Consider the following 72,089-nt stretch of genomic DNA (forward strand, 5'->3'; position numbering starts at 1 on the left):
CTTTGGCCAATTACAGCTCTCTCTACTGACGGCGCTGTGATTGGCCAAGCATGCGGGTCATAGTGCATGCTTGGCCAATCATCAGCCAGCAATGCACTGCGATGCCGCAGTGAATTATGGGCCGTGACGCGCCACACGAATTTAGCGCGAACGGCCCATAACGTTCGCAATTCGGCGAACGATCGAACAGCCGATGTTCGAGTCGAACATGGGTTCGACTCGAACACGAAGCTCATCCCTATTCCAGAGACCTGTTCTACCATCATTCAGGTCCCGCAGAAGGAAGTAAGTTTTATCCTTTAACATCACATTCTATGTATTTAATGTTTGTTAATGTATTGTATTTCTTTCATCAATCCCTGTGAATATGCTGTGAATGTCCTCTTTGCTGTCATGCATGCTGGAAGTTTTTAAAGTTCCTTTTTTGTCCTTCATGCATATGTGCCTTCACTAACCTCACCAGCATGCTATCCTGGGCCCATACACACCTAGCCTAGTCACTTAACAATGTATTTTTTCAGCTCCATTGTACTGCTTTACCCTAAACACCCCTTAAATGTGTTTAAATGTTATTTTTGTCTTTAAATTCAGGCAGAGTGCCAGAGGCTTTTTTTGGGGGTCCCAAACTCATTTGGAACCCTCTCTCCCCCCCAACCGCTAAGTCAACCGATACCAATCCTCTATCTGCTGACTTTGCCAAACCCATACACACTATACCTACCACTTTTGTGTTAATGTTTATGGATGAATTCGCCAAAGCATGTAGGGAAAGGGTCTGCTTGAATACTTTCAAATGGTACTGTTTAAAGTTTTGTTCTCCTATTATCTTGATAGGTAATTGCAGAATGTAAAAATGTGCTTCAATTTGGACAGTTTGCATTCATATTTTTGGATTATGGCACTTCTTACCTGTCCAGTGGGCTGCCAATAGTGTAAGTAAGGAGGGCCTGGCCAAAGTAACACACATTATGTGTGCATTCAGCTCTCAATGCAGTGGAGAGGGTTACCTGTACAAAACATACCTGCCCTAGCATTTTTACAATGGGCCATCAGAGGGGGTGAGGAATCTGATAAGTGTACCTTATATTTTTGTCTTTAAATACTCCTTAAAGTAAATGTTATACTAATGTTGGCCAAGAATGTTTGTGTCTAATCTGCTTGCAATGTTATGTGCAAAAGTACTATTTTTTTTCTTTTCTTGTTTGACTCCACAGTTTCCTTCAATGCCACAGGAATGGCAGACTGTGGCTTCCCAATTTGCCCAGCGGTGGGACTTTCCCAACTGCGGAGAGGCAATCCATGGGAAGTACATCCACATCGTCCCACCCCCCAACTTGGGGTCATACTATTACAACTATAAGGGGTTTAATGGTATAGTGATGTTGGTGGTGGTGTCGGCGACATACGGGTTTTTGTATGTGGATGTGGGGAAGAATGGCCGGATGTTAGATGGTTGTGTCATCGCCCAGACCGAGTTCTACAGACGGCTCCAGAGTGGTGGCTTGGGATTGCCACCTGCGGAAGACAACATGGCTGGTCTACCATTTATCTTCGTTGCTGATGAAGCATTTGGGCTTGGTGAACACCTGATGCCTGATGCCATTCCCCATGAGGACCCTCACCCCGACCAGAGGGTTTTTAACTACCGGCTGGCCAGAGCCGGAAGAGTGGTGGAGAATACTTTCAGCATAATGGCCAGGCGGTTCTTCCTATTCCTAATGCCAATTCACATGATGGAATATAAACTAAACTATATAGTACTTGCATGCCGCATTATGCACAACCTTCTAAGGAGAAATCCTTTGAACTATGTGGCCTCAGTTCGGCCTGAGGCTGGATTTCCAGATCAGTCAACCCTGACGGCTCTTGAAGCTAGCCGTCCTGGCTTGCCCCCCCAAGCGCCCGTGAAGTCTGTCAAAAATATCTGGAATACTTTACGGGTAGGGGGGGCCATTGATATGCCAGCAAATGTTTGAGAAACATTTTTTAAATAAATTTTATTTTAAACTGAAATAATATTTCATTCGATTTACTGCTTGTGTTTATTTTATCTGTTTCCAAGGTTCTCCAATGGGCTTTTCTTTTTGGCCATTTACTTTAATAATGCAAACGTCATTTATTTGATACATTATGTTGTGGGTCTGCTACACATACACACCTTGTTTTTGTTGTTAATGTATGTAATGCATTAATGATAAAAAAATCCTTTTCAGCACCATGAATTAATTGTTTTGAGTCCCAAAAATGGCCTGATTGGGGCACATTTTAGAGCACTGTGGGGGTTAGGATTCTGCCTAAAACATCAATGATCTTTTTGAGTCTTTTTTCCACATCATTGATGTCTTCCTTGATCTTCTCTAATTCACGATTGCACACCATTATCTCCCCAATGAGAACTTGTGCACTTGCACTGGTGAAATGAGATTCTTCTTCCACAACATCCACATCACCTAAAATAAAAAAAAAAAAACATGTATTATAAATATGCAGGCATACATCTATTACCTGAACCTGTGGTCTCAGACAATGACCTGTTGTGGTCACTATTTCGCCCACTTCATAAACCTCTCCCTCCACATCCTCAGGTTGTGGTGTGCTGAGTTCCCCTTCTTTAGGAGGTGTGGGGTTCCTGGTGTCCTCAGATGTCTTGAGTAGGGATGAGTTTCGAGTTCGAGTCGAACTCATGTTCGACTCAAACATCGGCTGTTCGCAAGTTCGCAGAACAGCAAACAATTTGGGGTGTTCGTGGCAAATTCGAATGCCGTGGAACACCCTTTAAAAGTCTATGGGAGAAATCAACAGTGCTCCTGGACAGGAGTCATGAGACCTGACGTCACCACACAATCAGCTGGCTAGCTTCACCGCGGCCGCGCTGTTCATTTGCCTAACTTTCTGCTCAGCCTGTGATGTCAGCAATGCAATATATTTTTTAATAAAGTATCTAAAGTACTACACTATGGAGGATCTCCTGTTTGTCTGATCTCTCCTACATATTATTGATCCCACGGAAGCACTGTCTTTTCCATGATACTCCCATTGCCTGTGAGTGACCGGAGACGGACCGTAATCCGATAACAAGATCAGCTGTTCCTGCTTGCCTGATCCAGCATCTGTGGGCTCGTAAGACCCCCGTAATAGGGGTCCAACATATCTGCACTGTCTTTTCCATGGTGCTCCCATTGCCTGTGAGGGACCTGAAATGGACCGTAATCCGCTAACAAGACCAGCTGTTCCTGTTGCCTGATCCGGCATCTGTGGGCTCGTAAGACCCCCGTAATAAGGGTCCAACGTATCTGGTAAGCCCCCCCCTCCTTTCTGTTGTATTTGCCTTGACCAGGGAGATGTTTTTCATTTATTGAAAGAAGGACTTCATACACAAAAATTTGCACTGATTAATTGTTTTTTCAGGATTGATTGACCTTTTTCAGGATTCTATTCAATCACTAAGGTTGTGCAGTATCTGAATATACATTCTTATTTATTTATTGATTTATTTATTCAATTTTTGATGTTGGTAGCGCACCAGAAGTTATATGTTACACTTACCAGAACTAGATATTCTAGTTTTTTTGGTTGCAGCACTTTTTATCAATGTACATATAAAAATATTCTTTGTCAAATATTATCAATGAATTGTAGGGATAGCGCAGATTGTTTTTTTGGATAAAGTGAAACAATAAAAGTGTAATATCCCTTTAAATTTCCTGGGGGGTGTCTATAGTATGCCTGTAAAGGGGGGCATGTTTCCCGTGTTTAGAACAGTCCGAGAGCAAAATGACATTTCAAAGGAAAAAAAGTCATTTAAAACTACTCGCGGCTATTAATGCATTGCCGGTCCGACAATGCACATAGACGTTCACTGATAAAAACGGCATGGGAATTCCCCACAGGGGAACCCCGTACCAAAATTTTTTTAAAAAATGACGTGGGGGTCCCCCTAAATTCCATACCAGGCCCTTCAGGTCTGGTGTGGTTATTAAGGGGAACCCCGGCCAAAATTTAAAAAAAAACGGCGTGGGGTCCCCCCAAAAATCCATACCAGACCCTTATCCGAGCACGCAACCTGGCAGGCTGCAAGAAAAGAGGGGGGGACAAGAGAGCACCCCCCTCCTGAACCGTACCAGGCCACATGTCCTCAACATTGGGAGGGTGCTTTGGGGTAGCCCCCAAAACACCTTGTCCCCATGTTGATGGGGACAAGGGCCTCATCCCCACAACCCTGGCCAGTGGTTGTGGGGGTCTGCAGGTGGGGGGCTTATCGGAATCTGGAAGTCCCCTTTAACAAGGGACCCCCAGATCACGGCCCTCCCCCTGTGTGAAATGGTAAGGGGGTACCCCTACCATTTCACTAAAAAACTGTCAAAAATGTTAAAAATGACAAGAGACAGTTTTTGACATTTCCTTTATTTAAATGCTTCTTCTTTCTTCTTTCTTCTATCTTCCTTCGGTTTCTTCCTCCATCTTCTTCTTCTGGTTCTTCTGGTTCTTCCGCCGGTGTTCTCGTCAGGCATCTCCTCCACGGTGTCGGCATCTTCTTCCCTTCTTCTCCTCGGGCCGCTCCGCATCCATGATGGCATGGAGGGAGGCCCCTGCTGTGTGACGCTTCTCCTCTTCTGACGGGTCTTAAATAATGGGGGGCGGGGCCATCCAGTTACCCCGCCCCCCTCCGATGCACAGTGACTTGACGGGACTTCCCTGTAGCATTCTCCGTGACACCACAGGGAAGTCCCGTCAAGTCACCATGCGTCAGAGGGGGCAGGGTCACCAGGTGGCCCTGCCCCCCGTTATTTAAGAACCGCCAGAAGAGGAGAAGCGTCACACAGCGGGAGCCTCCCTCCATGCCATCATGGATGCGGAGCGGCCCGAGGAGAAGAAGGGAAGAAGACGCCAACGCCGTGGAGGAGATGCCAGACGAGAACACCGGAGGAAGAACCAGAAGAACCAGAAGAAGAAGAAGATGGAGGAAGAAACCGAAGGAAGATAGAATAAAGAAGAAGCATTTAAATAAAGGAATTTTCAAAAACTTTCTCTTGTCATTTTTAACATTTTTGACAGTTTTTTAGTGAAATGGTAGGGGTACTAGTACCCCCTTACCATTTCACGCAGGGGGGAGGGCCAGGATCTGGGGGTCCCCTTGTTAAAGGGGGCTTCCAGATTCTGATAAGCCCCCCACCCGCAGACCCCCACAACCACCGGCCAGGGTTGTGGAGATGAGGCCCTTGTCCTCATCAACATGGGGACAAGGTGTTTTGGGGGGCTACCCCAAAGCACCCTCCCAATGTTGAGGGCATGTGGCCTGGTACTGTTCAGGAGGGGGGGCGCTCTCTCGTCCCCTCATCTTTTCCTGTGGCCTGCCAGGTTGCGTGCTCAGATAAGGGTCTAGTATGGATTTTTGGGGGGACCCCACGCCATTTTTTTTTCTAATTTTGGCCGGGGTTCCCCTTAACCCTTTCATGACTAAGCCTATTTTTGAAATTTGGTGTTTACAAGTTAAAATCCGTATTTTTTGCTAGAAAATTACTTAGAACCCCCAAACATTATGTATATTTTTTTAGCAGAGGATCTAGAGAATAAAATGGAGATTGTTGCAATATTTTATATTACACAGTATTTGTGCAGCTGTGTTTTAAACGCAATTTTTTGGAAAAGGGACACTTTCATGAATTTAAAAAAATCCAAACAGTAAAGTTACCCCAATTTTTTTGTATAATGTGAAAGATGATGTTACGCCGAGTAAATAGATACCAAACATGTCACGCTTTATAATTGCACGCACTCGTGGAATGGCGACAAACTATGGTACCTAAGAATTTCCATATGCAACGCTTTACATTTTTTTTACGGTTACCAGGTTAGAGTTACAGAGGAGGTCTAGTGCTAGAATTATTGCTCTCACTCTGACAATCGCGGCGATACCTCATATGTGTGATTTGAACACTGTTTACATATGCGTGTGTGACTTCTATATGCGTTTTCTTTGCTGCATGAGCTCGCTGGGACGGGGGCGCTTTAAACATTTTTTTTTTCTTATTTATTTTATTTATTTTTAAATTCATAAATTGTGTTTAAAAAAAAAATGTTTTGATGACCTTTATTGCTGTCACAAGAAATGTAAACATCCCTTGTGACAGTAATAGGTGGTGACAGGTACTCTTTATGGAGAGATCGGGGGTCTAAAAGACCCCCCATCCCTCCTTTACACTTCAAAGCATTCAGATCGCCAAAAACGGTGATTCTGAATACTGTGTACTTTTTTAAAACCGGCGCCATTGGCAACCGAGTAAACGGGAAGGAACGTCATGACGTTGCTTCCGCGTTTACAATTTGAAGGCTGGAACAAAGCTGCCCACAGCTTCGTTCCAGCCTGCCCCCAGCCGCCTGAGGCATTGGATTGGTCACCAAGTTCCAGTTTGACCGGGAGGCCCGGTAAGAGCGGCAGATGGCGGCGGGAGGGGGGACGTCCCCTCCCGCTGCTCCAGTATAACAGCCGAGCGGCTTTTAGCCGCATCAGTTGTTATACATGGATAGCCAATCGCTGGCTCTAAACAACGGTACCGGGATGATGCCTGCAGCTGCGGGCATCATCCCAGTATAACCCCCGAAACCGAGTACGCAGATCTGCATACGGTCGGTGGGAAGGGGTTAATATCCATACCAGACCTGAAGGCCTGGTATGGAATTTAGGGGGACCCCCACATCATTTTTCTTTTTAAATTTTGGCCGGGGTTCCCCTTAATATCTATACCAGACCTGAAGGGCCTGGTATGGAATTTAGAGGGACCCCCACGTCATTTTTTTTTAAATTTTGGTTCGAGGTTCCCCTGTGGGGAATTCCAATGCCGTTTTTTTCAATGAACTTCTATGTGTATTGTTGGACCGGCAATGCATTAATAGCCGCGAGTAGTTAAATGACTTTTTTTCCTTTGAAATGTCATTTTGCTGTCAGACTGTTCATAACACGGGAAACATGCGCCCCTTTACAGGCATACTATAGACACCACCCAGCTACGAAATTTAAAGGGATATTACACTTTTTTTGTTTACCAACGATTTTTATTTTGTAAAAAAGAGAACAAAAAGAGAACAAACATACATACGGCATACAGAATTACGTTTTAAGGACATAGCTTTTGTATTCCGTTACTAGATCTACTGGTGTAAAATTCAACTAAAATGTAAGTAGATACAACCGGTATGAAAATTTTGCAAACCGAATCTTATATCTCTCTAATCCATATCAGGAATCAGATATACTGACTATATAGAAGCGCCAATATATCATATGCATTGTATGCTTAAATTGTACCAACGGAGAAAATGTATAAGACAAAGTATAACTGGGGAAAGAGGATAAAAAAGAGAAAGAAAAAAAAATAAAACAAAAGAGGGGGGAGAGGGTGTTGGGGAGCTCTGAACTTATTGGTATTAAGGCACCAAACGTACGTAAAATTGCTGTCAAAAAACTCTCAAATATCATATGATATCCATGGGGCCCATTTCTTGTCAAACACTGGCATTGTGTCCATCAGAGTGTGGTGAATTCTCTCCATAAGACGGACCGCCGCCATGTGGCCTAGTACCCGGTCCCAGGGAACAGTCAGTGATCTCCAGTGTAGGGCATTAGCCCAATGTACCGCACTGAAGAGTGTGTGGGCTAACCTTTGGGCTGGGGGGGTGCCTCCGGGAGGTCCGCAAAAAGTAAGCCCATCTGAAAAGTTAAATCATACCGTATTCCAGTAATCTGGGCTACCTTGTCTGATACTTTTTGCCATAATGGCTGTATGACAATGCAGCTCTAAAAGATGTGGAGGTGTCTACCCCTATCTGGGCAACCCTGAAAGCAGTTCCCTGGGACCAAAGGACTAAATTTATTCAGTTTGGAGGGGGTATAATACCATCTTGTGTGAAGTTTCAATACTGTTTCTCTAACTGCAATAGATTTTGTGCATTTTTTCATGTTGGTGACCATATCTATCCAACTCTCTGGGGCTATTTCCAGTCCCGTTTCGGCCTCCCAACTAACCATTGCTTGTGATTTAGAAAGAGGATCATGTTCATTTAAATATTGATACAAAGTTGATATAGTGCCCTTATCTCTAGAAGAGAACCTACATATTTGTTCAAATGTGTTTCTAATAGGAGGCACCTCCTTCTGGAGATATGTGGCATAGAAATGTCTTATCTGCAGGTACTTGTAAAATTCTGTCCTTGGAAGTTCATGTCTCTCCTGCAGGAAGGAGAATGAGCTAAAGGGGGTTCTTGTGTTAAAGCCTCTGAGAGGTCAAGCCTTTCAGTAACCACTGAGAAAAGTTAGTAGGAGAGTTGAAAGCTGCTGGGAATCCAGGGTTACCCAGGAAAGAGGCTAGGCTAGGACAGTGTGGGGCTAAGGCATACCTGGTCTTATACAATGACCACAAATGAAGTGCTTGACCCACTACCCCATTAAAAGGCATAAGGTCTTTAGACCTGACTTTTTCCAACCAGAGGAGGCCTGGGAGGAAATAAGGACCCGCCGAGGATCTCTCGAACAGGATCCAGGGGACCTCCACCAAGGGAGAGTGCCATTGTGCCATCTGTATCAGCCTAGCTGAAACATAATACAGCCATAAATGCGGTAGCCCCAAACCTCCCATGCTCGCTGGGCGGTAAAGTAAGTTCTTACTCAGCCTGGGTTTTTTAGATCGCCATACAAAGCAGTTTACTTCTTTCTCTATCTGCTCTATAGTTTGTCTAGCGACATATAGAGGTAGGGATCTAAAGTAGAACAGAAGTTTAGGAAGTATTGACATTTTGACAGCTTGGATTTTACCCAAGAATGAAATATGGAACACCGACCATATACGAAGTAATTGTTTGATGTGATTAAATACCTGAGGATAATTTGCAAAGTATAGATTTCGGAGAGAAGTGGCTAGTTTTATCCCAAGGTAAGGTAAAGTGTCACTACATATTGTGAACCCAAAGCTGGACCAGATACCCAGGAACGTAGGTCGTGGGATATTAATTGGAAGCGCAGCACATTTAGACAAGTTCACCCCCAAGCCCGAAATTTCTTGGAAGGTGCTTAAGATAGGGATCAGGTTTTGTAAAGAAACTATGGGGTCCGTTAAGAAGAGGAGTACGTCGTCTGCATACATGCTTAACTTGAATTCACATTCACCCTTCACGTAACCTTTAATATTTGGATTCAAACAAATAGACCTGGCCAGCCGCTCAATCGCTAGTGTGAAAAGTAAAGGGGAAAGGGGACATCCCTGCCTGGTCCCTCGACCCAGCACAAAGAACTCCGATGTACTGCCCGGAATCTTAATGCTTGTGCGAGGATGGTGGTATAGAGCCCTAAATCCGTGCACAAACTCCCCCCGGGATATTACACTTTTATTGTTTCACTTTAAGCATTATTAAAATCACTGCTCCCAAAAAAACTGACGTTTTTAAAACTTTTTTTGCATTGATCCATATCCCCTGGGGCAGGACCCAGGTCCCCAAACACTTTTTATGACAATACCATGAATATAAGCCTTTAAAATTAGCACTTTTGATTATTCATGTTCGTGTTCCATAGACTTTAACGGTGTTTAACAAATTTTTTGCCTGTTCGCATGTTCTGGTGCGAACCGAACAGGGGGGTGTTCGGCTCATCCCTAGTCTTGAGTCTTTTCTCCCCTATGTGAATTAAAAAAGAGGTATACTTAGCACACAGATATTTGAGTCAAGAAATAGGAATATAAAACATTGCTTGGAAGTGTCGTACACTTGTCTGTTTTGGCAGAGTTCCAAGCTGAAGACATAATTTTTTTCCATTTCTAAAGCTGGAATACTTACCTGTTTTGTGCAAGTTTCACACATGGAGACACCTCTAGTATCCACTGGATCACCTGTGTGGGACACCCTAAAAAGTTTGTTCTGGTGTCCCACACTAGTGCTCCTGCGTCCAGATGTGTAAACAGCTGCTGAGTGTCCTCTCCTTACACTGAATCAAGTTTGCATTCCATTCTAGTTACAAACCCATCTAGACAACAAACTTCTTTTAATACAAATAGGAATGAACAAATGTAGTTAACCTGCATCTGCCAAAAACATTGTATTAGTGGGCGAACGAACGATGTTTACTACGGACGATTACCGTGCCCCCGAACATGAAACTTGCCATTTTAAATTGTACAACAGTAAAGAAAAGCACATGTAGCAGCACAAAAGTAATAATAATAATAGGAACACATGACAAATACTCACTTTTTTGCAGCACTCTCTTGATCCTTCTGTACTGATCGTGCTCCCTCAATTTGAGGTCTGACCAGCGTTTCCTCAATTGATCCTTGGATCGTCATACCCCAAAATTCTTGTGCAGACTTTTGACAACTTTAGTCATGATCTTGGCCTTTCTCACATTTGGGTTTGGATAAGGTCCATACTTCCCTTCATAGTCGGCCCTCTTCAACACCTGATTTTGAGGGGGGGCCAATTTATAAGCGGTGGTGGATGCACAAAAGGGTGGTATTTAGCTGCACAACTAAGAAACGGAACTATAGGAGGAAGTTGATCACTCACTGTGGTTATTCAGATTGTGGCTATTTAAATTGGAATCCATTAATCACTTGAAAATGTTTATTGCGGGGGGCAGGAGGCGGAGCCTAGCAGAGCAGACATGCATTGTTAGAGCTCCACACCGCTGAGGAGAGAAGAGAAGGACAAAGCGGAGCCTGCAGGCTTAAAAGGTATCCATTTGAACCTTTTTGCCCCAGGGAACAAACTGTGAAAGTTTGGGCAGGAAATATGGTACTGGGAGGAAACCGTGGCAGAAATAAAAATCACCTCACAAAGAGCTCACAGGCACTCACTGCAGCTGAAGCAGCTCCAGTCACCTCACAAGATACAGCATCAGGGCGCTCTCACAGACAGAAAATGTCACAGCAAGACTCTCCATTTGAGTCAGATACAGAACAAATCCTCTCACAAACTTCTCCACAAGCCTCCTCAGTATCCCCAGTAATATTATTACAATTTGAAAAGATGCTTCATAAGGCTTTAAAACAAACCTCAGACCAAATAACAAAAAGCCTAACCAAAGAAATAAGAGAGCTGGGAAACCGCACCGCAGCCTTAGAAATAAAAATGGATGAAATTGAAATTACAACCCAAGAAAATATAACAGAATTGGAACAATTAAAAAAAGAGAATTTAATACTTCAAACTAAGCTCGAAGATTACGAAAATAGAGCCAGACGTTCAAACTTGCGCATAAGGGGAATACCTGAAACTGTGACAGACCTGCAATCTACTATTACTGCTCTATTACAAGAACTAAAGCCAGATATCCCTATTGAACGTTTAGAACTGGACAGAGTACACAGAGCCCTCACAGCCAAAAAGAAAGATGGACCCCCACGTGATATAATTACAAAATTTCATTATTACAGAACGAAAGAACAAATACTAATTGCTGCAAGAGAAAAAAAGGAACTTAATTTTCAAGGACACAATTATCAAATTTTTGCTGACCTATCCCAACTTACTATTACTAAAAGACGATCCATGAAACCCCAACTAATGGAACTGCAACGCCACAACATTATGTATCAATGGGGCTTCCCCTTTTCAGTCAGATTTAACTACCAAGGTACAATTTACAGAAGCAGATCAGCAGATGAACTACAACAAACCCTTTTAAAATTAAATCTGACAGAACCCACAAGCAGCAACACTCCCACACGCAGAAGAATGGCATCATCTTCACCTTCAGGCAGCACCCAGAAAATTTCAGAACAAAATGGGAATCATCATTCTCACAAAAGAGGCCGTTATGCCACATCATCCATGGACCAAGAAGATTCAATGGACTGACATCCTAATTCCTGATATCTCTTCATTTATTATACTAAGAGATGGTTCTCTATAAAAAAACCTATATTTATAACTGAATGTAACTGCATTCTGATAGTCACACACTGTGTGGTATCATGTTACATTCCATTTATATTTCTTATTACTTCTGATTCATATAGCCTTAGAATATATAAGTGAAATAAGGAAATTCTTGTTCAGTTATATATTATCAAGTAATAACAATAGATTTATTACTTTTTAGGACAAATATATTCAATAATCCAGAAGTAATGGAAGCTTTTTCTTTCTTTTCTTAAAACAAATATATTATTACCTAACTATTTCCTAGAATTATGTTTTTGTTTATTCTAATCTGAAGCAATACAACCTCTATTTTATGAGTTAACATATCTAAACAGTTACATATGAATAAAATATGTAATTGTTTACTCTAAAAGGGTTAAAATCCCAAAATAATTCAAACTATCTTCATCAATACCAAAGTTATTAACAGTACCTTTCTAACTGAATTATTTAGCCACTATATTCTGCACTCCAATTAATGAAACATCATTTTGATGTCTTTTGACATAGCAGCACTTCTCTCCTGTAAGCGGAAGATCCGTGTACCCCCATTAGCCCTCCTCATTCTCCCAACCATATTATGTGGGAGTGTGACGAAGGCACTTATTCCCCTGAGAGAGATATTTATTCTCTTTCACGGGTAAATTGTGATTACTTGCAAAAAATAATTTATACAATGTATCATCTAATCTCATATGTTTTTTGTTTACTCTTTACTCCAGAATTCACTGGTTTCTTTTCTATCTATTCATCTCTTCAGTCCACACAGGTTGATCTGCGCAGTCAGCTCTGCATAACAAAAAGTAAGTCAAAACTATTTGATCTATTGCCATGGCACCACTGAATATACTTTCCCTGAATGTTCAGGGAATAAATGTCCCTCAAAAAAGGACCAAAGCCTTCCGTACTTTCCATAACAAGAAGGCTCACATAGTATGCCTCCAAGAAACACACTTCACCAAAGATTCTACTCCAAAATATATTTCTCCTTTTTATCAACAAATTTACACGGCTTCTGCCTGTACCAAGCAAAGGGGAACTCTAATTGCATTTCACCGATCCACACCATTCACCTTATCATCAGAAATTAAAGACCCAGAAGGTAGATACCTGATACTCATGGGTTATATAATGGATACAGCAATCACGGTGATTTCCTACTACGCTCCTAACAAACAACCTACACCATTCCTCTCACATATATTACAAGTGATTAATACACACAAAATAGGAACAGTGATAATGTGTGGGGATTCGAACCAGGTCCTCCTCCCATTTCTAGATAAATCACCTTTTACACCATCCAAAATAACCTCTAGATTACCTTTTTCTCAACTTCTTTCCAAATACAATCTGGTAGATTCATGGAGAGAAAGTAACCCAATGAAAAAGAAATTCACTTATTTCTCGCACCCTCATCAAACCTTCACCAGAATAGATCATATTTTTCTAACAATAGGAATGATACCAGAAATTATTGCATCAGATATAATTCCGATTCCGTGGTCTGACCATAATGCAGTATACACTACTATAGCCTCAGCCATACCAAAAGCGCATGACCCAACGTGGTACTTACCGGACATAATGCTCAAACACCCACTACATCAGATGGCCATTGAACAAGCTTTAAAAGAATACATATCAATTAATAATACAACAGACATTTCCCCAATAACACTGTGGGAAGCTCATAAGCCTGTCTTGCGTGGTACAATACAAAGACAAATGGCACTATTTAAACGGGAACGCAAAAATCTAGCAAAAAAACTAGAACTCAATTTTAATGCAGCCTACATATCATTTCAAGATAATCCATCTCAGAGTACAAAATCTCATCTGGAAAAATCTAGATTGGAATACGATCTATTTCTCACTGAGTCAGTTGATAAATCCCTCAAACGCTCCAAACACAATTTCTACATGAATACAAACAAACCAGGTACATATTTGGCTCGGGCATTAAATTCAACTAACAAATCTTTCAAACCAATACGTTTGAAATTATCAAAAAATGTTTACACTTGTAATCCAGTTAAAATAGTCCATAAATTTCACTCACATCTCGCAACTTTATACAAGACAAACAATGAATTTAATCCTACAGAGGCTGAATCCTTCTTCTCAAAAATAACCTTACCTGAGTTATCTCAGAATCAAAAAAAGCAGTTTGGATGAGCCTATAACTATAGATGAAGTTGCTAACGCCATAAAAGACCTAAAACTTAACAAAAGACCAGGCCCAGACGGCTACTCGGCTTTATACTATAAAACATTCTCAGAAATACTCTCTCCCATTCTCACTGAAACTTTTAACAAACTTCTAGATGGACATTCTTTTCGGGAAGAAACACTAATGGCAATTGTTTGTATGATCCCAAAACCCCTTTCTGATGATACTTCCTGTGTGAATTATCGGCCTATCTCTCTGTTAAACCTCGATATTAAATTATTAGCAAAAATAATAGCAAAACGCCTCAATAGCTTTATAGGAAAATTAATACATAGAGATCAAATAGACAGGCAGGCGATAATGTACGCAGGGCAGTGTTATTGGCACATATTGCTAAAAAACGGAAAATCCCTTTATGTTTTCTATCTCTCGATATTAAGAGGGCATTTGACACAGTATCCTGGCAATATATGCAACATTCATTACAAAAATGGGGTTTTGGACCCCACTTTTTAACATGGATCAAAGCATTGTATAATAAACCCAAAGCCTATATAAAATATGCTGGATACAAATCTGAAGCCTTTAATATCGAAAGAGGTACCCGACAGGGTTGCCCATTATCTCCCTTATTATTTGCCCTTATACTCGAACCCATGGCCCAATACATCAGAACAAACCAAACTATAACTGGCATTGAAGTAGGAGGTATTACACACAAATTATGTATATTTGCAGACGATATATTACTTTTTCTATCATCACCACAGGTCTCTGGTCCTAACTTAATACCAGCTCTTGATGGATTTGCAGCCCTATCCGGCCTTATGATTAATCCTAAGAAATGCCTAGTGCTTAATATTTCACTCACAAACATGGAATTGATCCCGGCTAGGGCTGCACTCCCATTCACATGGGCAGAAAAATCAATCCCATATCTTGGAATTCATTTAACAGCATCTCATTCTGACTTATTCTCAACCAATTATCCTCCTGTATTAAGACAGATCACAAATCTAATAAAACAATGGTCGCAACTTCCTTTATCCTGGATAGGGAAGATTAATGCAATCAAAATGACTATTCTACCCAAATTGCTTTATCTATTCAGAGTCCTCCCTATTCCAATTCCTTCCTATTTTTTGAGAATAGTACAAAAAAGAGCAACTTCGTTTATATGGGGTTCTTCTAAACCACGTATACCTATACACACACTACATCTTCCCAAAAATAAAGGAGGCCTGGGATACCCTAATTTTACTAACTACTACAGAGCAGCACATTTGGCCAGTCTGTCCAAATACCATGCAAAACAGGAAATCCCATTATGGGTATTTATAGAGGCTTCAGAAAATGACCCTCTATTAATATCAAATTTATTATGGCTTGATCCTAAAGACCGCTTTAAAATTCATAATCCCATAACTAAACACTTCTTATCTCTCTGGGATAAACTAAAAACCAAATATCAGTTACAATCTCCACACAATCCTCTCCTTTCTTTTATCAGAAATCCGGCCTTTTATCCGGCATGGATCTACCCAAATTCTTTTAAAGCTTGGACAACATCAGGCATTCAGACACTAAATGACTTCATAGCATCTAAATCATTCCTTTCATTCCCATCGCTTAGAGAAAAATATGATCTACCAAACTCTGAGATATTCAGATATCTCCAAATCAAAAATTTCTATACACCATTCCTAAAGGGGGATACACCATTATCCCAATTATCCATTTTTGAATCAATCTGTACAAAAGATCCATTTGCTAAAGGTACAATTTCATCACTTTATAATCAATTATATGGAGTAGCAAATCTTAATAGACCCTCTTACGTTCAGAGGTGGGAGGAGGACCTGGGACGAACTTTAGAAGACACGGACTGGTCTAACATATGGCTCACATCTAAATCATCCTCACCCAACATCTTAGCACTGGAGACAAATTATAAAGTCCTAACTCGCTGGTACCTTGTACCCGCTAGAGTGGCAAAATATTCACCTAATACCTCAGCTCTTTGTTTTCGAGGATGCCCAGAAATAGGCACATATTTACACATATGGTGGACGTGCCCAGTAATCCAAACCTTCTGGAAGGAAGTCTTCGTGATTGCATCTAAAATATTTAAAAAAATAATACAACCAGATCCATATTTAACTTTACTTAATCTAAAACCGGAATGGTTAACACTCTCTCAATTCAAACTTATGATCCAACTAATAACGGCTGCAAAACAAACAGTGGCCAAGGCATGGAAATCTCCTACATTGGTACTAGCAGAAACAATTCACAGAATGAATAATACAATGTCCCATGCTAAGATGGTAGCCATCGATCAAAATCAAATTCCAAAATTTGAAAAACTTTGGCATCCTTGGATAAAACAACAGTTCCTGTCAAACTTCAATGACTCTGTCCTGTTGCCATGGTAACAGATTAAATGACTTACAGAGACACCCATTCTAAGGCTTCAAAGAGAACTAAAAAGAATAATAAACTGACGAGCGGGACAACCTTGTGGACCATACCTCTACCTTTCAACCCTTTTTCTTCTTTCTCTTTCCTTTTCTCCACCTTACGATTAAAGCTCATTATCAGAATTTATTTGACCTATATACACTCTACTTGTAAACAATATGTATAGTAGGTATAATTCATTTAAATACCTACAAAAGTAACTAAGGAAATGATATATATATCTTTAATTTAGGCTTACGTGAACCCAATGTTTAATATTTGAAATTTCATGATATTTACCTATATAAACCCTACTGTAAAACAATGAGCTTACTTTATAGATCCTTGTAAACTTACTTTATGTATCTTTATAACTTTGTATACTCAATAAACTTCTTTTGACAAGGAAAAAAAAAAAAAAAAAAAAAAAGAAAATGTTTATTGCACTGAATGTATTGGACTTTTTACCTGGGACACACATTGATATTTCTATGCTTTTATATATTGTTTGTTGAGCAGTGTTATATATTTTTATATGCCTGTTTTCAACATGTCCTCACTTTAATATTGGGTATGAGGTTTTGTATCTCACTTCTTGGGGTACGTGATTATTCATATGTGTTTCACATTTTTTTGGACATAGGAACATGTACACGGATATTTATTACATTTATTTTATTTTTTGAAGGGTATAGATAGTACTGCCTGAGGGCACATTAAATCACTGAATTTAAAGGTTTTTTTGGAATGAATAATATAAAGGCACTGTGGCACCAGTATACAGTATCACAGTTCATGGTTTAAAATGAAAAGTGGTGGTACACAAAATTAGGACAAAAAAAGGTTTATTTATTAGTTGGCGCAGTCCACTTATTTATATTAATCAATGGCCTATACTGCTTATAGATTGAGGCCTATATTGGAACAAGATTTTGAAAGTTTACCCTAACATTAGGGTTTGTCTTGTGTTATGTCTTGCAGATAAAATGGATAGATTCAATGATCACGACTTCCTCACCCAATTCATTGATATGTACAGTGAGCTGCCCTGTCTGTGGCAGGTGAAACACCACTTTTATAGTAATAAAATAAAGAGAAAGACAGCGCTGGATCAATTGCTGGAATTAGTGAAGCCGGTGATTCCCATGACAACCATCCCTTATTTGAAGTGCAAAATTGGTGGCCTGAGGAGCACTTATAATAGGGAGCACAAGAAGGTCCAGGATTCCATGAGATCAGGAGCAGCAGCAGATGACATTTATGTCCCCAGGCTGTGGTACTATGACAGACTGCAGTTTTTGTCAGACCAGACTGAAATCAGGCCATCACTCTCAACTCTTCCTTCCACGATTTCTTCCACTCCAGCTGAGGCTTCCGACATACAACCTGGGCCTTCCACCCAGGAAGAAGATGTGGAGGAGCTCAGCTTGAGTCAGGTATAGCATTGTTCAACATATTTCTGGTCAAAAAATTAATGATGTTAACTAGATGTTATTATTGATCACTAATTTCTGATTTAACAAAGTGGTTTACATATCAATAGACAAAAGTAGCAAAAAATGATTGGGACAAGAATGAAAAATGCTGGGGCCAGAATTATGGTCTTTTCTATTTGTTAACATTCAATTTGCAACAGTCATGAGCTTAAAATTGTGTGTGATTGATAACCAAAAAACTAAAACTATGTCCCATTTTCATACACAGGAAAGTCTCAGCCAGGAGGAGGCTGTGGAAAGTGGCAGCCAGGAGGTGGTGGGGGAAAGTGGCAGCCAGGAGGTGGCGGGGGTAAATGGCAGCCAGGAGGTGGCCAGGCCCAGTAGCCTGACCAAATCCCAGGTCCCTCCCCTCCGCCTTCAAACAAAAAGGCTCAGGAAGGGGAGGAACATGGAGGAGTCAGCACTTGGGTTAATTCGGCAGGCTTCTGTGGCCCTCAGAACCCCCCCCAATATTCAAGAGGCCTATGCCTGCATGGCTGCCATCAAAATACAGGAAATGGAGGTGGGCCAATGCCTCATTTGTGAGGAAATCATCTATCAGGCCCTAAATAAGGGATTGAGGGGCAAACTCACAAGCAAAAGCCATGTTTGTGAGTTGGACCATCCTCCTCCTCCAACTCCTCCACCTCGTACCATAACTCCAACACCAGAGCCACATCCTGGACGCAAGCATGGAAGCAAGTGTGGAAGGAAGACAAGAGAGTGTTGGCCTGGGTTCAGTCTGGTCTGACAAAAGATGCAGGCTATTGTAAGACCACAACCTTGGGACATATATGTCATCTGCTGTTGTTCCTGATCTCTCAGAGTCCTGGACCAGATTGTGCTCCCTATTAAATGGACTCCTCAGGCTACCAATTTTGCCTGTCAAATAGTTGATGTGTGCCTTGGGGGTACAAAGGCTTCACCAATTTCACCAGTTTATCCAGCATTGCCTTACTCTTTATTTTGTTATGACCCCTAATAAATGTCTTTTTTTTTATCACAAATACTTGGCTATGTGTTTTACTTCAAAAAGGACAGTTTGTTTGTGAGTAGGCAGGTACATTTCAAAAATACAATGTCAAATTAACAAGGGACACCAACACCAACCAATCTCCTTGAGTTACAAAATACAAGATAATAATGGTGTTGTGGTAACTTGACACACAAAACGAAAAAAATTATTATGGAGTTTGTAACGAGCCCCTTGCTCGCTCGGTTCCACTCCCCCAACACTCCTCTGCAGCTATAGAATCAGATTGCAACGTCTGATGGTTCGGTCATCCAATGCTCCGGGATTAGAACTTCAGCTATGTGCCGTTCTAACCCAGTTGTGATAGCTCAGAACAAACACCAGGCAGGCTGTATGTAAGTTCAAACAGGAATCTCTCTTTATTGACAAAATACAGGCTTTTATACACTCAAAGTGTAGGTGCAGACCTCCTGCTCATATTACTCTAACAATACAGCTCTAACCTAATTAACCTAATTAACATGAGCTAATTAACTAATCCCTTTAGACAGCCTAGATGACTCAGACATGACCGTTAGGCCAGACTGGCCGTCTTGTAGTTCAGAAAGTCCAATCAACATTATCACAATCAACACAGACTCTTCTTCAAACAATAGCAGAGTTAATTAACACAAATAACAATGGGGATCTAATGACTCTTAGATCCCATAGTAGACTTATTTACAATACATATTTTTAGCAGACAATAGACAGACAGGTGTTGGAATTTACATCAGCATCTCCTAACAGTATCTGTCCCAGCATTATGAATCAGCCACTATTCCAATATGGCAAATCCAGGGTCCCCAGACATACAGCTCACAAAGAGCACCGTTTCCCCAAATGCAAATGCGTTCCCCCGATCGATCGGCAAGAGGCTAGCATACAGTCCCCTCCAAAAGTCTCTTTCCCAGCTAGGTCTGTCACATTTCCCCCCTTTCGGCAGGAGACTAACACAGGAGGAGACCCCAGACGGGTTGACTCCGAAGTTAGTCAGTAGTTCCAGTTCTCTAATGCCTGTACCCACACAGTACCCCAAACAAATTGTTCCAAACAAAGCATTACTCACCCAGCCAACCTCTGCCTCTCTCAGAGAACATAGCTGCCACTGGGGAGAGGCCTGGACTGGCCCTTCTCCCTGGAGTCCTTTCTGCCGCTGGAGAGAAGACAGGGTGTCTGGGCTCACTCCGTCATGCTGTTGGGGATCTGGGCCAACTGCCCAGCATCCCTGGGGTATACAGGTGGAGACTGAAGTCCCATCCACCTTCACAGGACATCCATGCTCTGTTAGTTGAGGGCAAAGTCCAGCAGTACTCGGCCCTGTTGCCAGCCCTTCTGCTGGAAACCCCACACCATCTGCTCCGGCTAACTGTTGGGGAGGGACGACGAACACCTCCACCTCCTCTCCCCCTGTATCCTGAACTGCTGTTGGGAAGTGACCACCTCCTTCTCACCCTGAGCCTCCGGAACCAACGCAGGTGTAGGGCAGAGATCTTGGACCCTCTGTCCGGTTGCCAGCGCTTCAGCTGGGGAAGTTCCTTGTAACTTCACAGATACTTCTGTTGGTGCTGGGCAGAGCATAGTGAAGTTTGGCCCTAATAACAGCTCCTCTTCTGCTGGAGGCTCACCAGGTTGTTCTTCCTCAGCAGAAAAGTCTATCAAATCCCCTGTCTCTGCAACTGGTGTCTGGGGATAAAGGTTCACCATCTCCTCTCCGTGGAATCCAGAAGATGCTATCAGTGCTGGGCAGAGGTTAGCAGAGCTCTGCCCTGTTGTCAGCACTTCAGTTTTGGGGACGGCAATCTTCAGATTTTCCACTGCCGATTCTCTGGCATTCTGCTGAACAGGCACATTCCTCCATCCAAGATCATCCAATGCAGAAACAGGTTCATCAAGGTCAGTCAGCACTTGCTGCATCCGCCATAAGACCTCCGTCTCCATAGCTGCGGGGGCAGGTTGGCAAAGTACACCGTTACTCTGCCACATTGTCAACTCTTCAGCCAGGATTTCAGAGTTGTCAACTGGTATTTCATGATAGTCCCAGGCAAAGAGAGCACCACCCTGCTGCTGAGCAGAGTCTAACAGCTGTTTGTAGGCGTTCTCCAACTCCCATTCCTGAACGGCCAGAAACTCCAAATCTTCCAGTGCCCAGTGCACTTCTGAGACATTCAGTCTCCGCTCTCTGTGCTCCATTATTTCCTCCAAATGCCACTCCCAATCACTTCCAAAGTCAGGGTCCCTGGACAGCTTCCAGTACAACAATCCCAGGCCATCATAGTCAAAGCCTTCCGTGGGGCTGTCATCCGCTGTCCATGGGCACACTTGGGCTACATACCACTGGAGGGCTCTGTAGCTCTCGTCCAACCGCATTTCTGCCCGGATCAGCCTGCTTAACTCGGCTGTCCACTCCTGGTTCGGCTGTTCCCCCAAAAACAGCATTCGCACTTCATACTGCGACCAGTACCTCACATGGACGGAGGGGAGAACTTTTCCCTGGTGTCACTGCTCGTGGGCTAGCGCTTCCTTCCAGAGCTCACAGCGGACAGAATCAAACCATCCTAGCAGGACCTGCTCTGATACTGGTCCTCTGTGCTGTATCTCCTCTCGCAACCTCCTTCTGAATTTCTCATCCATGGTGGCTGGTATTTCTCCTCTCCTGTTATCCTGCTACCTTGGATCCAGGTGATGGGTTGGATGTGTTCACGGCAAGGAAGCACAATCCCACCATTCCCTCCACGGCTCTCAAGTAAGTCTTTCAGCGTGGCTCTCCTGCAGGCTGGTTTGGAGTGTCCCAGTAACTGGAGAGCAAATCCCACGGCTGCCAACCAATATAACGAGCCCCTTGCTCGCTTGGTTCCACTCTCCTGACACTCCTCTGCAGCTATAGAATCAGATTGCAACGTCTGATGGTTCGGTCATCCAATGCTCCGGGATTAGAACTTCAGCTATGTGCCGTTCTAACCCAGTTGTGATAGCTCAGAACAAATACCAGGCAGGCTGTATGTAAGTTCAAACAGGAATCTCTCTTTATTGACAAAATACAGGCTTTTATACACTCAAAGTGTAGGTGCAGACCTCCTGCTCATATTACTCTAACAATACAGCTGTAACCTAATTAACCTAATTAACATGAGCTAATTAACTAATCCCTTTAGACAGCCTAGATGACTCAGACATGACCGTTAGGCCAGACTGGCCGTCTTGTAGTTCAGAAAGTCCAATCAACATTATCACAATCAACACAGACTCTTCTTCACACAATAGCAGAGTTAATTAACACAAATAACAATGGGGATCTAATGACTCTTAGATCCCATAGTAGATTTATTTACAATACACATTTTTAGCAGACAATAGACAGACAGGTGTTGGAATTTACATCAGCATCTCCTAACAGTATCTGTCCCAGCATTATGAATCAGCCATTATTCCAATATGGCAAATCCAGGGTCCCCAGACATACAGCTCACAAAGAGCACCGTTCCCCCAAATGCAAGGGCCCCCGATCGATCGGCAAGAGGCTAGCATACAGTCCCCTCCAAAAGTCTCTTTCCCAGCTAGGTCTGTCACAGAGATCACTAGAAAAAAAAATCAGGAGATCTTCATAAAAAAAAGTAGATCACTATAAAAAAATATAAACATTATTCTGGAGATCTGGCAGAAAATAAAAATAAAGATTATTCAGGAGATCACAAGAAATAATAAAGAAATCAGTTTGTCAGAACTCTGTGTGAATATCAGCAGCAAAACAACTTAATTATTCTAGCATTATAAAGAAGAAAAAAATGCGCTGCATTTAAAGATTAAAAAATTAGCAGTGTGACAAATGTGCTATCTCCATTACGAATGCTAGTTTTACCAGACCGAGCGCTCCGTTTCGTACTTGATTTAGAGCATGCGTGGAATTTTGTGCGTCGGAATTGTCTACACACGCTCGGAATTTATGAGAACGGATTTTGTTGTCGGAAAATTTGAGATCTACCTGTCAAATTTTTGTTGTCAGAAATTCTGACAGCAAATGTCCGATGGAGCCTACACACGGTCGGAATTTCCAACAACAATCTCACATCGAACATTTGTTGTCGGAAATTCCGATCGTGTGTACGCGGCAATAGAGTTTATATTCTGTATAAGTGTATGTGTTTGTCTGTTAGATTGCTAAGCCACATTACATATTGGTAAGTCACAAGGTCTGCATCGTGTTGGTCATAAAGTAGGATGATAAACTTTTTTACATTTTGCATCAAAAGGAGTTTGTTTTCACAATCTTAAAGTGGAGTTCCACCCAAAATGGAACTTCCACTTTTTGGAATCCTCCCCCCCTCATGTGTCACATTTGGCACCTTTCAGGGGGGAGGAGGGAGCAGATACCTGTCTAATACAGGTATTTGCTCCCACTTCCTGGCATAGACCACCGCTGTGATCGCGGTGACCTATGCCACTTCTGGCACCTACTCTATCCTCCCATGCTGTCTTCTGGGAGACCCACAGGTCCCAAAACACAGCAGGGATCAGTGAGGATGCACAGCACAACTCGCACATGAGCAGTAGGGAACCAGGAAGTGATGATTCCTGGCCTGATTCCCTTTACCGAGGATGGCGGCGGCAGCAGCCGAGAGCCGATTGACAGATCGGCTTTGGCTGCCGACATCGCGGGCTCCCTGAACAGGTAAGTGTCCATATGTTAAAAGTCAGCAGCTGCAGTATATGTAGCTGCTGGCTTTTAATATTTTTTTTTCGGCGGACCTCCGCTTTAAGCTGCCCATGCCCTGTTCATTTTTTTTAATTTAGCCAGTGAGCTAGTGAGGTGGATGGAGGACCCCCCCCCCCCCCAATAGGGCATTGTATTCTGACAGTTGCACTGGCTGATATCAAAAAGTGTCTGGTCCCTGCTGAACTGCTGAGATTTGATCAGTGTATGGCCAGGTAATTTTTTTTCTGAAGCTAGTTAGATATTACAACCTCTGATAGTGGCTTTTTGAGCCTCCAATAGGGTTATCATAGAGTCTTAGAAGAGGTGTATTCTGTAAAGTAATATGTAAGATCAAGTTGGATTGTAAAGCAATTTGTTGGATTGCTGATTAAAGAATCATAATGTGTACAACGAAAAGGTACATTGCAAGGGAGAATTAAGTGAAATTGGTCAGACCATGAAATTGATAATATCAAAACTTAGGAAATCTTAGAAAAACAGAAGCTGAGAATGAAAATATGCTCAAACCAAGGAAACATTTAGTAGGGATGGGTAAAGCAAGAAAAATCTTGTATCACTGAATGTAGTTCGAGCCACATGTCTGCTAAACCAAATTTAGAGAAGAACCCTAAGGCTGGGTTCACGCCTATGCAAATTGGATGCGGTTTTTCACAGCAGCCAATTGGCATAGCAAGAGAATGTGACCGGCTCTCTATGTAGCCGATTCACATATCTCCAGGGAGTCTGTGCATCTTTGGCTTCGTTTTCAGGGCAAAATTCAGGCAAACATTTGGCTCTGATTCATTCGTGAAACAAAGAACAGGGATATACAGAGTTCCTGTGCGATCCACGGACGGTTTAGGTGTGAACCGAGCCTAAAACTTTTTGATATAGAGTTGGGACATGAAGGAGAAGGGAAAGAAGAATATGCTGTCCAATTTTTCTACTCTTGGGAGCAGGGTAGAATTAAAATCTTCACATAGTATAAGTAGCCCTTGGCGATGGGTAAACAAAGACTGTGAAAAAGTTATCAAAGTTTACAATACCACCCGCCTCTTCTAGAATATGCGTGTCATCAGTTCCTGTTTGATGGGGATTGTCCCCATTTTGAGTGTTTTGTCTTCCTAAACTGGGTTTGTCCAATATCTCAGTACCTCACAATACACATTGGACAGTACAGGCGCCCATTCAGCAATTGCCCTGTGCAATTGCCTAAATGGTATAGCTACAGCCATCTGCACATGCCACATCTACAATTATATATTTTTTTATGTATTATGGTGCCTCATTGATGCAGGGAGTGACTTGTGGGTGTGGCTACAAATGAGAGTGTAGTTTTGTAGGTGTGGTTTAAAGCCATTGTTGAAAGAAAGCCATAAGAAGTCCCATTTGCAGTTTGTGAGGAGCCATGTGGGGGACACAGGAAACATGTGGAAGAAGGTGCTCTGGTCAGATGAGACCAAAATTGAACTTTTTGGCATAAAAACAAATGCTATATATGTGGTGTTAAACTAACACTGCATGTCACCCTGAACATACCATCCCCACCGTGAAACATGGTGGTGGAAGCATCATGTTGTGGGGATGCTTTTCTTCAGCAGGGACAGGGAAGCTGGTCAGAGTTAATGGGAAGATGGATGGAGCCAATTACAGGGCAATCTTAGAAGAAAACCTGTTAGAGTCTGCAAAAGGCTTGAGACTGGGGCGGAGGTTCACCTTCCAGCAGGACAACAACCCCAAACATACAGCCAGACCTACAATGGATGGTTTAGATCAAAGCATATTTGTGTGTTAGAATGGCCCAGTCAAAGTCCAGACCTAAATCCAATTGAGCCACTTTGTGTTGGTCTATCACATAAAATCTCAATACAATATATTTACTTTTTTTGGTTAACATGACAAAATGTGTAAAAATTCAAGGGGTATGAATACTTTTTCAAGTCACTGTAAGCCTTTATTAGCCTTACATTGCTAATCGCAGACCCAGCAGAGTGTTAATCATATACAATGTCGCATGTCTCTCTTTTTTACAATTTTTTTTTTGTGGCTGATTTCTTCATGATTTATTTTACCATACTAGGTACATTTTAATGCATAATGTGAATGGTACATCTGACTCTTTTAAATATATAGATCTATTTTTGGTTTTGCAGACTTTAACCAGTTGCCGACCGCCGCACGCCGATGTACGTCGGCACAATGGCACGGGCAGGCATAAAGGCTTACCTGTGCGTTCCTGCCTGCCCGCAGGCGGGGGGTCCGATCGGACCCCCCCAGTGCCTGCGACAGATGGATTACCGTCAGGGGCAATCCGAGCTGAGGGGGAGGCCACTGATTCATTGCCACCCCCTCATGATCGCTCCTGGCGAATGAGAATCTTCCTCTGCTGCTGTAACGTAAATAGCGGCAGAGGAAGTGATGTCGTTGCTCCTCGTGAAGCCTTTTCGTTCCGGCTTCCGAGGAGAGAAGACATCAAATAAGTTTGCACCAAACACTACACTTCCAGTAGAACACGCAGGTACACTTTTCACCCCCCGATCACCCCCCTGTACCCCCTGTCACAGTGACACCAATAGCAGGTTTTTTTTTTTCTGATTATTGCATTGGTGTCATTTTGTGACAGTTATAAAGTGGTAGGGCAGTTAGTGGTAGGCCCCTTTAGGTCTAGGGTACCCCCCTAACCCCCCTACTAAAGTTTTAACCCCTTGATCACCCCCCCGTCGCCAGTATCACTAAGCGATTGTTTATCTGATCACTGTATTAGTGTCACAGGTGACGCTAGTTAGGCAGGTAAGTATTTAGGTTCGCCGTCAGGTGTTTATAGCATCAGGTACTCCCCATATACTACCTAGTAAAGGTTTTAACCCCCTGATTGCCCCCTAGTTAACCTTTTCACCAGTATAACTGTTACTGGTGACGCTGGTTAGTTAATTTTTTATAGTGTCAGGGCACCCGCCGTTTATTACCTAATAAAGGTTTAACCCCTAATCGCCCGGCGGGTGATATAAGTTAGGTTTTAGGATCAGATAGGGTCTGCATCGCCCGAGGCAGTGTCAGGTTAGTGCCAGTACCGCTAACACCCACACACGCAGCATACACCTCCCTTAGTGGTATAGTATCTGAACGGATCAATATCTGATCCAATCAGATCTATACTAGCATCCCCAGCAGTTTAGGGTTCCCAAAAACGCAGTGTTAGCGGCATCAGCCCAGATACCTGCTAGCACCTGCGTTTTGCCCCGCCCAGCCCAGCCCAGCCCAGCCCACCCAAGTGCAGTATCGATCGATCACTGTCACTTACAAAACACTAAACACATAACTGCAGCATTCGCAGAGTCAGGCCTGATCCCTGCGATCGCTAACAGTTTTTTGATAGCGTTTTGATACAGTCGCTAACAGTCAGGAGCTTTTTTACCTGTGAGTCTCACTACTGTAAAAAAAAGAGCATATATGCCGAAGCATGGGGGCAGCAGGGGCGGAGGAGCGATTTGCTCCTAACTTTTGGGGCGGGTGCCCCCATGCTTCGGCATATATAAATGGTGCATGTATGCCCATCATTAGAAGTGGGTGGATGAAGGGAGGTATTCTAATGGTGGGTATACCCACCGATCAATCTCTTTTTTTCATGCAGCCCACAGGCTGCATGAAAAAAAGATTACAATATATGCCCAACAAGGACCAGCAACGTACTGGTATGTTGCTGGACTTTGAGTGGTTATACCAGAATGATGCCTGCAGGTTTAGGTATCATCTTGGTATCATTCTTTTCAGCCAGCAGTCAGCTTTCATGTAAAAGCAATCCTAGCAGCTAATTAGCCTCTAGACTGCTTTTACAAGCAGTAGGAGGGAATGTCCCCTCCACCGTCTTCCATGGTTTTCTCTGGCTCTCCTGTCCCAACAGGGAACCCGAGAATGCAGCCGGTGATTCGGCCAGCTGACCATAGAGCTGATCAGAGACCAGAATGGCTCCAATCATCTCTATGGCCTAAGAAACAGGAAGCTACGAGCATTTCATGACTTAAATTTCGCCGAATGTAAACAGCACCATTGGGAAATTGGGAAAGCATTTTATCACACCGATCTTGGTGTGGTCAGATGCTTTGAGGGAAGAGGAGAGATCTAGGGTCTAATAGACCCCAATTTTTTCAAAAAAAGAGTACCTGTCACTACCTATTGCTATCATTGGGGATATTTACATTCCCTGAGATAACAATAAAAATGATAAAAAAAATGAAAGGAACAGTTTAAAAATAAGATAAAAAAAGCATAAAAATAATAAAGAAAAAAAAAAAGCAGGTGAACGCAAGCATCGGTCTGGCGTCAAATGTAAACAGCAATTGCACCATGCATGTGAGGTATCACCACGAAGGTCAGATCGAGGGAAGTAATTTTAGCAGTAGACCTCCTCTGTAAATTCAAAGTGGTAAACTGTAAAGGCTTTTAAAGGCTTTTAAAAATGTATGTACTTTGTCGTCACTGCACGTTTGTGTGCAATTTTAGAGCATGTCGTGTTTGGTATCCATGTATTCAGCTAAAGATCATCTTTTTTATTTCATCAAACATTTGGGCAATATAGTGTGTTTTAGTGCATTACAATTAAAAAAAGTGTGTTTTTTCCCAAAAAATGCGTTTGAAAAATCGCTGCGCAAATACTGTGTGAAAAAAAAAAATGAAACACCCACCATTTTAATCTGTAGGGCCTTTGATTAAAAAAATATATATAATGTTTGGGGATTCAAAGTAATTTTCTTGCAAAAAAAAATATTTTTTTCATGTAAACAAAAAGTGTCAGAAAGGGCTTTGTCTTCAAGTGGTTAGAAGAGTGGGTGATGTGTGACATAAGCTTCTAAATGTTGTGCATAAAATGCCAGGACAATTCAACCCCCCCAAATGACCCCATTTTGGAAAGTAGACACCCCAAGCTATTTGCTGAGAGGCATGTCAAGTCCATGGAATATTTTATATTGTGACACAAGTTGCGGAAAAAAGACAATTTTATTTTTTTTTTGCAGTTGTCACTAAATGATGTATTGCTCAAACATGCCATGGGCATATGTGAAAATTACACCCCAAAATACATTCTTTTGCTTCTCCTGATACAGGGATACCACCTGTGAGGCTTTTTGGGAGCCTAGCTGTGTACGGGACTCTGAAAACCAAGCACCACCTTCAGGGTTTCTAAGGGTGTAAATTTTTTATTTCACTCCTCACTGCCTAGTTTCGGAGGCCATGGAATGCCCAGATGGCACAACACCCCCCCCCCACACACAAATGACCCCATTTTGGAAAGTAGACACTCCAAGCTATTTGCTGAGAGGTATGGTGAGTATTTTGCAGACCTCACTTTTCTCACTTTTTGAAAGTTTTGAAAATTGAAAAAAGAAAAAAAAATACATTTTTCTGTTCTTTCTTCATTTTCAAAAACAAATGAGAGCTGCAAAATACTCACCATGCCTCTCAGCAAATAGCTTGGGGTGTCTACTTTCCAAAATGGGGTCATTTGAGGGGTTTTGAGGGGTAAAAGTCTCACACATGTGGTATCGCCATACTCAGGAGGAGTAGAAGAATGTATTTTGGGGAGTAATTTTTGCTATGTACATGCTATGTGTTGGAAATCTTATCTTATAAATCTTATAAATGGACAACTTTGTGCATTTTCATTTTTTTTCCACATTTTCCAAAAACTTCTGGAAAAAAAATGAACCGTTCAAAAGACTCATTATGCCTCATAGATTATATGTTGGGGTGTTAGCTTTCCAAAATGTGGTCATTTTGTGGGTGTTTCCATTGTCCTGGTGCTCCAGGGTCTTCAAAATTGTAATAGGTGGTTGAGAAATGAGATGTGTAATTTATGCTCCTAGAATACCTGAAGGTGCTATTTCAATGTGGAGCCTCTGTATGTGCCCAGGCTGTGTAAAAGTCCCACACATGTGGTATTCCCATACTCGGGAGAAGCAGCAGAATGTATTTTGGGGTGTAATTCCACATATGCCCATGGCATGTTTGAGCAATATATCATTTAGTAACAACTTTGTGCAAAAAAAAAAAAAAAAGTTTGTAATTTTCCTGCAACTTGTGGCAAAATATAAAATATTCCATGGACTCAACATGCCTCTCAGCAAATAGCTTGTGGTATCTACTTTCCAAAATGGGGTCATTTGGGGGAGTTGTGCCATCTGGGCATTTTATGGCCTTCAAAACTGTGATAGATAGTGAGGAGTGAAATCAAACATTTACGCCCTTAGAAATCCTGAAGGCGGTGCTTGGTTTTCTGGGTCCCGTACGTGGCTAGCTCCCAAGAATTCCCACACATGTGGTATCCCCATACTCAGGAGAAGCAGCAGAATGTATTTTGGGGTGCAATTCCACATATACCTATGGCATGTTTGAGCAATATATCATTTAGTGACAACTTTGTGCAAAAAAAAAAAGTTTGTAATTTTCCCACAACTTGTGGCAAAATATAAAATATTCCATGGACTCGACATGCCTCTCAGTAAATAGCTTGGGGTGTCTACTTTCCAAAATGGGGTCATTTGGGGGGGTTTGTGCCATCTGGGCATTTTATGGCCTTCAAAACTGTGATAGGTAGTGAGAAGTGAAATCAAAAATGTATGCCCTTAGAAATCCTGAAGGAGGTGATTGGTTTTCGGGGGCCCCGTACGTAGCTAGGCTCCCAAAAAGTCCCACACATGTGTTATCCCCGTACTCAGGCGAAGCAGCAAAATGTATTTTGGGGTGCAATTCCGCATATAACCATGGCCTGTGTGAGCAATATATCATTTAGTGACAACTTTTTGTAAAATATTTTTTTTTGTCATTATTCAATCACTTGGGACAAAAAAATAAAATATTCAATGGGCCCAACATGCCTCTCAGCAATTTCTTTGGGGTGTCTACTTGCCAAAATGGGGTCATTTGGGGGAGTTTGTACTGCCCTGCCATTTTAGCACCTCAAGAAATGACATAGGCAGTCATAAACTAAAAGCTGTGTAAATTCCAGAAAATTTACCCTAGTTTGTAGACACTAAAACTTTTGCGCAAACCAATAAATATACGCTTATTGACTTTTTTTTTACCAAAGACATGTGAATGAATACATTTTGGCCTAAATGTATGACTAAAATTGAGTTTATTGGATTTTTTTTATAACAAATGTAGAAAATATCATTTTTTTTTCAAAATTTTCGGTCTTTTTCCATTTATAGCACAAAAAATAAAAACCGCAGAGGTGATCAAATAGCATCAAAAGAAAGCTCAATTAGTGGGAAAAAAAGGACGCAAATTTCTTTTGGGTACAACATTGCATGACCGCGCAATTAGCAGTTAAAGCGACGCAGTGCCAAATTGTAAAAAGTGCTCTGGTCAGGAAGGGGGTAAAACCTTCTGGGGCTGAAGTGGTTAAACTATGAAATTCAGCACAGGAAATGTTGTTTTTTTTACTGTGTATTTTGTGCAGCATTAACAAATCTACATAAATCGTTTGCTTTTCTTTTTACAGTAGTGGTAGTTATTTGAACATTGACACATATAATCAGCATTTATTTTATCCAGTAAAAGCACTTTTAACAAAATGATCTTGTACTAAAAGGGAGATAATAGAATATTTATGCTTAAAGCATGTTTTGTCTACAACAAATAGCTACCCATTAAAATAAAATTTTCTAAATTGATATACCAAGAAAAGTCTAAACAAAGCTAAATAGAAATGGGGTCTTAAAGTGGTTGTAAACCTTTTACAACCACTTTTTACTACAGGTAAGCCTATAATTAGGCTCACCTGTAGCTACACTGGATATCTCCTAAACCTGCACAGTTCAGTTTAGGAGCTATCCCCTGTATTTGCATGTGCCGACGTCAACGGCACATGCGCACTTAAGCAAACTGAAGCAATGGCATGTACGTGTGTCGGAGTGACCTCATCATTGCTCCGGCCAATCACAGCGCAGGAGCAGCAATACCCGGAAGTTACCCCCCAGGAGCGATATCGGCCGCCGGAGCGGTGAACGAGGACCGCTGCAGGGGCTTCGATCTCAGGTAAGTAATTCATAATGAGCTGCTTTTTTTTTTTTAGGGTTTCCAACCACTTTAACTGTAATATATAGACAGCCTGGCTGTATTTAACCATGGTAAAAATGCATAAAATTTTTTTTTTTCATTCAGATACTTAAGCATTCTGTTATTATTTTTTGGAGATAGAGTGTTTTCATCAAACTTAACCCCATCACGCCGACCGTACACAAATATGCGGCCTCGGCTTGAAGTGGTTGTAGCGGGATAATATGCAGCTGCAAGCATCACCCTGATACCGTTTTTTAGAGCCAATGGTCAGCTTTCTTATCATAACAACTGATGCAACCAATAACCACTCAGCTGTTATCACAAGCAACAGGCAGGACACCCCCCCTCTTCCCGCCACCTTCCGTGTCTCGCCCGGGCTCTCCCGTCCCACTGAGAGGCCTGAGCGAGCAGCTGGTATGTCCACCGGCTGGCCGGAGACCCAAACGAAGCCAGAATCGGCTTTGATCGGGTCTCAGATCTAGTAACCCAGAAGCAATGTTATGACATCACTTCCAGTTTACAGAAGACTTAAAGGCGCCAAGTTAAAAAAAAATGACAGCATTCAAAACTGCCAAACTTGGCGTTTTGAATGCTTTTAAGTGCAAAGGAGAGATTTGGGTTCTTATAGACCCCAGATCACTCCATAAAGAGTACTTGTCACAGCCTATTATGCCGCGTACACACGGCTGGAATTTCGGCCTGCAAAAGACCGATGAGAGTTTTTCATCAGAAAATGCGACCGTGTGTATGCTCCATCTGTCTTTTGCTGGCGGAATTCCAGCTAGCAAAAGATTGAGAGCATGCTCTCAATTTTTCGGTTGGGAAAAGTTCCTATCCGAAAATGCGATCATCTGTGGCAATTCTGACGTGCAAAATCCCTATGCATGCTCGGAAACAATTCGACACATGCTCGGAAGCATTGAACTTCATTTTCTCGGCTCGTCGTAGTGTTGTGCATCATCGCATTCTTGACGGTCGTAATTTCAGTGAACTTTTGCGTGACCGTGTGTATGCAAGGCAAACTTGAGCGGAATCCCGCCAGAAAAGCCATCATATCTTTTTCCGGCGAGAAGTCCGATCGTGTGTACAGTACGTGGCATTACTGTCACAAGGGATGTTTACAGAACTTGTAAGCAATAAATGTCAGAAACAGACTTAGACATGAAGGGGTTTAGGCTCAGTTACACTACGGCGATGCAACTTTGATGTGATTTATGATGTGATTATGTGGTGCAACTTTGATGCCACTATGATATGATTTTGCATATTCTATGGGGCCAAGTCATATTGTAAATCACACCAAAGTAGTGCAGGAAACTTCAGACTTTCAAAATTGCACTGCTCTGAGTCACACTGATTAGAATGGGCATTTTGGAAAACAAGGAGATTTCCCTGACATGTGAATCTTGCTCTTAGCTGTGGAAGCCAATTGTAACATTCTTTCAGCAGGTGTACATGCAGCTTAAAGTAAACCTATGGCCAAGCTTTGGGCATTCAAGAGATAAATGTGCTTTTAAACAAGCCCTCACTGATTTCTGCAGTTGCAAGCACCATGGAAAAAAGCATCCTCAAAGTTCACAGCAGAATCACTGAAGCCATTCAAGTCATTCATCTTAGCTCCTGTCCCCCTCCCAGAAGTGACTTGGCAGCCTTCAAGCCTTCTAATCTCTAATGTAAACACTTATCAGGAGATCTTGGAGAGGGTGAGCTGAGCTGCTGAGAAAATGACTTAGGCCAGTCAGGAACCAGCCAAGATTCAAACCATTAATGGGCAGGCTGAATGTTCCAAGTTGATTGTTCGATCAACTTGGGTACAACCAGCCTGCTGGATTTTCTTGCGATTATAGCAAGTGGCTGCTATAGCCGCTAGCAATAATTACTGTCTTCTGTCTTCTCCTGGTGGGGGTGGCTTCCCACCCCACCCCCCCCACCACCACTGGGAGAAGACAATTTCTCAGCAGCAGGAGTTCCCCTGTCAGCACTGTCTGTGTTGATGGGAGCATACTCCATATTTCTTTCTGTGGTTGCAGGAAAGAAATTCACACCATCTATGGCCTGCCTTGGAGAATGATAGGTTGCTATTTTTGAGAATGAATTGATCCACAGTGCCAGCAGCTACAGGAGTCAGTAAAGGCTTCTTTTTTAGCTTATTTACTGCTTGTTAAGAACATATAATTCCTTGGACTATCTATAGTCTGTCACAGGTTAACTTAAAAAAAACAAAAAAAACCCCAGCAATTGTACATATACTTATATTTTGTAAGATTGCTGGTGGCTCAAGTGTCACACCATGGATCCTGTAGCTGGTGCAATCTTAATGCCGAAGAGATCAGCACCATGAAATAATGTGATGCTACTCTCAGTAGCATTCTCCCATGAGTCCAGGGTGGGTTGCGAGCCCTAATCCCTTAATGCCCTGGGTTTAGTGAAAGTGTGTTGGAAGAGCAGCAGCAGCACATCACTTGATCTGTGCTTTTGCAGGGAACGTTGCCAAAATAAGGAGAGAATAGCAGTCAGGACTATTTTTCTATTTTTACAAGCTGCTGAGGAGCCTATTCTATTGTTTTTTACTCAAGCTGGAATTGGACATTAAATGCAAATCTTCCATATTCCTTTGCATGGAAGATGCCAAACTATTAAGGTTAAAATGTATTTATTTAAGGAAGGGGAAAGGGTAAAATCCTAGGTACATCGTTTTGGGAGGCCAAATCATTTTACAGCTGTGTATCATAGTACAGTCTGCATGGGATAAAGCAGTATCCTTTTGCTTCCTCACATTTCTTTATTTTTCTGTCATGTGGCTTTCTAGTATGCTGAGAAGGAAGGAAGAAGGTGGAACATAACCTACATTCATATTAAAAAAAGCTGAACAGAACAAACACCTTTTGTATAGATGAGCACTGGAGGACCCTAATTTAAATTTTAATCAAGGATCCTAAACTTATAGTTACACATAAGATCTGGTATATATTCCTTGCCTTTATTAGTATAGTGTTGAAAAGATAAATATCTAAACAGAGACATTACACATTGGATACATTGTCTGATCTTGACCCTGTGGACTTGTTCTTTAGTGCAGAAGAAAGTAACATATTAAGCTTTCTTAGAAACTGTAATGGACTTGGCTCAACTAGAGAATGAGCCAAAGAAAGTACATGTAGCCCCTGTAGAATCAATATCGGCTTGAGTATTTTATTTAAAATGTTTTTTTATTTAAGATCCAGTCCAGACATATAGCTGATACAATTTTATTTTTCACCAGAACATTGATCTAGGGTAACTGCCTTTTGATTTGTTATACAATAAAAAATACAACTAGGTTAAAAACATAATACTTTCTTTGTTTATTGTGAATTACACAAATGGGTACAATACAAAAATATAGGTGTAGGCCCAAACTGAAGCAAAAATAACTGGACTGCATTGAAGACTGCACACTTATGCTGCGTACACACGATCGGATTTGCCGACAACAAAATCCATGTTTTTTTCCGACGGATGTTGGCTTAAACTTGTCTTGCATACACACGGTCACACAAATCTTTCAGAAATTCCGAACGTCAACAACGCGGTGACATGCAACAAGTACAACGAGCTGAGAAAAATGTAGTTCAATAGCCAGAGCGGCTCTTCTGCTTGATTCCGAGCATGCATGGAACTTTGTGTGTCAGAATTGTGTACACACGATCGGAATTTACGACAACGGATTTTGTTGTCAGAGAATTTGAGATCCAGATCTCAAATTTTGTTTGTCGGAAATTCCGACGGAAAATGTCAGATGGAGCCTATACACGGTCAGAATTTCCGACAACAAGCTCCCATCGATCATTTCCTGTTGGAAAATTCAACCGTGTGTACGCGGCATTAGGCTCATTGCTGTATTATAATGAGTTGTGTGAACAATAATTAAACATTATAACATTTTGTGGCTTCATAAAATTCAGGATTGCATAATTTTATAAGAACCTATTGATAAATGGTTGTGAACGTGTCTAATTTAGTTACCCAAATATTAACAGCACCTAACCATGGATTTTGAAAGCCATGGGTTTTCAAATATTGCAAAGGTATGGATTTGCAGAATAAAAGCAGGTCTTCTAATAAATATTTGGCGACATTTAAAATCAACCTGTGAGATTAAGGGCTAGACATTTCAAATATTTCAAATTTATCACTTTACTTGTTGAATTTCCACCTATTTTCCTCTCTTATTTGCATCTCAGCATTGCTGATATCCTCTAGCCTCCTTCACTCACTTCCTGCCTACATACTGTACACTTGCTCCAGCACTGGATGCACAGCATAGTGCAATAGGCAATCAACTATCAATACACATATAGTATCTCACAAAAGTGAATACACCCACATTTTTGTAAATATTTTATTATATCTTTTCATGTGACAACACTGAAGAAATTACACTTTGCTACAATGTAAAGTAGTGTGTGTACAGCTTGTATAGCAGTGTAAATTTGCTGTCCCCTCAAAATAACTCAACACACAGTCATTAATGTCTAAACCACTGGCGACAAAAGTGAGAGTGTCCAAATTGGGGAGCAGGTGTGTTAAATGTGGTGTTATTGCTCTCACTCTCTCATACTGGTCACTGGAAATTCAACATGGCACCTCATGGCAAAGAACTCTCTGAGGATCTGAAAAAAAGAATTGTTGCTCTACATAAAGACGGCCCAGGCTATAAGATGATTGCCAAGACCCTGAAACTGAGCTGCAGCATGGTGGCCAAAACCATACAGTGGTTTAACAGAACAGGCTCCCTTCATAACAGGCCTCGCCATGATCGATCGAAGAAGTTGCGTGTATGTGCTCAGCGTCATATCCAGAGGTTGTCTTTTGGAAATAGACGCATGAGTGCTGTCAGCATTGCTGCAGATGTTGAAAGGGTGGGGGGCCAACCTGTCAGTGCTCAGACCATATGCCGCACACTACATCATATTGGTCTGCATGGCTGTCGTCCCAGAAGGAAGCCTCTTCTAAAGATGATGCACAAGAAAGCCCACAAACAGTTTGATGAAAGTCATGCAGACTAAGGACATGGATTACTGGAACCATGTCCTGTGGCCTGATAAGACCAAGATAATTGTATTTGGTTCAGATGGTGTCAAGCGTGTGTGGCAGCAACCAGGTGAGGATCTGTGGGTAAAGGTGATGGACTGGCCAAGCATGTCTCCAGACCTAAACCCTATTGAGCATCTGTGAGGCATCCCCAAGGTGGAGGAGCGCACGGTCTCTAACATCCACCAGCTCTGTGATGTCGTCATGGAGGAGTAAAAGAGGACTCCAGTGGCAACTTGTGAAGCTCTGGTGAACTCCATGCCCAAGAGGGTTAGGGCAGTGCTGGAAAATAAGGGTGGCCACACAAAAGATTGACACTTAGGGCCCAATTTGGACATTTCACTTAGGGGTGTACTCACTTTTGTTGCCAGCGGTTTAGACATTAATGGCTGTGTGTTGAGTTATTTTGAGGGGACAGCAAATTTACACTGTCATACAAGCTGTACACTCACTACATTGTAGCAAAGTGTCATTTCTTCAGTGTTGTCACATGAAAAGATATAATAAAATATTTACAAAAATGTGAGGGGTGTACTCACTTTTGTGAGATACTGTAGCTCATATGCAATTAGGAAACCTCCAGCTGTTGCAGAACTACAAGTCCCATGAGGCATAGCAAGACTCTGACAGCCACAAGCATGATACTCGGAGGCAGAGGCATGATGGGACTTGTAGTTTTGCAACAGCTGGAGGTCCGCTAATTGCATATCCCTGCTGTAGCTGGGCAATAGCTGATCTCCACCAGGGATGCATGAAAAACAATAAAAACATAGTAGCACAACTCAGAGGTAGTTGTCACCCTATAACAGGAAATTCTTAGCAAGGGCCTTCATGGCAGGAATACTGGGTAATATTTTATTAAAAGCTGCATATTTAAGAAAATGTAAAAAGTTAATGTTAAAGCTTATATTTTAGTGATTGGATTTATATATGCATTAATTCTTAAAGACTACTTTTATCTTGGATAGAATAATGTCCAGAAAAGTGTAAAGGCAGGAAAGATAGGTACATCTCTTTTGTTTTCAAGCACAATGTTTTGCCAGGTTTATATAAACCATGTTTTTATTAAATTCTGACCACCCATACTAACTATGCCTGATTGTAACATTTTTACAAATTTGGTATATTGGCTAACCTACTGTTTTTCTATCCTAAAGACACAATTCAGGTGCACTTTGCACAATATCAACTAAAGGAAATAAAGGAGAGCACCTGGGAATTTGCTATTAGGACTGAATTTGTCATGCTGCTAGTGACTATACAGCATACCTACAACCACTATACAGCATACAAAAGTATAAACTGTCATCATAAGAGGTAAAGAGCAAACTTGTCTATCTTACTAACTGAGCTATAGAGTCTGGTATTTGTACAGATCCATATTTTTTGGTACTTAACCACTTGACAACTGGGCACTAAACCCCCCCTCTTGATCAGACCAATTTTCAGCTGTCAGTGCTCTCACATTTTGAATGACAATTACTCAGTCATGTAATATTGTACCCAAATGAATTTTTTGCCCTTTTTTCATACAAATAGAGCTTTCTTTTGGTGGTATTTGATCACCTCTGGGTTTTTTATTTTTTGCGCTATAAATAAAAAATTTTGAAAAAAAAATGCATTTTTCTTAGTTTCTGTGATAAAATTTTGCAAATTTTTTTTTTTTCATAAATTTTGGCCACAATTGATACTGCTACATATCTTTTGGTAAAAATAACCCAAATTAGTGGATATTATTTGGTCTGTGTGAAAGTTATAGAGCCTACAAGTTGTGGTGCAAATCATAAAAAATTGATCACACCTGATGTACTTGTGGCCTCATTTCTCATTTCTTGTGACCCGAACAAGCCAGAAAAGTACAAATACCCCCCAAATGCCTCCTTTTTTGTAAGTAGACATTCCAAGGTATTTAGTAAGAAACATGGTGAGGTTTTTTGATGTTGTCATTTTTTTCCACAATTCTTTGCAAAATGAAGATTTTTTTTTTCCCACAAAATTGTCATTGTAATAGCTTATTTCTCTCACATGGCATATGTATACCACAAATAACACCTCAAAATATATTCTGCTACTCCTCCTAAGTATGGCGATACCACATGTGTGGGACTTTTTCACAGCCTAGCCACATAGAGAGGCCCAACAGGTGTTCTAGGAGCATAAATGACACATCTAACTTGTTGACTATCTATTACACTTTTGAAGGCCCTGGAATACCAGGACAATGGAAACGCCCACAAAATGACCACATTTTGGAAAGCTAACACCCCAACGTATAATCTATGGGGTATAATGAGTCTTTTGAACGGTTCATTTTTTTACAGAAGTTTTTGGAAAATGTGGAAAAAAAATGAAAATGCATTTTTTTTACACAAAGTTGTCCATTTATAAGATATTTCCAACACATAGCATGTACATAGCAAAAATGACACCCCAAAATACATTCTGCTACTCCTCCTGAGTATGGTGATACCACATATGTGAGACTTTTACACAGCCTGGCCACATACAGAGGCCCAATATTGAAATAGCACCTTCAGGCATTCTAGGAGCATAAATTACACATCTCATTTCTCAACCACCTATTACAATTTTGAAGGCCCTGGATCACCAGGACAATGGAAACACCCACAAAATGACCACATTTTGGAAAGCTAACACCCCAACGTATAATCTATGAGGCATAATGAGTCTTTTGAAGGGTTCATTTTTTTTCCAGAAGTTTTTGGAAAATGTGGAAAAAAATGAAAAAGCTTTTTTTTAAACAAAGTTGTCCATTTATAAGATATTTCCAACACATAGCATGTACATGGCAAAAATGACACCCCAAAATACATTCTGCAACTCCTCCTGAGTATGGCAATACCACATGTGTGAGACTTTTACACAGCCTGGCCACATACAAGGAACACCGTCAGGTGTTCTAGGGACACATAGCATGCACATACCAAGAATAACACCCCAAAATACATTCTGCTGAGCTAAGGGTAAACAAAAGATTACCTGTGGTTTTAGTAGCACAGTTGTCCACAGGAGGATAGCACTGGTCCAGGCAGCAGGCAGGGACTTGGTCAGCAAAAACGAACACAATTGTCCAGACAACAGGCAGGACCACTGTCCATAGTCAGTACAGGCAGCAGGCAGGGGTACTGTCCATATACAGTCCAGGGTCAGTGCAGGCAGAGATTGTCAGCAGTGCCAAAATATTGATCCTGGTAGTAGGCAGGAACATGGTCCATCCATGTGGTGTGTTCCGGTTAGGCGACAGGCAGAGGCATGATGGCATAGGTCCTACAGGCAGCAGGCAGAAATAGGGCCACGTTCAGGATAGAATGGGGACAGGGGTGGAGGCTTCTCCCATCCAAATCTCTTTGAAGCCTCCGAGTTTCCAGACCCTAATCTAGGAATGAGAAAACAAAAAAAAGTTTTCTTCATCCAGAAAAACAGTTCTGGAGCCCCTCACATATGTGAGACCCCTGTGTTATGAATACCACTAGTCCAGTGGCAGGGTACAAGATCAGTCCAAGAGGCAGGCAAAAAGCATGATCATACAGTCCAGGGTCAGTTCCAGATCAGGCAGAGGTATGATCAGAATCGGTAGGCAGAAGCGTGGTCGAATAACAAGCCAGGGTCAGTTACACGGCAAGTAGAGGTATAAAGGGTGTGAAGGTAAATGGCAGAACGTGAGGGTTATGTTTACCATACTTCACTAATAATTTAGTGAAGTATGGTAACGGTGGAAACAGTCAACTATGCAGAGGCCTGGTTGGGAAGGACATTGGGGACAATAAAAAGTGGTGTATCTGCTCACTGCTCCTTTGGTGCACACTTTTTTTGGGAAAGTGGCGTTCGGAGTGTGTGCTAATCACATTGGATCGAATGGTTTCTGGTGGGCCGTTCGGAAATTCAAGGGCAGTGGTGATTTCCTCCTGGTAGACAAGGAAGGATTTGGGGCTTTCAGTGGATTTGTGATAAATAACATAGCTGTTGTATATGGCCAAATGAAACAAATAAATAGAAACTTTTTTATACCACTGGTATGTTTGTCTTGTGGCAAGGTAGGGTTCAAGCAATTGGTCACTGAAGTCGACACCCCCCATGAACATGTTGTATTCATGGATACATATTGGCTTTTGGATTCAGCCATTCCTCCTGGTGATCTCCACGACGATATTATTGTGGATCTATGAAAGCACGTAGACATCCCTTCTGTCCCTCCACTTCACAGCCAGAATTTCCTCATTCCATAAACTCACCGTCTCCCCTCTTCTTGTTGATGAGGCTTTGAGGAAAGCCCTTCCGGTTCTTCCTTATGGTGCCACATGCTGGAGTGTTCTTTCTGTGAAGGTTGTGGAACAGGGGCAAACTAGTATAAAAATTGTCCATATACAAAATTGTCCATATACAAATGGTAGCCTTTCTCCAGGAGTGGGCTTATGAGTTCCCAAACAACTTTCCTGCTGATTCCTATGTAATCTGGGCAATTAGGGGGATGCAGCTGGGTGTCCTTCCCTTCATATACCATGAAGGCATATGTATACCCTGTAGCTTGGTCACACAATTTATACATCTTCACCCCATAGCGGGCCCTTTTGGTGGGAATAAATTGTTTTATGCCCAGCCTGGCAGTAAATTTGACGAGGGACTCATCCACGAATATGTGTTGGTCTGGGGTAAACAACTGGGGGAAGATTTCAGAAAAATAATTTAATAGTGGCCGAATTTTATAAAGCTTGTCAAAATTTGGGTCATTTTGGGGAGGGCACTGGGTATTATCATTGTAGTATAGGAATCTCATAATCATGAGATTTCTGGTTCTGGGCATTACTGAGGAAAAGATGGGCATGTGGTGGATGGGGAGGGTAGACCAATACGAACGTAATACATTTTTTTGGTTAGTCCCATACAGAAGGCCCCAAAAAAATGTAAACTCATCCACTGTTAAGGTTTTCCACTCGTAGGGACGGGCATAATAGGACGTTGGGTTAGATGACACCCCACTGGTATGTGGCCCTTGCAGAGGTACTGTGGTACTGGTGGATGGCACTGCAGTGCTGGTGGATGGCATTGCGGTGCTGGTGGATGGCACTGCCTCCTCACCAGTACGCCTTCATCTGGCGGGCGGACTCTCGCCCTCCTCTGAGGCTGTCAGTATTCCACTGCATAGGACAGGCTCGTAGTCCACGTCAGACTCAGAATCTGAATATGAGGAATCCAAAGCGGAGTGCTCCCCATTGCTCTCGTCGGCCGCAAGAATATTGTATGCCTCCCCGGCTGAAAATAATCTTTGTGACATTCTTAATGATGACAAATGGCACTGATATGTGGCACTGATGACAAGTGACACTGGCAGATTGCACTGATGACAGATGGCACTGATATGTGGCAGGTGACACTGACAGGTGGCACTGATGTGGCAGGTGACACTGACAGGTGACACTGACGACAGATGGCACTGACAGATGTCACTGATACGTGGCACTGATGACATGTGACACTGGCAGATTGCACTGGTGACAGATGGCACTGATATGTGGTACTGATGACGTGTGACACTGATGTGGCAGGTGACACTAACAGGTGGCACTAATGACAGGTGGCACTGACGACAGATGGCACTGACAGATGGTCCTGATACATGGCACTGATGACACGTGACACTGGCAGATGGCACTGGTGACAGATGGCACTGATACGTGGCACTGATGACATGTGACACTGGCAAATGGCACTGATGTGGCACTGATGGCACGTGGCACTGATGTGGCACTGATGACAAGTGGCACTGATGTGGCACTGATGAAATGTGGCACTGATGTGGCAGGTGACACTGACAGGTGGCACTGATGTGGCAGGTGACACTGACAGGTGGCACTGATGTGGAAGATGACACTGACAGATGGCACTGACAGATGGCACTGATAGATGGCACTGATGACAGATGGCACTGTAACACTGACAGTGATGAGCACTGTGGCACCAATGGCACTGATGTGGCACTGTATGGGCACTATTGGGCTCTGATGTGTGTGTTTTCACTGGTTAAATGTATTTTCACAAAACAGTTGGCACTCATGCTGCATCACAGATCCTCTCTCTCCTCACACGCTGTCTCTGTGTGAGGAGAGAGAGCCAGCAATGAGAGATGATCTCATATGTTTACATTTGAGATCATTTCTCATTGGATACTGCAATCGAGTGCTAAATGGCCGCTGTGATTGGCCATTTAGCACAATCTGTGATTTGGCTATTAAAAGGCTGTACCTTACCTTCTGTTGCTATAGAGAGCAAAGGTGTTGGATGAGAAGACCAATGTCATTTCACAAACCATATCGTTTTAGTTTAGTTCATTTTGGATTTTATCATGGCACATGTGCAAGAGTTGGTGCAATTTATTTACTTAATCAAAACTCATGGGGCTAAAGCTCTGTTTTTGTCAATATACAAAGGAGACCTAGCCTATGAAATAAACAAAAAACACAATAAGCAAACAAATACTTTTTGTTTATGTAGCAGGACTCCATAGCCTGCTGGCCAGCTTCATGCATCCATAGTGTTAAGAGGGGTTTACCTGTAGTAATAATGATAATAATTTACCATCATCACATCATCTTCATAATCACAGACTACTTGCAGAAAACTTTATATTTTTTGGTGTATATTATATTGATCTTGTAGAAAAAGAACCCCACCAGGGTAAAGCACCTCATAGGCTTATAATAGCAGTATAAAAATATATATTTATTGGACATTAAAAATACAAAAAACAATGACTAAGTGTGTCAGTTACCCCAAGAGAGGGAACCCCAAACCCAGCCGGCACCCCACCGCAATCCCCCATCCCATCCAAGTGCCCCCCCACCCAAAGGACCCACCCTGAACTTCAGCATCCCAGAGTATACTAATTCACCTAACCCCCTTCCCAATCCCAAGCTTCACCTCTAGACATTAGGGATGAGCCCGATGTTCAAATCGAACATAAGTTCGACTCGAACATCAGGTGTTCCCCTGTTCACCGAACAGCAAACAATATGCGGTGTTCACGGCAAATTCGAAAGCCGCCGGAACACTGTTAAAGTCTATGGGACACTAACATGAGAAATCAAAAGTGCTTATTTTAAAGGATTATATGCAAGTTATTGTCATAAAAAGTGTTTGGGGATCTGAGTCCTGCCCCAGGGGACATTTATCAATGCAATTGAAACAATAAAAATAAAATATTCCTTTAAATTTCGTGTCTGAGGGGTGTCTATAGTATGCCTGTAATGTGGCGCATTTTTCCCGTGTTTAGAACAGTACCATAATAGTCCTAAGCCAAACCAGGACACTTAAAAGCATACCCAAAACAGCCTACAAAAAAAAGTTGTAATTTGTGTGATGTATTGAAGAATTTTTGCCTTTCAGTCTCTGTATAGGTTGGTACAACCAAATGTGTATTTCAGATTTGGTGGGTGATGAAGAATTAAACTATCAGAACAATACATATATTTCTTAGTAAATCTATGCATGAGCTCTATGCTAGGATTTCTGTAAATCTGCTGTGGTTGTTATTAGAGGTTTCCACTCTTGTATTTTCTTTTTATATTACATTGTAGAAAATTTAATAGGTATGGCTTGAACAAACAAAGGTGGGTGAGAATACCAGAACATCCAGATGCTAAGGAACAGAGTTGAGATTTATGGCAGACAGATCTTGTTGGAGTGTCTGACACATATAAGAAGCCAGGTATATGCTCCCCCCTTATATAAGAACACAGAAAAACACACAAATTCACGTTTCCATCCCCCATACCACAACCCTTTATCCCTTCTTTTCCACCCCACAGCTGCTTCCCCCACCCCCATCTTAAACACGTTTACTTTCAATATATCTCCATACTGAACCGAACCCTGTCTTTGAACAAGATAACAATCTGATACCCCTGTAACCTGACGCAACCAAACAGAACTACATATAGTCAACAACAGACCCTGTTACGAGTCCCAAATACTACCTCTTCTTCTCACGACCATGGCTTACCCAGAATATCTTGTTCCATCAGTCCTACCTCTCCCTCTCTATGATAATGTCAGAATCAAAACTTTAGCTACCTTATGTTACCGGTCTCACAAAATGTTACTATTGTTTTTTTGGAAAATATATACATGTTTACTCATGTAGCCCTGTATTGTTTCATTTTCTTGTAAAACTCAATATTTTTTTTGGGGGGGGGGCAGAAGCCAGGTATAGGCTTTGCAATTAGAAAATCTATTTTGGGTAAACTGACCCTTTAATAATTTTTTATGAATCTGAGAACAAAATAAAATTTTAATTAAAACTTTAATAAATAACAAATTGTACTTTGAGTTGAGTTATATAATTAACTAATAAGGAAAGCCTCAATTGCTCTGGTGATAAACACCCCAATATAATCACAAAAGAGCAGCTATTTACAGACTAAAATTAAGTTACTCCGAACCATTTTTAGCTGCCAAGAACCCGTTGATTTCTATGTAATCAGCCGGCAAACAGAAGCATTTCTTGCTGATGTATGAACCTGCTAGATAATATTTGCTAAATGAATGTACAGTAATTGTAGATAACATGGCTTTGGTGAGTTCTCTGTGTTCATGACTTTATAAAATGGAACTTTGCAATGAATGTATTATAATTTATTAGGTCCAGACTTTCAAAGTAGATTGGTCATCACCATTCAGCTAATTTCTGTTTTCAATATTATTTAAAAATTGTCACATAAGAAGTTTAGGCATGAAGACCATCTACAATTCAGTTTATATCAGCTAAACAGATTCCATGTGCATTGAAACAAAATGTGTGCAAAGTCCTACTGTTGGTTTTCTTAAGAAAGCAACCACAGCCTAAATAGAAAATCCTTTCCTCTTGCCAGGATGCTGAAGAGAAGCACTCTTACTTCAGAACTCTGACATACATCTTGCTGAGTTTGATCTATAGTAATGCAATCAGTAAAGCTCATGCTTCCTGCCAATTAGTAAGTTTTAGCTCTGACTCACCGGGGGGGTGTTATTGGACCACTTCAGAGAGACCACTGCTTCCACACAGGGACAGACTTTTCTATTAAGGCTGTGGTTGAATTGTAAGGAGAGCCAACTGTAAAACGTTGCCATTTTTTTGCTGCACCTGGACTGAATTTATCTAATTTAAATTAAAAGTTAATTTGAGCTTAAAAAGAATATCTAAACTTATTAACATAAAATGTGTTTATTGCAGCATATCAATCCTTATATGTGGTGACTGCATTTGTTTCCATTTATAAATTGTTTTCCTTTTATTTTCACTTGGTAATCCTGCCAATAACACAATATTTTTTGCTCTATGCACCTCTCCCAGTTAGGCTTCAAACACCTTTCCCACTCTTTCTATTCCATGGGAAGAAGGGTTTTGACGTTCACTGAAGATTGCTTGGAAAGCCAATAATTTTTTTTCAGATTTAACTTCAATATACAAACAAGGATACTGCATTTTCATCAGGAGCAATGGGAATTTTTTTACCCCTGCCAAAAATGTACTTGGTCTGAAAAAGTAGACCAATGCAGCCATTGGTCAGCCATTTTTTGTTTAGATATGCATTAACCACTTTGTGATTTTTAGTGTGAGAGATACATTCTAAAAAACATAATCATAGTTTCTAGGAAATATATACAACGTCCAAAAATACATATGTGTACACACTGTGTGCTCCCATGCACACCCCTGTATTACCTCCTGTTGGGAGAAAGCTGAAGTGCCGATCCTATGATGAGGAGCCAATAATAGTAGCTTCAGATGAAATGATCACTGTAGCAGCCAATTACAGTGACTATTCTGTGTAACTATTTAAAAAGTTACAATGTAACTGTGCAGATTGCCTTAGCTCCATGGCAGACAGTGATGTGTCTGTGGGAGAGCTGCAGCTGAGTATAAGTGTATCAAAAGTTATATGTAAAAAAAAAAAACTTACCTTTGTTGTTGTAGATGTTGTTTTTAACCTCTGCTATCAATTATTTTCCATGAATTATGTCTCATCTGCATTATTTAGCCTACTTAATTTCTGTTGATTCCCATAGCTAGGGTTTCTAGTAATGCAGTCTCTATTATACCTTAATTAACTGCTTGCCGACCAGCCGTCATTGTACATCGGCAGGTTGGCACTGCTGCGTAAATCAGGGGGGGGCGCTGTATAGCGGCTGCTTTAAGAGCTATAGTGGGCAACGCAACGCTGGAGCTGATGCACTTGGCCAGCGGCTGCAATGTCCGCCGGTGACCTGTAATTGGACCTCAGAGAGGCAGAACAGGGATCTGTCAATGTAACAGATCCCCGTTTTGTCAGGGAAGTAGAGAGAGATCTGCTGTTCCTACTGATCAGGAACAGTGATCTCTCTCTCTCTACCAGTCAGTATACTGCACCCACAGTTAGAAACACCTCCCTAGGACACACTTAACCCCTTGATCGCCCCCCTAGTGTTAACCCCTTCCCTGCCAGGGACATTTATACAGTAATCAGTGGCTATTTTTAGCTCTGATCACTGTGTAAATGTCAATGGTCCCAAAAAAGTGTCAAACGTGTCCGATCTGTCTGCCGAAATGTCGCAGTCCTGCTAAAAATTGCTGATCAATGTTATATAATAGTAAAAAAAAATAATAATAATAAAAATGCCATCAATAAATCCCCTATTTTGTAGACGCTATAACTTTTGTGCAAACCAATCAATATATGCTTATTGCAATTTTTTTATCAAAAATATGTAGAAGAATACATATTGGCCTAAACTGATGAAGAAATTATTATTTTTTTAATAGTAAAATTAAAAATTATTGTTTTTTCATAATTGTCATCCTTTTTGTTTATAGCGCAAAAAATAAAAACAGCAGAGATGATCAAATACCACCAAAAGAAAGCTCTATTTGTGGGATAAAAAAGGACTTCAATTTTGTTTGGGTAGAGCGTTGCACGTCCGTGCAATTGTCAGTTAAGGCGATGCAATGCCGTATCACAAAAAAATGGCCTAGTCAGGAAGTGGGTAAATTCTTCCAGGGCTAAAGTGGTTAATCCCTTCTTTACACTATCTCATAGTTCAATTTGTAATTTTTGAAGTTTTTTTGCATACTTTTTTGTGCGTTTTAAAATGTTGCATTCATTTATATCTCCCTTCCCTCATATACACACACAGACAAATGCACAGAAACACACATACTGTGTAGATTGTAAAATGATGCAAAAAAAAAGTGTTTAATTTTGTTATTTGAAATGTCTATGTTTAATTTCTTAGTTTCTCATAATGGCAAAAGGCTTTACACAGCAGAAGAGATTCTTGCCATTTCAAGGAAGACTAACAGTGTGGAGGAATCAAGAGATGAATGGCTGTGACATTAGCTAGGAACTCCTTTAACACGAATGACAAGAGGTTGACAACAGCGTAGAGGGCCAGGATGTATAAACAGGTGCAAACATTTGCCACCAAAGTGATAGTAATTCTGCAGGTGAGATGTTGTCAGTCCAAATCACCAGAGCTCACAGTGCCATTTTAACTTTAACAGAAAGTCAAAAAATGAGTATCCATTAGTCAACAGTATCATAGGAGAGGCAACAGTCAGCATTATAGCAAATTCCAGCAGAAATGCTCAGAGTGGTCAGGCAGCAGAAGAACAATATGACTTTTGCATTTCTATAGTGATCACTTCCAGACAGCAAATAGTGGCACAATGGTGGATACTAAAAATAGCCAATTGATTATGTCCACCTTTTTATTACTTCACTGAATATTTATTTAAATAAACTAATTTAAATGTTAACCAATTTCTAGCTACCAATCCCTTTTTTGTATGCATAAAAATGGAAGCCCACAACCCCACCTGAAGCTTTAATTGTGCTAATATTTAATTTGGCCCTTAAATGGAAGTCAGAAACAAAGCTGTACTGGTCCAAAATGTCAATATACTGCGGCTTATATTCTGCTACAATTGCAAGGCTATAATATACAATGATAATCTATACAAATTAGGACCTCTTCTGGATCCACCTAAATGAAACAATGTATGAAATATATACACCAGGGTGAGAAATTATAGTAGATGGGTCCTTGTGACCTTTCATGGCAGGCTGTAACTTAAACTATACATACCTACCAAGCAGGGATAGGCACAGACCAAGGCTGTGGTGGACATTTTCCAAAGTACAGACCTTAGTGAAGGACACCAAGGTACATTTCAAATTAAAACCCTCAAAAAACACTTTGTCTACTCTCTGGCCTTGCTCTACAAGTACAAATAAGTTTAAAATAACATTTATATAAAGACTGCTTGTGGTATACTGTTATAAAATGTTTAAAAGATTTTCCAAATTCGTACCGTTTATATTTTTTGGTTGTATTGAGACACAGCAGACGCATCAAACTCCTTTGTAGACGTGAATGAAGTAGTAATACGCAAACATGCGTCAACGCGATGGTTCTCAAGGCAATTTCTTGTAGAGGTTTTGATAGCATTCAAATGGCTGAAGCCTCGCTCACAGCAGCATGTGTCAGGGCTCAGTGTTAATAACAGAATAGCCAGGGTCCCCATAGATCCCCCTTTAGAGCAGGGTCCCCCATAGATCCCCCTTTAGAGCAGGCCAGGGTCCCCATAGATACCCTTTAGAGCAGGCCAGGGTCCCCATAGATCGCCCTTTAGAGTAGGATCCCCATAGATCCCCTTTAGAGCAGGCCAGGGTCTATGCTTATGGATTTCTTATATATGAGGAAAAATACAACTGTTTGGACCCTCCTGTGCATCCACTGTTCTCAGGTGCCAGAGGGGAAGATTGTTGTGCATCTAGTAAATATGTTGCTAAATTAAGGGTACAATCTATACCATTGGTGGTCAAGTTGCTTGTTATAAGGAGCTCCAGGTATGGCTTCTGACATCACAAAAGAGCCGCATACAAGATTCAGATATGTAATACCACAAAAAAGGTGTCAGAGACCACAGACATGCAACAAGAACTAGTTATGTTATAGAAATTGAAAATATATAAAAATGTGTACTAGCACTATCCAACTAATGCAGAGTTAATACTCCACCTTTGTGCTGATACAATTATTGTGATCACAATTTTAACCACTATGTATGCATGAGTATCTGAAGTGTGTATGTCAACTCGTACTGTATTAACTACCAAAATGATAAAAATTTCAATATATGAATAAATACACTCACAAATATAATATCCACAAATAGAATAAATCAGTCAGAAGAGACAGTTAAAAATAGAAGACACATTAGATGTGAGTTCTAGAAATAACTGTAACAATTTGTTTACAAATGAATACTTCCAGTTTGTGATCCCTACAGCCCATAAACCAAACCAATAACTATAAGATGCCACTATAAAGTATATTTTTCCTTCACTGGCTTGAGTAATCACCAAAACCCAGTCTACAGTTCACAGGGGCTCTAAGGGTTGCATAAGAGCTTTATGCAAACCACAGGCTGCATGTTGAGCACCAGAGCTTTACACAATGACATTTTTTACACTAGTGCACCACTATTCAAATTTTTTATATACAAATGATATAGTAGCCTGTGGTACAATGAGGCATAATTGCAAGGGATTTACACAAATACACAACAGGCACTAAATAAGAAATTAAAAGGAGTGAAATAATGCATCGTCAGCAGCAGAGGACTTCTTGGGAAAAAAATACAGACAAGAGAGATTTCAAGTACTGTACAACCCAAACAGAGACCCATGTTTCAGTAAGGGTTATGGAACAGAATAAGCCAAGAAACTGATGGCTATTGTACGGTAGAGATGGGCCAAACACCCGCTTCTTCAGCTCGCAGCAGAACTCCTGAACAGAGGAAAAGTTCTGCCCTGAACAGCGAACTCTATTGAAGTCTATGGGAGCAGAACATGAAAAATCAAAAGTGCCCATTTTAATGGCTTATATGCAAGTAATTGGACATAAAAGAGGTATGGGGGTCTGGGTAATGCCCTGGGGGACATGTATCAATGCAAAAAAAAAATTCTTTAAACAATTGTTTTTTCAGGAACAGTGATTGTAATGACACTTAAAGTGCAACAATAAAAATGAGTCCAATCACATTTAACCACTTGAAGACTTATGCCGCGTACACACAAGCGGACTTTACGGCAGACTTTGCCCAGCGGACTTTTCAACGTACTTTACGATGGACTTTCTAAATGAATGGACTTGCCTACACACAATCCACCAAAGTCCGTCAAATTCGTACCTGATGACGTATGACCGGACTAAAACAAGGAAGTTCATAGCCAGTAGCCAATAGCTGCCCTAGCGTGGCTTTTTGTCCGTCGAACTAGCATACAGACGAGCGGACTTTTCGACCGGACTCGAGTTCGACGGATTGATTTGAAACATGTTTCAAAGCTAAGTCTGTCCAGCTTTTGAGAAAACAAAGTCTGCTGGAGCCCACACATGATCGAATTGTCCGACAAAATCCCGTCAGCCGGGCAAAGTCTGCCGTAAAGTCCGCTCGTGTGTACACGGCATAAGCCTTTTTCTGACATTTATTGCTTACACGTTAAAATCAGTATTTTTTGCTAGAAAATTACTTAGAACCCCCAAACATTATATTTATTTTTTTAGCAGAGACCCTAGAGAATAAAATGGCAGTCATTGCAATATTTTATGTCACACTGTATTTGCGCAGCAGTCTTTCAAGCGCAATTTTTTGGCAAAAAATACACTTCAATTAATATTAAAAAAAAACAGTAAAGTTTGTATAATGTGAAGGATAATGTTATGCTGAGTAAATAGATACACAAAATGTCATGCTCTGAAATTACGAACACTTGTGTAATGGCGAAAAACTACAGTAGTTAAAACTCTCCATAGCTTTCACATTTTTTAATGGTTGCCTGTTTAGAGTTGCAGAGGAGGTCTTGCACTAGAATTATTACTCTCGCTCTACCAATCACAGCGATACCCCATGTGTGGTTTGAACACTGTTTACATTTTCAGGCGCAACTTACATATGCGATCGCTTTGACGTGCGAGCACGGAGGGATAGGGTGCATTAAAAAAAAGTCTTATGCCGCGTACACACGGTCGGACTTTTCGTCTACAAAAGTCCAACAGACGCTGATGGACTAAAGCTGGCTGGTAATCCGATCGTGTGTGGGCTTCTCCGGACTTTCAACTGACTTTTTTAGCCTCAAATCCGACGGACTTTAGATTTGAAACATGCTTCAAATCTTTACGTCGTAACTACGACGGACCCCGAAGTCCTCTTGTCTGTATGCTAGTCCGACGGACAAAAAAACGACGCATGCTCATAAGCAAAAACTAAACGGAAGCACTCGGTCTAGTAAAACTAGTGTTCGTATTGTAGGTAGCACATTCATCACGCTGCCAAATCTGTGATCGTTGAATGCAGCGCATTTTGTTTCTTCTTTACGAATGCTCTAAAGAACGAAGGTGTTTTGCTGTTCATAATCAGAGTTCTCCCAAACTGATTTCTGGATTCTTTTTCTCTTTGATCTCATGAATGATATAGTATGCATTTTAAAAACAATGTTTCCATACTAATAATACTTTTTCCCCCTTTTTTTTTTTTTTTTTCGGTTTGTAAAGTTACCACAAAAAACCCATTATTCTATTTTTTTTTTATAGTGATTATTTTTTAGTTTTTAGATAAAGTTAACCCAAAGCACCGTTTTTGGTTATGTAAATTTTTTTATTTTCAAGACTTACCACTTGAACATTATTAACATTAGTAATGTATTTTTGGTGTGTTTTTTTCAAACTCAATGAGATTGTTGTCCCTTGTTAATTTAACATTGTGTGTAAAATCAATGATTTAAAAGAAAACACATAAAGTCTTTTGCTAAACTCAAAAAAGATCCATTTATTCATGGTCAAAATAAAATAAAGAGGAAGTCAACGCTGGCAAAAGTCGGTGTACAAGAAAATTGGGATCTTGCGGAGTCCATATAAGAGGGAGCACAATCTGGTCCAAGAATCCCAGAGATCAACAGCACCAGCAGATGATCTAGATGTCCCCAGACTGTGGTCCTACAACAGCCTGCGTCTTCTGTCAGACCAGACTGAACCCAGGTCATCACTTTCTTCTCTTCCCTGCAGCCTTTCCTCCACGCTGCCCTGCAGCCTTCCCTGTAGCCTTCTTTGGAGGCTGTGGCTGTGGTGTTTCAGTTGTGGCAGGAGGAGGAGGAGGAGGAGGAGGAGGAGGAGGAGGAGGGGGGGCTGCCTCATGTAGTTGGGTGTTTTGTGTTAGCGTGCCCTGCAGCCCCTTATGGATTGTTTCCCCAAATAGGCGCTCACAAATGAGGCGCTGCTCCCAATCCATCTGAAGAAGCCTGCTGGCTAAGTAGCAGCCATAGGATTCTTCCGCTTCGGGGGGGCTCCTTAAAAAACGGGTGGCCTCTTGCATGAGGCGCAGGGATGCGTCCTGTGTGACCATCCCCCTCCTGGCCCTTTTTTTGGGAAGGTGGAGGGGAGGCACTTGGGATTCGGTCAGGCTCCTACTGGGCCCAGCCACCTCACTTGGCCCAGCCACCTCACTTGGCCCAGCCACCTCACTGGGAGCAGCCACCTCACTGGGAGCAGCCACCTCCTGCCTGACACTGGGCCCAGCCTCCTCCAGGATGATGGTGAATCCGGCCTCCTCCAGGCTGTCCATGGGCCCGGTCTCCTCCTGCCTGCCACTTTCCCCACATTCCTCCTGGATGGACTCATCCTGTGTATAAAAAAAGGACAATAGTTTTAGTATATTTTTTTGGGTTCATCAATGACACACAGTTTGCTTCTCATGAATAGCAAATTCAATGTGAATACATCTCTTTAATAAAAGAGTCTAATCAGACACCCTAATTATTTCAAGCAGGTGCCAAACATATTTAGCCACTACTGTCAATTGATATGTATACACAAGTTTGAGTGCAAAATTATTTTAGACAATTATAACATCCAGTTAACATCATTAATATTAGTACAGTAAATATTTGTTAAAATAATTTACCTGACTCCAGATGGTCATATCTGGTTCATCCAGGATGGAAGACCCAGCTTGCTCCTCATCAGCCTCTGCTGGGGTGGAGGGAAGGGTGGAGGGAAGGGTGGAGGGAAGGGTTGAAAGTGATGGCCTGGCTTCATTCTGGTCATCAAGAAAACGGAGTTGATTGTAGTACCACAGCCTGGGTACATAAACATCATCTGCTGATGCTCCTGATCTCCTTGATTCCTGGATCTTCTTATGCTCCCTCTTATACATGTTCCTCAAGACCCCAATTTTCTTGAGCAATGTCTCCATTGTTGCTTCCGGGATGGTCGCCTGGACAAAGGACAGAAGTCTCTCCAGCGTTGACTTCCTCACATGCTTTGCATAATACTGAGGGTGTTTCACCTCCCACAAATTCCTCATCTCTCGATATTTCGAAATAAAAGCTGTAAGGAACTCTGGATCCTTAAATAGGGGATTCATTATATCTGGAAAAGATGAAGTCACAAGACAAAAAACACTTTTATTATAGGTTTCTGCTAACCCCTCATCATCTTCTCCCTATGTAGGCCTCATCAATCTATCAAGCCATATAGGCCGCTTGCTACAAAGTCATGACCATCAAACCCAAAAAAAAAAATATATCTAAAATTACCTTCGTTTTGTAACGTCCTGGTCCACTATCACCTACGCACAGAACGTACGTACGACACGTGCGCAAGGGCCCTCTTTACACACTACGCATGTGTGAAACTCCGCCTGCGTCGCCCGTCCCTGACGTTCGAAATTAACTCATGTTCTCCGCCCCCTAATTCGACGCACAGAACGTACGTACGACACGTGCGCAAGGGCCCTCTTTACATACTACACATGTGTGAAACTCCGCCTGCGTCGCCCGCCCCTGACGTTCGATTTTAACTCATGTTCTCCGCCCATTTTTTGTTACGGCGCGTAGTGGAGTAAATAATGGCGGAGACACCTGACATGTTGACGACCTCAGGTAGTAGAGACAGCCCGGAGGCTTGAACGTCAACAAAATCTGTGAGGCCTAGATTTAAGGCCTCTAATATGAGTTTTAAAGAGATGGTGGAGATGGTGGCCATTCTTCACAAAGACGACTATGATGGGAAGTATGGGCCGTACGCACGGCCAAATTTGCGCAAGGCCAAAATAATGGCGAAGGTCGTGGACACTTTGCAGGCATCTTTTGGGGTCCAGCGCTCCAAGGATCAACTTCGAAAAAGATGGTCTGACCTGAAACTCAGGGAGCCGGATCAATACAGACGTATCCGGAAAGTTCTTAAAAAAAGTAAGTACTTGTCGTGTTTTTCTCTTGTGTTTATTACCTTGTATACTGCTCCATGTGCTTTTCCTTCCTATACGATTTTTTTGTTCATCGTTTTAAACCATCTTTTAATAAACTTCGTTACATATCTATAGATAGATCTATCTATCTATATAATAGATATATATATATATCTATTATATAGATATAGATAGATAAAGATATATATATATATAGATATATATCTATATATATATAGATATATATCTATATATATATAGATATATATATATAGATATATAGAGATATATATAGAGAGAGATATATATAGAGAGAGAGAGAGAGAGAGAGAGAGAAATATATAGAGAGAGGGAAATATAGAGATAGGTAGATAGATAGATAGATAGATATAGAAATGTAAAACATTCTTTTTGAATATTTTAAGTTATCTTTTTTTTTTGCTTTACATTTAGTTAGATATTTATAGATTTTGTTCCAGATATAGAGAGAGAGAGAGAGAGAGAGAGAGAGATCAAAAGATTATTAACTATATTTTGAGATATTGATATCTAGATATCTATCTATACGATATGTCTTTATAATTTTAAATATTGAGGTAAAATAGGAACTCTACACAAACCACTTCACTACAAATGTTGGAAAATTACTATGTACTAAAATATCTGTGTGCTAAGTAGATTAATAATTTTTTGTTTCACATAGGGGAAAAATCACTCAGCCAACAAGAAGACAGTCCACCCCAAGCCAAACATGATTGGGAAATCAGCCCAAGTCCCACTGAGGATGTGGAGGAAGGAGAGGTGGGCGACATGGGCACCCCACCAGGTGAGTGTCTGACACACCAGCTTACGGTAATCTATGCATGGCTGCCTTTTGTTTAATGTAATTTGTCTACTCTATTTTAGGGGATCTGGTTGTGCTTGATTCAAGCAACAGCGCCACACCCGAGGATGTGGAGGAATTATGCTACATGGGCACCCCACCAGGTCAGTGTCTGAGACAACAGCTTTATTATGGTAAGGTAAACTATGTATGTGTGCATATTTCTAAAGACATTTTTTGGTTTCATTCCACTTTAGGTACAACAAGAAGTGACTATTTCACCTCAGAAAGTGCCCAACGGCTAATTGGTCAAATAATGGCCTGGAATAAGGACATCGATGAAATGCGTAATCGGCTGGATCGTATGCAGCAGGAAATGAAGGACATGATTGATGTTTTGGGTCGAATCTAAATGCCCTTTTTGAAACCCCAAAACATCAATCATGTCCTTCATTTCCTGTTTTGCTGACCCCATTCTGGGCCTTCTCTTTATTTTTTTGGCTGAACAGAAATGGCTGTTTAACCTAATTTAAAAAAGGAGGGCTGTTTCTCGTAAATACCTAAAAAATCCACAAAAAAAAATAAAACTTGATTTTCTCAAAAACCAAAAAAAAAAAAAAAACTTGATTTTAAAACAAAAAAAAAAAAAAATTGATTTTCTCTAAAACCCAAAAAAAAAATAAAACTTGATTTAAAAAAACCCAAGAAAAAGAAAAAAACTTGATTTGAAAAAAACCAAAAAAAATAAAAAACTTGATTTTCAAAAAAACAAAAAAAAAAAAAAAAACTTGATTTTAAAAAACCAAAAAAACTAACAAAACTTGATTTTCAAAAAAACAAAAAAAATAAAAAAACTTGATTTTAAAAAACCAAAAAAAATAACAAAACTTGATTTTCAAAAAAACAAAAAAAATAAAAAAAACTTGATTTTAAAAAACCAAAAAAAATAAAACTTGATGTTAAAAAACAAAAAAAAATAAAAAACTTGATTTTCAAAAAAACAAAAAAAAAAAAAAAAAAACTTGATTTTAAAAAACCAAAAAAACTAACAAAACTTGATTTTCAAAAAAACAAAAAAAATAAAAAAACTTGATTTTAAAAAACCAAAAAAAATAACAAAACTTGATTTTCAAAAAAACAAAAAAATAAAAAAAACTTGATTTTAAAAAACCAAAAAAAATAAAACTTGATGTTAAAAAACCAAAAAAAATAACAAAACTTGATTTTCAAAAAAACAAAAAAAAAAAAAAAAACTTGATTTTAAAAAAACCAAAAAAAAAACTTGATTTTAAAAAAACAAAAAAAATAAAACTTGATTTTAAAAAACCAAAAAAAAAAAAAAAAAAAAAAGCCTGTTTGCGAAAATCAAAAAGCCAAAAATATTTTTTTGTGGATTAGGTAGAAATATTTAAATATAATTATATTTTTCTACATTATTAAGATATCATTATATTTTTGTCTATGAACATTTTATACTAAATGCAGAACTGAATGCATAACAACCATTAATAAAAACATCTCCTTATAGGAATTAAATAAATGTGTGGTTTGTTATTTCAAGGCTCAGTATCAGTTTGGTTATAATTGTAAAAAAGTTGTTTACAGTGGCAATGGAGCTTATTTAGACATTTAAAATTAAAATACAGTTGGCACTACAACTGCTCGACCATAACCTAGGAGACAGCCCAAAAGAAAGGCAAGCAATAAATATAATGCAAGATTTCATCAATATTTTTTTTATTGTAAAAAATTAAATATCCTGGCCCATTGCAATGGCCCCCCTACCCATAAAATAATTAACATATTGCTGTCTAACTTGACGGGCACTTTGGGGGGCCAAGCCAGTACGGACAGTATCCAGGCCCGTAAGGTTGGCATCTATTTGTCCGGCCTCAGGCCCAACTGTGCCTATATAATTCTGAGAATGTTTGTTTAAAAAGTTGTGCAGAATGCAGCACGATAAAATGATAAAATTAAGTTTGTATTCCGCCAAATTAATGGCTGTTTGAAACAGGCGGAACCGGCTGGCCAGAATTCCAAACGCATTCTCAACCACTCTTCTAGCTCTGGCCAGCCGGAAATTAAAAACCCTCCTCTCCGGGGTGAGGGTTCTTTGGGGGAATGGCCTCATGAGGTGCTTGCTGAGAGCGAAGGCTTCATCGGCAATGAAGACAAAGGGGAGTCCTTCCACGTTATCCGCATCAGGTGGCAATCCCAGGCCACCACTCTGGAGACGCTGGCAGAACTCCGTCTGGGCAAATACTCCTCCATCCGACATCCGGCCATTCTTCCCCACGTCCACATATAAAAAATCATAGTGTGCCGACACCACCGCCATTAAAACAATACTGTGGAACCCCTTATAATTAAAATAGTATGACCCCGAATGGGGTGGTGGCACAATGTGGACATGTTTCCCATCTATAGCCCCTCCACAATTGGGAAAGTCCCAACGGCTGGCAAAATGGGATGCCACAGTCTGCCATTCCTGTGGCGTTGAAGGAAACTGGGGAATCAAACAAGAAAACCAAAATCAATTAATTTGGAAGCTAACATTGCAAGAAAATTAGACAATTAAAAACATTATTCCCCAGCATCAGTATAACATTCAATAATTTAATTCTTCTGGAATAACTAATATGGAAAGGCACACTTATCAGATTGCTCACCCCCTCTGATGGAACATTGATTACATTTTAGGGGGTTGTGAAATCCCTAAAAAAGATTACTTTTAGGACACGCAGGAATTTAGGGACTAAAAAGGCTACAAGACTGCAGTTGTCGCACTCTGCAGGTGCAGTTGCTAACCAGCTTACAGTAAATGAGGTAATGTAAAAAGGCATTCATGTTGCAAGGAGTACACAATCACATGCAAGGGCAATTAATGAAAACACTTTGAGGCTTGCATATGATTTGATGATGGAAATCAGCAGAGCTTCTGCTCATTTACTAAAGCACTGGAACAAATGCACCTGTAGAGTGCACATGCATTTTGCAAAGTGCAACATATATTTGCTTTAGACAAATCAACACCACAGAACATTCAAGCTAATTTTTACGAGGGTGGGGGGGGGGTTGTGAAATCTAGATAATTGCTATTTAGCAGCACACTATTTGGAGTGAGTTTAGGTGGGGGGGGGGTGGGAAATCTAGCTAATTGCTAATTATAAGCACACTAAATACACTCAAACAAAATACATTCAAAATGAGTAGACTAGGTGGATATGTTCCCATCACTTCATGCTGGGGAGGTTATTGAAGGAAAATATACATGCATGACAAAAAATAACAGGAAAAAAATCCAGCATGTGTGAGGATAAAAAGGGGACATTCACACTATATTGCAATGATGGTAAGTAGTGTTTGAAGCAAGAAATACATTACATTATCAAAGATTACATAAAAGAACATGTGATGCTAATAAAAGAAAAATATCTTACCTTAATATAGTCCTTCTGCAGGACCTGGATGATGGCAGAACAGGTCTCTGGGATAATGATCCCCAGAGCCTGGGGGGAGATGCCTGTCGAGAACTTAAGGTCCTGCAGGCTTTTCCCTGTGGCCAAATACCGCAAGGTAGCGACCAGCCTCTGCTCCGGAGTGATGGCTTGCCTCATGCAGGTATCCTGCCTGCTGATATAGGGGGTCAGCAAAGCCAACAAACGGTCAAAAACGGGGTCCGTCATCCGGAGAAAGTTCCTGAAATCCTCAGGATTATTCTCACGGATCTCACGGAGCAAAGGCATGTGACAGAACTGGTCACGCTGAAGCAACCAATTCTTGGTCCATGAACTCCTCCTCGCCCTGTTCATGGACTGGTCTTGGGCTGAAGAATAAACTACAGCACCAAGCACATACAATGCACGAGCTCGACGACGAGTACGTACAGGTAACATGGTTTCAAAACGGTCGGCTGGTCAGAACGCACTAAACAGAACGCACTGAAGAACAGCAAGGCCTGTGAAGAACGACCTGAAAATCAGGAACGAGCGGCCAATAAAACAAAGATTTCTCAATGCCAACTGACCAAACGCACTGAAAAGCAGATACAAACCTCACAAGCACAGACTGAACAACAGTTAAAACGAACTGAAAAATACGAGTCTCACAAGCGCGAATCGTCTCTCACCAAACTTCTACTAACACGAGATAAACACGAGATTAGCAGAAGGAGCCCAAAGGGTGTCGTACGGGCTATTGAACTTCCGTTTTATAGTCTCGTCGGACTTGGTGTACGTCACCGCGTACTAGGCTGTCGTACTTTTGTGTGGTCGTGTGTAGGCAAGTCCGTTCGTAAGAAAGTCTGCCGCAAGTCCGCCGAAGGTACGTCGGAAGTATGTCGGACAGGCTGTCGGACTTTTGTAGACGAAAAGTCCGACCGTGTGTACGCGGCATTATTTATTTATTTATTTTTTACACTTTAAATATTTTTTTAGATCACTTTTATTGCTGTCACAAGGAAAATAAACATCCCTTGTGACAGTAAGGATAGGTTTTCACTATTGCATCCCCAAAGTCACGCGATTTACAGTGCCACCTTGCTTTGCAATTTTTGATGCGATTGCACGTGACTTTACAAACTACTTTGTGCGACTTTGATGTTATGCGGTTTGGTCATAGTGATGTAATTCCTTATCCTTCTCAGTCATTTCCCCTTCCTCTTTCGTTGTCAGGTGTTGTATAGTGCTTAGCAAACATGTTGGCTATGCAATATGTTGGGTCAGCAGTCATTATGGCTGCTGTAGCAACATTAATTGATGAAGAAGAGGATAACCGGAGGAGGAGAAGGCATAGGTTTTGGATCCATCCCGTCATCGCCCAAAGGGAAGGGAGAGGCCAGTTTTGGGTCCTTTATAATGACCTCCATGCTCATAAAGACAAATTCTTCAACTACACATGGATGTCAATTAGAAGGTGAGAATATTTGTTTATGTCAACTTGCAAATGCTCCAAGATATATTTTCGAAAATGTGTACATGCATGGTCACCATGACCTTATTTCTAGTTTTTAGCTTTGAATAGCTAGAAGTGTTCCAAAAAACCTGAGCAAAACCTGAGCTTTGCTCTCTAGCCATCTTGATCGACAAAACGCCAGTTTCCGAAGGAATTTTCCGGCCATTGAAAGACTCATTATAACATTGAGGTAACTTTTCATACCTACTTTTTCTTCTTTTTACCTCATATGTGGCATTTGGATATCCATATAATATTTTGATCCTTTTTACATGAATTGAAATAATAAATACTAGCATGTAATTGTGGGTGTGATTGTGTTTACCATATTATTGTCCCTGTACATCACCAGTGTCTTTCTCCTGCTCCTCATCTTCCTTCACTTCCTCAGGCACCTCCTTCCAAGCTAGTTTTTATTTCTAATATAGAAGTAGCTTATTGTTAATATGCATCATGGGCCAGCACAAAGGTACTCCGAATAAAAGAGACAAAACAATATCATAATTAAATATATTTATTAAGTAGAATTATATGGCCACAGTGTCATCGGTGGGGGGCTAAATTGAATATTACAAATTTAAATAAATATAAAGCCACCTTGGCTGAAATACATTTAAACCAAAATAAGTGGTGTCCATCCAGCCAATGCTGGACGACTACTCCCTACCTGGCTGAGGCCAGTCACGAAGCTGCTGGCTGAGGCCCCCCCACCACCATGGCCGACTCGATCAGATTTTGTGAACCCATATTGAATATATCCAAACCTGTTAATGATAGATGAATCCTATCCTTTCGAAATAAACCTGGCACAAAACCTTCTAATTCGGAATGGTGAAAGGATATTCCGCCAGACTAAATGAGAAAACTGTGGATTGTCCTGTTAAGATGTCTCCTAATTCTATCCAAATAGAATAGATCACCATTAGGTGACCACAAAAGACGCGGGATCATTTCTGAAAATGCCAATATGGATGATGGGAACATTAGTTTCATGTCACACATATCCCTTTTCATTTCGCACATTAAATCCCATGTTCCCATCTTGCCTAAATCGTTTGCCCCAGCATGAATCACTAAAATTCGAGGGGAAGGCCATATACTTGCCAAATAAACTAGTTGCTGTCCAAGGTCCCGCCACCTTAAGCTCCAAACACCTGACCATAAAACTATAAATGAATCAATGTCCAGACCTAAATTGGTGGAGTAGGTCCTAGTTCCAGCATGTTCAGCAGCCCAGAAAACGTAGGAGTGTCCTACTATCCAAACCACAGTTCTGGAGAGATCTGAAAAATAAAATTCACATGGTTAATAACCCCGGGCGGACATACAGTTTATACCTGTCGCTATGCCAATGACCTATCTTCATCAACTTTTCTTCCTGGAAACCCAACAAATCGTCTGTAGTGGCCGCACCAATTCTAAATGAATGGGAAGAAAAACAAAAATTTGAGAGATTTAGGCGTTTCAGGCAAGAGGCCAGAACAGCCGAAAATTGGTACCTAGTCAAAGAAGACAGGTCTTGGTGTATAAAAAATGACCCCCCAGAACAAGGTCTAACTGACATATATCTTCAGGCATGTAGAACCGGACAAATTGCCTGATTATTAGATTATTAGCCTGATTATTAGAACTGGACAAAGAAAACCACTGACCCTTACCTGCTGGCCGAGACTTAGACCTACAAAGAATGATATTAATGGATCTCTGTTGTAATAACACATGAGAACTACGTAGAGAAGCCTAAGACCTATGATAAAAAAGGCGACTGAGAAGGAAGCTCTGAAAAGAAGGAGCTCAAACTCTGAGGAACATACTTCTTGTAAAGTTATGAGAAGATCCAATAACAATGAGACCGAAATGGGACGCCTACTATCCTGGGAAGAATTTAACCTCCTGAAACCCTTTATAACTTGGTTAACCTGAAAAAAGGAAGTAAGAGCAGGTAAACCAGCAAATTTTAGGAAAAACGATACACCCGCTAAAATTTTGCTAATGGACGATGGCCTGAGGTGTGACTGTATCAAAGAGGACATAAATGACAAAGCAACATCAGAAGACACGTTTAACTTGTCCAGACCTAAACCTTGGCAAAAGGAAGACCATCTGGACCACGAAACTCTATAATCCGACCAAGTCTTCTGCTACACCAATTTTTGAGGCTGGAAAGAATCAGTTCTGAATTAAGCCCCAGAGGAAGTCTGGGCAAGGGGAGCCATGCAGATCCACTGATGGAGCCAATTCCCAAAATTTCTGAAACTGAGAACGAGACAAAGCATCGGCAATGTTGTTTCCTACACCAGCTATGTGTTTAGCCTTCAACCAAATATTAAAACGCATACAGTAAAGGACAAGAAAACGTAGTAGCCTAATCACAGGTTCAGATTTAGATGATAATGTATTAACAGCAAAGAAAACACCTTTGTTATCAGTGTGAACTTTAATTCTATGATTCATGAAAAAATCCTTCCAAACTACCAAAGAAACTATGACCGGGAATAATTCTGGAAGGACGAGATTCTGAAGCACATCCTTCTGCAGCCATTCCTCATGCCATTTGCTAGCACACCAATGACCTTTCAGAAATGCACCAAAGCTCGACGACCCGGCCACTTCTGTAAAGAATTCTAGTTGATTCATTAAAGGCGAAGCAAAAGCCTTTCCTAAACATATGTTGAGCACTAGATGTCGATCTAGGAGTGAACTGGGGTCTAGGTGGTAACATAAGATTTAACCATAAACCCACATCTTTTGACTCCAAATGTAATGAGGGGTGAACTGCTAATTTCTGACGGAAATTCTCGTCGTATGTGTACCATGCAGTTCCTCCAAAATGGTGAAAAGCCTCCGCAATTATATCCACATGCTGGAATAAACCTGAACATTTGCCAGGAAAGCGTTCCCCTATTACTGCTGCATAAATACAAAAGGCCTGCAGCCAAATCTGGAAGGTTTTAGGGATAGCCCTCCTCCTATCCTCCTCAGACCTATCGCCTGTTTGCTTGTCTGTTTTGGACAAAAATTCATTTGAAGCAGGTAAAAGTGATAATATATCCATAAATTCGCCCCTCCAAATTTTTTCTTTCACCGCCTTAGGCAAATGAAAGCCTAATTGTGACAAAACACATGGCAGGGGCTCTTTAAAGGATGATTCCCTGACCGTTAAAGCTGATGGTCTAAGAGGTAAGGGAGGTTTAATCAGTAATGAAGGGTTAATAACCTTAGATTGTGTTATCATTTCCTTATCTTTTCTTCGTGTAAAACAGATTCACACAAACCTTGCCAAACTGAACCAACATCATTCATAAATTCTGAGCATTGCATATTATCTCCAGCACCATAGGAATGTGCCCCTGAATGTAATATATCCATGCCCCCATAAACCGTATTATCAGCACCAGTGACCTGTACCCTCTGATATTTCTTAGCAGCAGCACCACTCAGCTGCATATCATGCTCTGCACCAGTAACCTGTGCCCCTGAAAATTCACCAATATTCATTCTTTGTAATTGCAAAGCATCACGTGCACCAAAAACCTGTGCTCCTTTTGTTCTCATATCATTATTATCACCACTAGTGTGTGCTCCCTTGAATCTCTGTAACTCTGTAGATAATGAATCAACTAAACAGGAAAATTCAGACACATGAGGTAACATTCTCACCCTCAGTAACTGCTGCTGTTTGCTCACTTGCTTTAGCTGAAGGTGAAGTAGCGCTGCTCTTCCACTCATGGGGTGCACTCTGTGATACTGTATCGCCGGCTCCGCTGCCTGTCGGGTGAGGAGAAGCAGCTGCTCTAATACACTTCTTCTTTCTTCCTGGCTGACGTCTCGTCCCACCCCCGACCGGGGCAGGCTTCATCTTCTCTTCAAGGGGTGTGGACGAAGGCGGAGACGTGCCACTCTCCTCTTCTAGGCACCGTATCGGCCATTCCTCACCGTCTTCACTCTCCACCTTCTCTAACAGGCGGTGTAGGAGAGACTCGCGACTGCTAGGCAAACGGCGCTTCATGCTGCAGGGGGCTCCTCTGCTGTTGGTCCAATGGTCAGTGGGAATACCTCAGCAGTCCCTTTTATAGGCTTCTCTGAGTGGGCTTCAATCGCCCGATTTGACTAATCAGCTGCTCAGCTTTTGCACCAATCCCATGGCTGTTGCTGCTTAGGGATATTGCAGCAACCCTTGGCAACCTGTAAAATAGAACAAAGCAGGAGACTGCAGATCTCCTTTGAGCTATCCCATGGTGGACCAGCATATTTCTGTGACCTTTCATTCTAATAAACTGTACTTACTCTGACACTTTAGGTACCTGGCAAATGGACATTCCTTTGCAAGCTTGCATTTTGAGTTCTTGGTTGGCAAAACTACTGCCAGTAATATTGTACAAGATACCTGCAGAGACATCTGGAATGTTCTTAGGGATTTGGCCCTGAAGAAGCCCACTCCCGAAGATTGGTGCAGGATAGTGAAAGTTTTCTGGGACCGATGCAATCTTCCGAATTGTGTCGGGGCAATTGACAGCAAATATATAAGAGTAGCGATGCCCATTGGCAGTGGAATCAAATTCTTCAATTATAAAAAAAATATTTTTAGTTTGTCTTACTAGCAGTGGCTGATGCCAATTATTGTTTTAGCTATATAGACATAGGATTGTAAGGCAGCAGCTCAGACTCAAGTATTTTTGCATGATCATCTTTTGGAAGAACGTTAAGGGAAAATGGCCTGGACCTGCCACAGGACTGTCTGCTGCCAGGGACAAATGGACAGCCACTGCCATTTGTCTATGTTGGGGATGAGGCCTTTGGTCTCAGTGACCATCTACTAAGGCTTTATTCCAATCAGTATCTAAGTGAAGAGAAGAGAATCTTCAACTACCCCTTAACGAGGGCAAGACTAGTTGTCAAATATTGCATAATGTATGTCACGCATTTTATGTTTTATTATGTTTACATATAGATTTGTCCCCTATTTTCTGGACATGTCCCCTAATCACCTGGTACAAGGTGGAGGTGCTTCACATCATTAGCTATACTGCAGCATTACTCTATTTTTTGTTAAGCCACCCAGGCTGTTTTTTATTGTTAAGTTACCCAAGTGACACTTTTTAGACTCCAATTTTGTCAGTTTTTTTGTTTATGTTTGGTTATATGTCTGTTATGTGTAAATGCATTCAAGTGCTGAATAATGGGTCTTTAACAAAAAACAAAAAATGGATAATAAAAAAACACAAAATGTAACCAGAATATCTTTTATTTGCAATATTTTCTTGTAAGAATGCACAAAAAATAAAGTTGTTTTTCGGTGAACTACACCATTCTTTGGTTGTTTATTTTTGCCAACCACAACAAAGAAAAATAAATTAACATATATCAATTTTAATGAAGAATATTATTAATATCTAATATTCTTGTATCTCAGAGGCGCTTCCGGATGAATAGCATTGATAGCCAAACTGACCTACAACAAAGTGTGAGTTTATTGTCACACAATTGGCATCATAAATACAATGTAAAAAATATAATAGTTCAGTTCAATGTAAGTAAAAATATATGAAATAGAATAAAAAGTTATAAAGCTGTACTAATCTTATGAAAGCATGTGTGCTTCATGGATGCTGTCTGTCTCCATGCTGTCTTGTGTGTCCTTCAAGAAGAAGCAGGAAATGACGTTCTTAGACTTCTGGCAGAATTCAGCTGTGCCAACTTGTCAAAGTGTCTTGTGATCATGTCAGTGTCATCTATCCTTGTGGCTGTGTGTGTGTGTGTCTGTGTGTGTGTGTGTGTGTGTGTCTGTGTGTGTCTGACCTTCAATATGGAAGCATTGGCTTTATATGTTACATGTGAACGTCATAACCTCACACCAACTTAGAACCTTGTATGGCACATATTCATTTCTGCTAACTTCAGCAATATGCTATCCAAGAAAAGATTCTAACTCAGAGTCATATATGGCATAGGATTGACAAGCCCACATGTAACACTCCATACTTGAAGTAATGGGCTGATCATGTAATGTCATATAACCAAATATCTACATAATATGAACACATTTTACCAACTTTACATTAAGTAACTATATACTAGTACTTATTAATATGACTGGAACTACAAACTAACTTAACAGGATATAATTCACAATGTATATTCCTTTAGCTACGTGGACACGTGTCTATTTTTGTCTTCTCATGACATTCTATACCAAGATATCTTAAATGTCATACTCAAATTGGCTACACCAGAAAAATCCAGCAAAGCTCAGCTGTAGATGAAGAATCATGTCAAATCAATTGATCAAGGTCATTCACACATACTCTATTTATTATGATTAATCATAAAACAAATATGTTTTGCAAGCTTGCCATAAATATAATATAACACCTATAAGTGCCGAATTATGAATTTGGAATAATATTCTAACAATCCCCCCTGAATTATGATTAATCATATCAAATTATTCTAATACATTCAAAACATCATTCATGTCACATTTACACATCCTTGTATCAAATGATCGAACACAATATTCCTCAGAACTGAAGCGCTAGAAATAACTCTCCTTCTAATCGCTTTTCTCTTTACTTTAACTTCTCTTAGATCTATCTATGCAAAATCTTAAAATAATGATATAGAATTAAAAATGTATAACATAATGATGACTCATATCTATAATTACTATTAATAATAATTAATATTATTATTAAAATAAATAAATGATGCAATAATATATTTCCATATTTGTGCTCAAATAATATTTTAGCTCTTTGGAAATATACTTTACACTCTAAAACTTGTCATAACTTTCCATAGTTCTATTAAGAGTGATATGTTTCTTAAGTTATGAACAAAAGATGTTCTATAAACTAGAATGAGTGTGCAGTTGTTATCTAAAAATATTCAATATATGAATAATGAAAAATAAATAAAAATAATAATGATAATCCTAACTTAATATGAACATTAATATCAGAATAATCGGATTATCAAAAAATGTATATGTGGACAAATGTTTGAGTCCCAAATTGTTTATCTATAGTAGATAGATAAAGTTTCTTCTGATTCATTTTTTTTTCTTCATAAATGTCTTTAAAGTTTCTTCTTCAAGTTCTGTTAGGTTAGAAAAACCTTGTTGAATAAGATAAAACAGTCATAAATCTGAAGTATAAATCTTTTGTCCAATATTCTTCCCTAGAGGATTCCTTCTTTAACTTTGAATTTTCTTGATATTCTCTTTGCTCTTCATATGAGCTTGTTATCTTCCATATTTATTTGATTTTAGATGCCATTTCTGTAAAGGAAATGCAGTATCATTAATTAGGCAAAAAATATTTACATTCAATTCTTGTAACGTTTTCTTTTTTTTTCCCAACAAATGTTAAAACATTATGAGACAATAACTTTGTGAATTTGTTAAACTATATATAAAATAATATTATCTTATATTTTCCTTCAAAGAGAACTTCTGTATGACAATGTACTGTCCTTATCCTGTCTAAGATGGCCTAAACTATAAATCTTATGTACTGTGAAGTTTAGGTATGACAGGACGCAACACCTCCTTTTGGTCATGATACAAATCTCTGTTTTCATAAACAAAAGAAAAGTTTTGTATCACCCAGAGATAACAATGGACTATGCCTTTGTTCTCATCTCTAAAAGATTAGAAATGTGCGTAACTGTATTCTGTGTTGAAGCTCTTAGTTTAGTGTTAGACTGTTCTGTAGTAACAAGTACTGGTTCAATGTCCTTCTCTGTTCTTATGCTGGAAACCTAAGATAAAGACTTCTCAGATACAGCTGTATAAACATGTACTGGTGTACATTCCTGAAGATGTCTTCCTTTTACATCTATCTGAATGTGTTTGAAAAATAAAGCTTTGAACCATAGAGGATATGTTTTCCGACATTCTTTAAAACGATCTTCCTCAAAAATACCTTTTAGTGAGCAGTCAGGTGTTTGTACAATGATTTTGTTTGATTTAACTATGCTCTCTATAGCTTTAATTGCATAGTAAACACTTAGCAGTTGCTTTACACCTGACTCAAAAGTTTTTTCCAAAAATGATAAAACTCTGGAGAAATAGGCAATTATTTTCTCCTTACCTTCATGTAATTGAGACAACGTTACTGAGATGGCATTCTCAGACACGTGAGTTTTCAAAACAAAAGATGCTTCAGAACAAACCTCTATTGTACTTAATGCTGGAGCATTCTGCAAATCTTTTTTCAACATTTCAAAAGCATTTTTCTCATTTGGACCCCATTGGTCAACTATATTACCTTTATTTCTCAAAAGATTATATAGTGGATTAACTTTTTCTGCGAAACAGTGTACAAACTCTTTGCAATGATTTATTTTATGCAAAAATTGATGCAATGCCTTATGAGTTGTTGGAGTTGGGATTGCAGTGATCTATCTAACTGTTTCTTGCAACAATTGTCTCTTTCCTTGACTAATTTGCATGTGAAGGTATTTCACTTGACTTTTCATCAGCTGAACTTTTGTCGTGTTTAATTTTAAACCATCAGCTTGTAACATCATAAACAACTCAGACAAAAGAGCCATATGTTCATCGATATTCTGAGTACTCAACAAAATCGTATCCATATGCTGAGAAATGCAGTCTGGCCTAGAAAATTTTGAAAGTATTTTTGCTATAGTTTCATGAACTATACCATCACCAATACCTAGGCCAGGTATTAATCGAGTGAACGTATAAGTCTCTTTTCTGAATGTGAATGCGAGTTTGTACTGACTGCTATTAGTTAAAGGAAGGGAAAAATGGCTATTAATGATTTCTAATACAGAGAACACTTTGTCCTCAGCATTCAAATTTAACTTTAAGTTAGATTTATCAGGAAGAACTGGGTTATTCGTGATATGTTTATTCAATGTCCTTAAGTCAATTGATAAAGAATATGAATTATCAGTATTTTTGATAGACCAAATACGGTTATTTACCACTGATTTAGCTTTCTTTACAATTCCAAGTTGTACAAACTCTTGAATAATGGCAGAAAGTGGACCAACTGATTCTAGTGGTAACTCATTCTGATTAAGGGGTTCTGGATCTTTTCCCTCAATATTCAATTCAGTATTTTTCAAAGTTCCAATGTCATTTTTGAACTTTGACCACAAACTTGGAAAACGTTGTACCACTTCCTTTAAAGCACAATTACCATCAACATCAGGCCATTTTTGTTCTGTAGACATATTGGTAATAGAACCAACATTACTGTATACAGAGGGATCAATAAGCACTGATTTGGGCCTAGATGGATCTTTCCAAATACTTTTATTAGCCAAATCAATCACCCACTTTTGTTCATTGATTACATCAATGTCGAGTATATTCTCTGCTTTGTGACATACCCAAATGTTAATGTTAGTTTTCACTAATCCAGGTACTTCAATTGTTACATTAGATACCTGTCTAGCAGTGGAATAACCTGTATTATTAAAACCCACTATATTACACATAGGAGAATTTGGTTTCACAGGTATGTTTTCTTTGGTAAGGCTAATCTCAGATCCACTATCAATGAGACAATTAATGTTTTTACCATTCAGCAAACATTGTATATATGGTCTACCATTCTCATCCAAAATAATTGGTGCTACATATTGTAATGGCAGAGAAATTGAATCTCGATGTGATTCTATTTTTGGCAATGGCAATAAACCCTCTCTTTCAGTGACAGTGTTGTCTGAACTGCTGTTAACAGTCAAATTACTGATCTGTTTGACTTCAGTGGCATAAGGCAATTCAGTCAAAATTTTATCTTGACATGAAAAAACAGGTTTTACAAAAGCTGATTTTTCATTCTCTATATCTTTAGTTTTTATTTGCGAGTCTCTCTTAAATTTGCAGCAATGTTTTCTCATATGGCCAGATCTATGACAGTAAAGACACGTGATAGGGTCTTCTTGCCTCACTTGCCTGCACCTGTCCTTGTCATTCCTGCCAAGACCTGTCGTTTCTGACATGTCTGCAGCCTGACTATTTTTGTCACATTGAATTATAACTATCTCGTGTGTGAGATTGCTTTGATTCAATTGTCTCTTAATTTTATCAATGAAACTTACTATATCATTTAAATTTTGACGTTCCTGTGCTATGGCTACTGAAGTTGGGTCAAGGTATTTAAATTTTTTTATAAAAGCTGTTTTTAAACCTGGGTCGTTGTCATTATCTACTCCAAATATCATTTCATAAACCTTGCAAAATTTTATTTTGAAATCAGATGGATTTTCTTCTGCAGTAGTCTGTAAAAGATCTAACATTTCTATGGTCGGTATTTGCTCACCGGTCATACATAGCAATAATTGTCGCAGTCTATCTGTCGCGTCATTTTGTTTTTCCTGACCTTCGTCATCAATAACAGGTGTGTTAATTCGTTTAGCGAAATTAACAGGAACCCACAACTGAAATATGTAATTGCGTTGATCATTTGACAGATTAAAACGATCCGCAAACATTTCAAATAAATCCCAATTGGAAAATACAGTTGCCTCAGTGTCATAAATAGGAAAATCTTTTAAAACTTTCATAAGTTGGTCATGTATTTGCAACTTTAGTTTTGCAGTTCTACATAATAAGTTTTTATGTTCCATTTCTTTTTCATCAGTAGCATCAACATTCTCCATATCCGAACTTTCCGGAATATAAGAGGATTATTGCTTACATTTAGATTCAGTCTTTTTGTCATCTGTAGTTATTACAGCAATCTGTGTCAATCTACTGTCATTCTGAAGTTTTTCCAAAAGATTTGTTTTGGAGTCAATTTGTTCCTGAAGATTCTCTATATAATTACAACAAATCTCACAGTTTGGACAATTAAGAGAATCTGGAGACAAATTTTCATGTTTCCCTGTGTTCTGTACAGTGTTACATTCTGTCTGCTGTAATGTACACACATTTTTAGCAGGTAAATCAACATTAATAATAATTTTATTAAATATTCTCACTAATTTCAATACGTTATTTATTTTCTTACATAATTTGTGTACAGTGAACCTGGATTTAACAATCTGTGTATTGGCATTTAAGCATTCATTGTACATATATGCCCACAAGTGACTGTCATTTGGATATAAAGACACATCTTTAAACTCTAGCTTGCTGTCTCTAGCTATTTCATCAATAAATTCCATAAATTTACTCACCGTATTTAGAAGAATTTCTCAT

Source organism: Aquarana catesbeiana, linkage group LG10, assembly GCF_042186555.1.
Source record: "Aquarana catesbeiana isolate 2022-GZ linkage group LG10, ASM4218655v1, whole genome shotgun sequence".
In the NCBI taxonomy this organism is placed as follows: domain Eukaryota; kingdom Metazoa; phylum Chordata; class Amphibia; order Anura; family Ranidae; genus Aquarana; species Aquarana catesbeiana.